The following is a 72,089-nucleotide window of genomic DNA, read 5'->3' on the forward strand; positions in this document are numbered from 1 at the left end:
CTGGTTTATAAGTATGATTTAACGAATAAAATACGAATGCATGTCGTCAAAGATTATATAGTTGGATTTGTATTTAAACATAGTTTCCAATTATATAATTTTTAAAACATGCATTAACATTTTGTTGGTAAAATTTGAGGGCAAAGTATGGAACGGAATATAAAGGAGACTATAGACTAGACGGAGGTGGTACCACACGGCCGCTCTCTACGCAGCGACGCAACTGTCGGCCGGCTTGTAGGCGACCATTTCCTGCATGTTCAACTGCTCTATGTGTGTGGTTGCTTGCGGTTCAGGCGGCCGCGGCGTGCTCTGCTCGCGTCCCGCCACGCGCGCTCTGCTCTCGCGTCCCTCCGGGTGCTCTGCCCTCGTCCCTCCACGCATGCTGCCGGTGTTTTGGGTCGGCGCACGATCACGCACTTTTGTGTGCAAGCGGTTGCGCCGGGCGCGGCGCGATGATGCAATTACCCGCTGCAAAAACTGCCATGTGGACGTGCTGAGAATCCACGCCGCTCGGCCCCCTTTTATTCCTGCAGCCATCTACCTTCATCTCTTGTCTCACACGACACAATAAGCACTCCCACGAGGACACATACAGAGAGGACATCCAGTGGTTCCCATGGCGCTCCCCGTGGCTCCAATGGCGCTCCCAGCGGCCGACGACGACAACGGCGGGCAGTTCACCACACATCATGTAGTGGACACCCACGTGAGGGGGAAGGCCCTCTCGGTGGTGTACACGAACGATCCGGTCTCGGTGGAGAGCTCCATCCAAACTATGGAGCAGTTCCTTGCCGAGGACAAGTACCGAGTGGTCGGTTTCGACCTCGAGTACACCATCGGTCGTGCCGGGCACGACCAGAAGGTTGTCGTCGCCCAGTTGTGCGTGCGACATGATGTCCTCGTCTACCCCTTCCACCTTGCCACAAGGCCTTGCGAGCGTTTCTCCAGGTTTATCAACAGCTCCGACTACAGTTCGCTATGGTGGACACCACCAACTATCTAAAAGCGCTCAAGGTTTCGGACTTGAAATGTCCGAATCTTGTCAACATCCAGCACCACTACAAGGTCTGGGGAAGCGACAAAAGCAAACTGAACTCCCTGGTTGACCTCGCCTCGCCCATCATCGACCCCTACTACACGAAGATGAAGCAAGAGAGCAATAAGGACAAGAAAACCTGGCACAGTGTGTGAAATAAGAGACTGGATGAACAACATGTCAAGTACGCGGCCATGGACACGTACACAAGCTACGAGATGTACATGCGGATCGTTGACATGAGGAACTGTCTTCTTCCTGACCCAGACGAGGGATCGAGCCACATAGCAGTGGCGGGAGCGTCACAAGAAGTAGATGACTAGAATGCATGCAATTGTTTATTGAGGTGTGTGCGAATGATCTGTATAGTCACTTATGTAATTGAATGTTTATTTCAGTTATATATATATACATGTTATTCTACTGTAGACAGAGCAATTCACACGGCTTATTAGCAATAATCGTCTGTGTTATTATTGATCTTCGCACACATTTCAGATTACGGACGTGTTTGTCGCGTATCACACACATCTTGTTCAGTTGACCGTTTCCATTGTGTTGCCTAATCACACATAGTTCATCCCAGTGAACCGTATGCTATATATCGCACACACCTTCATCTGGCTGCCCGTTTCTTTTGTGCCTCCTCATCCCAAACAGTTAATTGAGCTGAACTGTATGCCCTGCATCGCACAAGCAACTAAATTCTGAACCGTGTTTGATGCATCTGTCATCGCAAACATTTTGCACCTTTTTTGACGGTTTTTTACACCACCGTTTGCGATTATGGCATCGCACATAGTCTCGTCGAAGGGTTTCTGATCGTAGTGTCTCGTTTGGACCATCCTGCAGTAGTGTATGCTTGGAGTTATTGTAGGAGAATTCTGCAAGAGATAAAGCCAAATCCCATTGCCCCTTTCTTTCTCCACAAATGCAACGGATCAGATTACCCAAAAACTTGTTCACCACTTCCGTTTGTCCATCTGTTTCTGGATGAGCAGTGCTAGAAAATTTCAATTCAGTGTTGAATTGCTTCCACAAAGTGAGCCAAAATGCAGCAAGAAACTTGCTATCGCGGTCTGAGACGATGGACCTTGGAACTCCATGAAGTCTGACCACTTCTCGAAAGAATAGGTTTGCCACATGATGAGCATCCGTTGTCTTGTGGCATGGGATGAAATGAGCCATCTTAGAGAATCTATCCACGACCACAAATATAGCATCACTTCCTCGTCTTGTTCTTGGCAAGCCCAAGACGAAGTCCATAGAGATGTCCTCCCATGGAGCAACAGGAACAGGCAAAGGCATGTAAAACCCTGTGTTCTGGACTTGACCTTTGCAGGTTTGACATATGGGGCACCGTTGAACAAACTTTCCAGCATCTCTCTTTAGTTGTGGCCAAAAGTAGCGAGCTTCCAGGTTAGCGATAGTCTTGTCCTGTCCAACATGGCCACTAAGATCACTTGAATGGAGCACTCTAACCAGCTTGTCACGTAGAGAACTTCTTGGAATGCACAAACGATCATTTCTGAAGAGATACACATCTTGCATCAAATAGTCATCACCTAATGGTTGGCCCCTTGCGTGCTTTACCCAAACATGGCCAAAGTCTTCGTCACCCTCATACAACTCCTTTATTTGATCCATGCCCGGAAGTTCAGCTTCAAAAGAAGTCAAGAGGCATGCACGACGACTCATAGCATCGGCCACTCTATTAGTTATTCCAGATTTTTGCATGATGAGATAGTTAAACCTCTCCAGATATGCTTCCCATCTTGCTAGCATGCGGTCAACATGCTTTTGATTTCTAAAATGCTTCAAGGATTGATGGTCGCTATAAACAATGAACTCTTTAGGCAGCAAATAGACTTCCCAAGTTTTCAACGCTCTGAAAACGACATATAATTCTTGCTGATAGGTACTCCATTTCTATCTAGCTTCACTTAACTTCTCATTAAAGAAAGCAATGGGCTTCCTTTCTTCAGATAGGACAGCTCCAATGCCTACTCCACTTGCATCACACTCCAACTCAAAGGTCTTGTTGAAATCAGGTAGCACCAAGACATGAGCTTGTGATAGTTTTTGTTTAATCTCATTGAAACTAGCTTCAGCTGCTTCTATCCATTGGAACTTTCCTTTCTTCAAACACTCGGTAATAGGTGCCATGATAGTGCTGAAGTTCTTCACAAATCGCCTATAGAAAGTTGCAAGGCCATGAAAACTTCTTACCTCAGAAATGGTCTTCAGAGTTGGTCATTCTCGGATTGCTTCAACCTTAGAATCATCAACACAAATACCATCACATGTTATGATGAATCCTGGGAAAAGAAGTTGTGTTTGCAAGAAAACACATTTCTTCAAGTTGACATAGAGCTCATTTTCCCTTAGTACTTCTAGCACCTTCCGAATGTGATGAAAGTGTTCGTCCTCATCCTTGCTATAGATCAAGATGTCATCGAAATAGACCACAACAAAGTGAGACAAGAAGGGTCGAAGGACTTGATTCATTAAGCACATAAAGGTACTTGGTGCATTTGAGAGTCCAAATGGCATGACTAGCCATTCAAACAACCCTTCCTTTGTCTTGAAGGCGGTTTTCCATTCATCCCCGGGTCTGATACAGATTTGATGATATCCGCTTCTTAAATCTAGCTTTGTGAACACTCTTGCTCCATAAGCTGGTCCAAAATATCATCCAGACGGGGAATCTGGAATCTATACCTTACGGTGATCTTGTTAGTGGCTCTACTGTCCATACACATGCGCCAAGATCCATCTTTCTTTGGCGCGAGTAGGGCTGGTATAGCACATGGGCTAATACTTTCTCGAATGTGCCCCTTTTGCAGCAATTCCTCCACTTTCTCCTTCAGTATATCATGCTCCTTTGGGCTCATTCGGTAGTGTGGAAGATTAGGAAGACTTGCTCCCGGAATTAAGTCAATTCTATGTTGAATTCCTCTCATCGGTGGCAAGCCTTGTGGCTCTCCAAGTATGTTCTGAAATTCTGCCAATAAACCACGTACCTTTGCTGGAATTTCAACAGTCAGGTACTTTTCTCCCTTTATAACAAGTGCAGCACACAAATCTGCCTCCTTCAAGTCTTCCATAAACTCATGAGAGGTATGGGAGATAGTTAACATAGTTTTCCCCTCCTCCTTAGAGGTATTACCTTCGGTTTTGTTTGGTAAGATAATGATCTTTCTCTTGTTCCAAATGAAAGAGTAAGAGTTTTCCTTGCCCTTGTGTGTAGTATCCACATCAAATTGCCAAGGTCTCCCAAGAAGAACATGGCTAGCGTCCATATCAACTACGTCACACAACACATTTGAGCGATAATGCTTGCTCAAGGAAAGTGGCAGGTTGCATTGTTTAGTGATCCTCATATTCACTCCTTTCTTGATCCACCCAATAGTGTAGGGGTTTGGATGATCATGAGTATCAAGCTTTAAATGGCTCACCAACTTCTGGGAGATAAGATTATCGCAGCTGCAACTATCAATCACTAGCTTGCATACCTTGCCATTCACTATGCATTTGCTCTCAAATATTTTCTTCCCTTGTGTGTCGTCGGGTTGTGGTGTGGAACATACGAGACGCTGAATCACACATACCACCTCTTCACCTTCTTGACAAACCTCTTGTCCCTCTACATCTTCAGATTCGTATTCTTCCTCATCGCCTTCACCATCATGGATAGTTGTGTTAACAAATTTCCTTAGTGGGTAGCCGCTGGATATGTGTCCCTCTTCACCACATTTATAGCATTTTGGGCCTTCATCCGACTTGCCCTTGCCTCTAGTTTGCTTCTGGATGGGTCGTTTTGCCTTTGGCGGAGCCGTCTTTTCTTCTACTCTATTAGGTTGACTCCTAGACGAGCCTTCGATACGAGGATATGGAGCTTTAGTTGCCTTTCTTGTCCTCACAAACCTCTCGGCCTTTAAGGCTAGAGCTTGTGCTTGATCAACGGACCAGATTTATTGCATCATCAATCAATCTTGAACAGCATCATTGAGACCATTGATGTACCTTGCAACTTGTTGATCTTCAGTTTCAGCAAGGTTGCACCTCACTTGTAGCCTTAGAAACTCCTCCGTGTAATCTAAAACAATCATATTTCCTTGAGCACAATTTTGAAATTGGATAAATAGGATCTGGTCATAATCAGCGGGCAAAGATCTCCCTTTCAAGAGACTTTTCATTTGCCGCCAAGTTCTCACACGAGGTTCTCCTCTCAGCCTGCGCTCTTCTTGAACACGATGCCACCATGCACCGGCTCCTGCTTTCAGCTTGTATGCGACCAAAGGAACTCTACGATCTTCCGGGACCTCCATGACCTCAAAGAAAGTCTCCACTTTATATAACCAATCTAGGCACCCTTCAATATCAACATTTCCATTAAAAGTTGGGATCTCAGCTTTCACTTTGTATGTATCCCTTGCATATGTAGGGTTGGGTACTCTCGGATATGCATAGAGGTCAGCTTCTTCAAGGGCACATCATATTCTTCGCCTTCAGAAGTTTCAACATAAATTGGCCTTCTTGGAGCACGTTGAACAGCACGTTGTTGTGGCGGTCTTGCTCCAAGATTACCTCTCCTTATTTTTTGATGAACATCTTCTTCTTCTTTAGATGAATCTCCTTCATTGGTAGCAGGGGGAACACCCTTTCTTAACATCTCAACCAGCTGATCAAATCTCCGATTAAGATCTTCACGCAGCTCTTTGATTTGTTGTTCCGCATCATCCATCATTTTCTCCAATTGCTCCATTGCTTGCTGCAGCTTGCTCTCGAAGAGGACAACAAGAACTAGTATGGGTCAACCTGGCTCTGATGCCACCTGAAGCAGCACAAAGGTTGTGGAGGAGCAACTCCACCTTGCTGCTACACTATGTACAACACAAGTGTTGAAGGAACAACTTCAACGTGCTGTGCTAGATATCGCTCTAGAGGCGAATGTAGGCCGATAGGGTAGCAAGTGTTCAATCCAGAACTCCTAGAGCACAAGATCTACTCCAAGATCTTAGATAAGAACAATAAGTTCTATTATAGGTAGTGGGTACATAGTCTGCGTACAAAGTAGAGGTGATGACCTCTATTTATAAGCTTTGGGAAGCCTTCACATACTTCTACTTATAGCTGGAATACTTTAGAAACATTATTTAAGATTCACCATTCTACTCATAGCTACTCACAACTAGAAGACTCTATAAAACAATAAGTAGGATAAAGAAAAGAAAAGAAATACTAGACCGCAACAGAAGTATTTAGAAGTAGCCAAACAGATTTGACATATGATTATAGTCATCTTCCTCATCTATTGTTCCTCATCAGACTATCTGCTCCACTAATTGTTGTGCCACACAACGGGTTGGCTAGTAGTAGAAGCATTGGCTGCTTGCCTGCTCATCATGCGCACTACCTGCTTCACTAATTGTTGTACCACGCATCGGGTTGGCTAGTAGTACAAGCATTGGCTACTTGCCTGCTCATGCATGCGCACTACATGCTCCACTAATTGTTGTGCCACGCAAACGAGTTGGCTAGTAGTACAAGCATTGGTTGCATTGAAAGACAGAAAGGCAGGGGCAAACTTGGAACGAAACCAAGAAAAAGACGCAATAGAAAAAAAGTGGGAAAAACTTAGATGCAAAGTAATAAAAACAGATGGAGTAGTATGTTTTTTCGCGTACGGACCTACCGTTGTCTGAGCCTGGGGTGTCCTGAGAAAAAAAAGGGAAAAAAAACAGTATAATGGTAAATGCGTCTGCCGGGAGTCGAACCCGGGTCTATTGCTTGGAAGGCAATTATCCTAACCGTTGGACTACAGACGCTTTGGTGATAGTTCTTCTTCTATTACGTATAATAATACAAATGTGTTCCCCAACACCAGTGAATCGATGCCCCCCCCATCCTGACGAGCACGTGGTCCAGTGTCCGATCCGGCCTGCCGCCATCCATGGCCGCCTCCCTCTTCCGCCTCTCCCGGCCCCGCCGCGTGCTCCTCCCCTTGTCCGCCCTCCGCCTCCCTCTCTCCACCCAGCCCCTCCCGCAGCCCCGGGACCCGTCCTCCCCCAATTCCAACCGCGGCCTTCCTGCTTTCCTCTCCTTCCTCGCCGCCGCAGCCGCAGGCGGAATCACCAGTTCCGTCGCTCTCTGCGATGCCGGCCCCGACCACCGGTGCGTGCATGCCCATCCGATCCAAACCAGTCGCTCGATCGACGGTTACGTCACTTCTCGCATCGTTGACTGCTGAGCTGACAGCGCCCTGTGCTTGTCTGTTGATTTGGCCCAGGGTCGGCGGGAAAGACAGCACCGAGCTGGTGGTGCGTGGGGAGCGCAAGTGCGTGCCACAGCAGTTCATAGAAGAGCTCGCATCCTTCCTCGGGGTAAGTGAATTCGAGTTCCGCGCTGCCATTGCCGGCTTGCCATAGTGCCTGCGGGGGCGATGCTGCGTACCTTGTGTTTGTTGTTTTTGCTGTCCCTTGGTTAATTCAATCCGCGGCATGCTTACTGACTAAGTGGGTTGCTGTTTTGCAGGAGAACCTGACGGTGGATTACGAGGAGAGGAGCTTCCACGGGACGCCGCAGAATAGCTTCCACAAGGCAGTCAACGTGCCCGACGTCGTCGTCTTCCCAAAGTGATCTCACCCGGCACACACTGACAATTACCCTTTTGTGGGTTTATATGCCAAGCTTGTTCCATGTATTGTAATGCCTCCATTACTGATTTGCAGGTCCCAGTATGAGGTACGGAATATTGTGATGACTTGTAATAAGTACAAGGTATGGCACGCTTCCATTCATTAGCCTAAAGGAACATCATATGCTCCCTGTTTTGCAAGAGTTACTGATTTGGATTCTGTATCCTGTACTTCTGGTTTCCACAACAACCATTTCTATGATTGAGCCACCTAGCTGTTCTTTTTCTTTTTTGAACTCTTATCCCCGCCTGTATATTGATCTCAATTCAAAAGAAATGGGTCAGTTTACGTGGGAAATGGGTCGAAAACCATGATCCAGTTTATGTTGGAAACCTGATCGAAACCTTAACTGCCCGAGGGGCAATACATCTCGCGGAGGCAAGAACATAGAAAACACCCCAAAAAAACACCATGTACAAGTTACAACACAGCGCAAGGATCAACCACCTAAACATCAGAAGAATATAGATGGTTGTGATGCAGCACAATCTAAGGCATAACAACATAAATGGTGCACTAGCAGCAGAGAGAGGCTATCAAGGCAGCAGATCATGCCAGGAGACAGCACAACAGCAAACTTCAAGGAACGCACGTGGAAGCATCACCAAGACAACACCGGAACCACTGACAGGGGTAGACCACGGGTGGCCACATCGAGGAGTTGTGCCATTACCAAGACCGAGCCATCCGACACTCGGGAAGGGTTTTCATTGCCCAGGAAGGAGTAAAGATGACCACAGGAAAGGATCTGACTCGACAAGCATGCACGAGGGGGAGCCGCGAGTTCACCGCTGGAAGGGAGGGTCTCATTCCCATGGACGTGTCGAGAAATAACTGTGATGGTGAAGTGACATGATCGAAGAGAATGCCGTTAATGAAATCATCCCCACGGGAGGGTGGTTGTCACCCAAGGTGGAGTGTATAGGAAGGGCACACACAACAATGAAAGAGATGATAAGAGGATCTACCCAACGGCAGTGTCCGGAGATGTTGGAGATAGCTCAGAGAATACCAAGAAGTTCACCGGCGGACAGGTAGGAGATGAAGACAGCGCCACCAACATGGGAAACGGTGTGAATGCATCGCTGTTGTCGTTGCCGCGTGACCGGCAAGGGATTTCTCCCCATCGCTACACTGCCGCCGAAGAGGACGAGGTCTGACACGCCACCAAGGTGGAACGCGGCGCCTGCAGGCGTCGCTGTAGTCAACCGGTGGCCGTCGGGCAGATTTCTTTGGTCTCCTCACAATCTCCAAACTCCTCCACACCTCTGACACGGCAGGACCGGAGGGCAACCACCAGCTGCACAACACGAGGCATGTTAGAGATACGACATGCAAATCAAACGACGAAGAACGAAATCAACATAGGAGACACAAGATTTTAACTTTGAAAACCCCTCCAACACGAAGGGGAAAAACCCCTCCACCTTCAGACTTCGCCACGCTCCACTTCGGCCCAAGCCTCCTGGCGACGGACGTCACTCCGCTCGCTCGTTAGAAGTTAGTCTTTATCTTTATAATTGAATTTGGATCACAACATAACAAGGTAGAGAGCAGCAAGGCTGTCGTGGGGAACCAACAAGCGCCGGCCGGCGCAAGGATGGAGAATCCGGGCCAGGGGAAGACAGAGGTGGATGTGTGATTGGATCTGATGGAGCGAGAGGGGGGGGGGGTTGGGTGGATGCTGTCCAGATCCACAGTGGCATGGTGTATGCCAAAACTAGATCCTGCGTTGGCCGCTGACACCACGGCAGTACCGGGGGACCATCATGGAGGGACGCTGGAGGCGGATGAGGCGAGAAGGACGGGGACGGAGGCTAACCAACGGTGGTCGGGCGTCGTGCACGTATGCGCGAGGTGGCAGATGAATCAGGGACGTGGGCGATTCGCGCAGGCCTTCGCGTGCGACGTGAAGCCACAACAGCCGGACGAGTCTGACCCCGCCCCAGCGGATCTGACGATGGCGTGCGGCTGAGGAAGGGGTGCGGAGGCGCAATCCCAGATCCGGCGAGGTCTGTTGGAGTTGTGTCGAATATAGTGTACAAGGTAGGTTACAGTTGGACTTGTAGTTGTATTGTGTTTAGATAGGATATGGAGTCGTGTCCTAGTAGGACACTTGTATCCTAGGCCTCTCATACATAGTGGGGATAGACACACGATGTAACCTATGCCAACATAATAGCACCGGAACGCAGGGGAAGCCGGCAGCATGTGCCGGTGTCCAGGGCGACCGGGTGCGGTATTGTAGCGGTGTCATGGGGAGGAGCGCCCATAGTCAGGCCCCGGGGATGTAGCCATATCGGTGAACCTTGTTAACAAATCTCGGTGTCGTGCTCGTGTGATTGCTTGGTCCTCGGATGGTCGACGAAGTGCCTCGGATTTATTCTAACAAGGTCCGAGCGCAGCGGCAAGCCGGTGACCCCCACGGGGCGGTGATGCGGGAAGGGAGGACAAAGCTAGACGCGGGATGGAACAAACTCTAATTACTCTAAGGCCTAAAAGATAGTAATACTCTGAATTCTGATGCTTTATTGATCGTGGGAGAAGCCCCATATATAACAGGAATAACTTGGCTGACAAGCTGACTCAAAGGGAATACAATCTGGACTCTGGAACAAGTTCTAATCTGGACTCTGCACTTATTTGGAATCTGAACCTACTAACTAATCTGGACTCTGAACCTAATACGAATCTGAACCTTAATAACTACTTGTAGCAGTACAGGAATCCTAGCCACTTTGGGCTGGACCAGGGGGTGGTGCGACCAGGGCTTGGGCCCTCCGACCATATGTGGTTCCCCACATAACATCTCTCCCACCCTCCACAAACAGCTCATCCTCGAGCTGAAACGTGGGAAAACGAGCAATGAACTCATCCAGCGGCTCCCATGTTGCATCATCTTCAGAAGCCCCAACCCACTGCACAAGAACATGCTTCACGCCGCGGCGAATGCTGGATTGAAGAATCTTGGTTGGTGCAGGCACCACACGGCCATCCTCAATGGCAGGAAGTACAGCAGGAGTAGCTGGTGGTTCACCATGAAATGTTTTAAGGAGACTGACATGGAATACATCATGGAGTCGAGTTCCAGCAGGCAGCGCGAGTCTATATGCAACAGAACCAATGACTTCAGTGACTTGGAAAGGCCCATAGAAGCGAGGAGACAATTTGCCATGCTTGTGACCTGGTAACGATGCTGCCGCACGTTGGTGAAGGCGAAGCCACACCCAATCACCAATGCCAAATGCCAGCTCGCGATGCTTGTCATCATAATAATGCTTTGCCCGCTGCCGCGCTTGATGGAGACGCTCACCAACCTCATGAACGAAGTTGGCGCGATCCTGCAAGGCGGTGTCCACAGCTGCCACCTTGGCCTCGCCGGGAACATAGTCACGAAGACGTGGCAGTGGCCAACCATAGACAACCTCGAATGGAGTGGCACGAAGAGCGGAGTCGTAGGACGTGTTGTAGCAGAATTCCGCCCAGGGCAACCATTCGACCCAGCGCCGTGGCCGATCACCAGTGAGGCAACGCAGGTACATTGCGATGACTTTGCTGATAACTTCAGTCTGCCCATCAGACTGGGGGTGAAAGGCTGAGCTCATGTGAAGCTGAACGCCGGACAACTTGAATAACTCACGCCAAAAGTTGCTGGTGAAGACAGGATCTCGATCACTGACAGTTGACTGTGGAAGTCCATGGAGGCGCACAATGCCCTCAAAAAATGCCTTTGCCACAGAGACAGCCGTGTATGGATGGGACAACGGAATGAAGTGTGCATATTTGGAGAAACGGTCAATGACCGGGAGGATCACGGACTTGCCATTCACCCATGGCAGCGCCTCGATGAAATCCATGGAGATGTCACTCCACACAGACGTTGGGACCGGCAGAGGCTGAAGTAACCTGGCAGGCAGGAGTGTTTCTGTCTTATTGCGCTGACAGATTACACAAGCACGTACCAAATCCTGAACCAATTGGCGATCACCAGGGACATGGAAATCAGCTCGGAGTCGATGAAGCATCTTTTGGACCCCCTGTGAGCGCCATGAGCATGTTGCAAAATCACTGGTATGGACGGGGAGGTGGGCAACACATGCACCCGACGCCCATGAAGAATCAAGTTGTCAGCACAACTCCAGGGGTGGTCGTGATCACCGGCGCGAATACCATCACGAATGGAGGTCAACTCAGGGGAAGCGTCGATCTCACGCCGTAGGTCCTCAAAGATGGTGAAGATGGGCAGCGAGAGAGCACAAAGCGTAGATGCTGCATTGGCATCACGACGGGAGAGGGCGTCAGCAACGATGTTGAGGCGGCCCTGGCGGAACTCGATAGTGAAGTTGACTCCAAACAATTTGCTGACCCATTGGTGTTGAGGGATCGTCGAAAGCCGCTGGTCAAGGAGAAACTTCAGGCTGTAGTGGTTGGTGCGTACGGTAAAGGCACGACCCCAAAGATATGGCTGCCAGTGACGTACAACCTGAACCAGTCCAATGAGTTCCCGTTCATAGGCAACAAGCTTGGCATGGCGTGAAGCAATGGGCCAATTGAAAAGGCCAATGGCCCCGCACCTTGGTGAAGAACGGCACCGAAGCCAGTCCCGGAGGCGTCGCACTCAACAATGAAGCGATTGTCAAAGTCCGGCATCTGGAGCACCGGATCTTGACCAAGGGCATGCTTGAGTGCCTAGAAGGAATCCTCTGCCTCTGGGCACCATCGAAATCCCTCCTTGCTGAGTAGGCGCGTGAGAGGAGCAGCGAGCATGCCGAAGTCCTTGATGAACTTGCGATAGTAGCTGGCCAGCCCCAAGAAGCCGCGTAACGCCCAGACCGAACGAGGCGTAGGCCAGTCAGCAACTGCGCGCACCTTATCCTTATCCATGGCCACCCCATCAGCATCAATGACATGACCCAGGTAGGCCACGGAGGACTCACCAAAGCAACACTTTTTGCGCTTGAGGAAGAGGGACTGCTGCCGCATGACCTGAAAGACAACACGAAGATGGCGCAAGTGCTCCGACCAGTATGAGCTGTAGATTAAGATGTCATCAAAGAAAACGAGGACAAATTTGCGCAAAAAAGGGCGCAAGATGTCATTCATCAAAGCCTGGAAGGTTGCTGGTGCGTAGGTTAAGCCAAATGGCATAACCAAGAACTCATAGTGGCCATCATGTGTGCGAAACGCCGTCTTAGCAACATCATCAGGGTGCATCCGTACCTGATGATACCCCGAGCGCAGGTCAAGCTTGGTGAAGAACCTGGCGCCCCGGAGTTCATTCAGTAGCTCGTCAACGACAGGAATCGGAAACCTGTCCTTCATGGTATGATCGTTCAACACCCGATAGTTGACGCAAAAGCGCCATGAGCCATCCCGTTTCTTGACGAGGAGGACGGGTGAAGAGAAGTCCGAGTCGCTGGGGCGGATGATGCCTTGAGCCAACATCTCCGTGCACTGGCGCTCGAGCTCGTCCTTTTGAAGTTGCACATAGCGGTATGGCCGGACAGCAACTGGCGAGGTGTTAGGTAGAAGCCGAATGCGGTGGTCGCGAGAGCGTCCTGGAGGCAACATGGTCGGAGTGGCGAAGAGGTCAGCAAACTCGTCGAGCATGTCACCCATGAGGCCAGAGTCCTCGCTCGTGATCGTGCGAATAGCAGGCAAGGCGGGCACCACCAATCTGTTCCATGTGACTTGCGAACCAGCAAGGACAACAGTCACGCTGTGGTGATCAAAATCCCACAAAATCGGTCCGAGGGAACGGAGCCGGTCGACACCAAGGACAAGGTCGAAGCCGGCAAGTGGAAGCGTGAAGCAGTCAACCCGGAAGTGGCAGCCGTCAATGTTGATGGGGATGCCGCGACATAGGCCAGCACTAACAAGCGTGTCCCCGTTGGCCACCATGACCCGTAGACCGGGACGAGTCTCTGGAGTTAGGCCGAGTGCGTCAACCACGGCTGAGTCGATGAAACTGTGTGTCGAGCCTGTGTCTAGTAAGGCAGCGAAGGTATGAGTGCCGATGACGATACGCAGCTGTATGGTGTCAATCATGCGGATACTCCAGAGCCCGGTGATGGCGTGAAGCGAGATGTGTGGCGTCTCTGGTTCCTCCTCGAAAGGTGCATCCTCGGGCACAAAATCATCGAGCTTGATGAAGAACAAGCGTGCACATCGATGACCTGGGACGTATTGCTCATCACAGTTGTAACAGAGACCTTGGCGATGGCGTTCAGCCATCTCGGTAGGCGTGAGGCGGCGCGTAGCGCGAGGAGGAGCCGGTGTAGGGGCAGCAGTTGCAGCAGGAACGCCTTGTGGCATGGGACGTGCAGCAGGCGGCAAAGTCGGCCCTCGTGCCCAAGACGTCGAACCACGGGGACGTGTCGGGGCCATGAGTGGTGGGAACAGATGGCGTTGTTCATATGCCTTAGCGAGGGATACTGCCGTGTGGAGGTCCCAGTTGCTGAAGCTCGACATCGACTTTGAGGCCTTCAGGAAGTCCGGTTGTATACAGGAAACGCTGCTGGGCTGAGCTTAATGGTTCGCTGGTCCTGCACAACAGCGCCATAAATCTGCTGGTGTAGTCGGCAACGGTAGAGGTGAACGGAAGCTGAGCCAACTCGCCCAGGGGGTTGGCGCGTACAGACGGCCCAAACTGAAGGTGACACGCCTCCTTGAAGTGCTGCCAGGAGGTAATGCCATGATCACGCTCAAACTGGAGGTACCAGAACTGAGCATTGTCGACTAGGTGGTATGCCGCTGTCCACACCTTGTCAGCCTCCTCCATGCGCTGTCCCCGGAAGAATTGCTCGCACCGATGAAGCCAGCCAAGCGGATCGACGGAACCATCGTAAGTAGGAAAATCGAGCTTGTGAAAGCGTGAGACACCGGAGCCGGAGCCAGAACCAAGGTGCTGGTATGGGAGGGGGGCAATTGAGGCGAGGTATGGTGAGGCCGGCATAGGTGGGCTGGGTCTGTAGTGTTTGAGGAAGTGGCTGATAAGAATTGGCGGGTGGCTGTTGGTAGGGAAGTGGTGGCAGAGATGCGTGGTGGAAAGCTGGGTTGAACGGAGGGTAAACATGAGGTTGCTGTGGGAAGAACTGGGAGGACGGAAAGTGGGGCGGTGACGGCGGTGGGGGAAAGCGTGGATCAAATCCGGCGCTCAGGAGGGTGGGGACAGTGGTGGGGGCGGTGGTGGCGAGGGTGGCGGAGGTACCGGACAGTGGAGGAGGCGGCGGAGGAGCCGCTGGCTGCCGGCAACGCCGCGCGCAGGTCGACCAAGGTGGAAGGTGGAGCGCTGGGGCGCTGTTCCAAGGTGTTGAGGCGCTGGACGAGGCCCTCCATGAAAGCCTGATCTGTGGCCCGTTGCACCACCATCTCCTTCAGCTGGGTCGCTAGCTCCTTGAGCGCGAGGTTGATGTTGCCGCCATCGTCTTTGTCATCGCCCACCATTGTAGATGACGCTGATACCAGATGGAACAAACTCTAATTACTCTAAGGCCTAAAAGATAGTAATACTCTGAATTCTGATGCTTTATTGATCGGAGTTGGTACTTTCCATTTCAGTAACACTAATTGGTCTTTCTTTCTTTCTTTCTTTTGGAATCAGGTGCCGATTGTACCATATGGTGGGGCTACATCAATTGAGGGACATACGTTGGCACCTCATGGTGGTGTTTGCATTGACATGTCTTCAATGAAGGTAAATATTAAGATTTATGATCAACAGCCATGTAATCATAACATTAACAATGATGTAGATGAACTCATTATGAATAAATCGAAATCTTACTCTAATGCCTAAAAAGTGCTAGAGTACTTGGCTCATCTATTTTACTATATTTTGTTATACCAAGCAGGCAAGCACTTTCTTAGCAGTGAGCTATATACATGCAGGATACGATCTGTTAATTTCATACTGTATATTTTAATGTATCATAAATTCATTGCAGAAAATCAAATCTCTGCATGTTGAGGATATGGATGTTGTAGTTGAACCAGGAGTTGGATGGATTGAGCTGAATGAATACCTGAAACCCCATGGTCTCTTTTTCCCTCTTGACCCAGGCAAGCTCCTTGTGTCCTTTCACCTTCCATTTTTTTCTGTCCATTTACCTTTTCAACCGACGAAGTGAAGTATTCCCCACTTGTGCCAAGAAGTCCTGGGTTCGACGCAGCCTCTCTGCATTGCTCTGTGCAGGGGTAAGGCTTGCCTCGTATCCTTCCCCAGAGCCCCACCTGGTATGGGAGCTTCTAGCACTGGGTCTGTCCTTTCTTTTTACCTTTTCAACCGACCATGTAAAATCCAGATTGACATAACCTGATATGAAATTATTCAATCATCAAAATCAATAAAAAGGCCATCATGGACCAAGATCCAAACAGATCAATCTTGTCAAAAAAAAAAAACCTTTCATCATGCCCTTTGTTCCTATGTCCTTTGCCCTTTCATATTCAGTGTAACTCGACTACAGTTGAACAGCAACTTTGTTTGCAACTGACTTGTGTAGTGTAATTGCATCTTCCAGACATTTAGGTGCAAAATCCAGATTGACATAACCTAATAAATTATGTTCAATGCAACTCGACTGCAGTTGAACAGTGTAATTGCACCCTCCAGACATTTAGGTGTTATGTACCTTCTGTCCTAGGGAGATAACTATGCATGTTTGTAGTACTCAATAGTTGCACTGAAGTTCGATCATCTTTCTGGGTCCACTAAATAGCATCAGCGGCTGCTTGCTTTTGCACTAGTTTAGTGGCATAGCTTATCTACATTGGTCTGATTTACAGGACCTGGAGCCACTATTGGTGGAATGTGCGCTACACGATGTTCTGGTTCATTAGCCGTGAGGTAATTCTCCATATAATTTCAGGCCACTTTTTGGCTTCTACAGTGCACCTGTAACCCCATCCGCACAAAGAGGAAGGACAACCATAACGTGCACAATTCACCTGTTTATCTGTTGTATTCTTATGATACTTATGTTAGATGGCTTTGATGAATTTGCTTCTTAGTTTGTAGGTATGGAACTATGCGGGACAATGTTATCAATCTTCAGGTCCTTTTGCTATCCTCATTATTTCCCCATATACTGTACATTTGACTAAGCATACAAGTAGTGATCTTTTATGGTACATCAGGCTGTTCTACCAGATGGTGACGTTGTCAAGACCGGTTCTCGGGCTCGAAAGAGTGCAGCTGGGTATACAAGAACTGCTCCTGTTTCTTAAGATTAAAAGGCTTCATTTCTTCGGGAGTGAATCTTAGTTGTGCTGCGCTGCTTGCTTTTCCCATAATGTCTACATATTATATATATGAAGTTATACATCTGTTGCTGCCATTAGTATTGACAACTTTTTTTATTTTCCACCATGTTGAATGTCAGATATGACCTAACTCGGTTGATCATTGGAAGTGAAGGGACTTTAGGGGTAATTACAGAAGTGACTTTACGACTTCAAAAGCTTCCATCTCATTCCGTGGTAGGTCTTCTGTTTTGATTTATTCACTGTCGAAATAATGTTTTGCTAACAATTCTTACTGCACTTTGTATACTTGAATGTTAACTGTTAAGTTTTAACAACTAACCTGTTTCTCTGTTTAGGATATACACTCTTTATGTAGCACATCCTGTGGAGAAACACCATTCTTCATGCCGTATTACTATGACTTAACTCTTATCTTGCATCTTAGGAATGGAAACAACATTTGTATGAACACAAGATATTTTCTTTTGACAGTCTATCTTATCCTGCACTAGACAATTACATTATCCGGAACATTTCTATGTGATGTTCTCCCTATGTTCCTAAAAAAATGTTTATTGGCTTAATGTTCTATGTTCCGGGAAAACACAAAAGCTTTGCATTTTGATGCATTGGTAGAAGGAAAGAGTTTGTACAAGCCCAAAGAAGGTCACACTCCAACGCACCGCCGTCGTCCCTAGGCTTGACCTCAGCCCCGTAGCACAACCTGAAGGCCTCTCACGCCCGCCAGACACCCATTGCCTGGCTTCCTCTTGGATCGTACCAACGAGGGAAGGCAAGCTAAGGGGAGCGTTGTCGAAGATAATGCGTTGCGATGCTTCCAGAACATGCCACCAACATGATGGCCGTGGATGTGCCCTTCTGAGGAGAGGCTGGTGTTGAAGTGTATATGTGGATTGCCTAGCCCTTTCCATCAGTTTGGCCTTTTGGTTGTGTTGGCTAGCGCATGAAGCTTAATATGCTATCAGAGATTAGGTTATTTTTTTAGCACGCGCAAGTCGTGCTGATCCAATTTCGCGATGCCGCCATCTTCCTCTGGCCAGCTCGCGCTTTCATAACATGGTATCGGAGCCTAAGGTCTTGAGTTCAAGTCCTGGCTTTTGCGATTTATCCAAAAATTGTTGCTGCCCCCTCTGTGTCCACGTATAGGCCTCTTGAGTCATACCTCTGAGTCTATTCACGTGTTGACTTCCCGCGTCACACGTGAGAGGCGGTGTTGAAGTGTATATGTGGATTGTCTAGCTCTTTCCATCAGTTTGGACTTTTGGTTGGGTTGGCTAGCGTATGAAGCTTAACAGCTGGGACCGAGTGGCCCATTCGATGCCACCAATCCACGAAGTCGTCCTCCGCATTGGGTGTCTTGCCGTCGAACGCAACCAGGAAAGAACATCGTGCCACACCACGCGCGAGAAGGAACAAACAGTGAGGAGATGAGCCATTGTTCCTCTGACTGATCACAGAGCACGGAACACGATGCATGCTGAAGTCCTCGGCGTGCCAGGCTCTCAGCAGCCCAACAAAGGTCCTGGCAGGCAAGCCACACGAAGAACTTGACCCTAGGTGGGGCCCAAGTCATTCAGTTAAGCTTCCACGAACTTGAACCGACTGCCCCCCCTAGAACAAGATGTCGTAGCAGCTCTTGGAGGAGTATTGGCACACCAACCACCAGACCTCGATATACTGCCAGAGTGCCAATGGGCTCAGGCCCCTCTGATATCCGAGATCCAACGGCGGCCAGCCAAGGCATCGCTGACGGTCTGGCATTTCCTGATGCACCCGAGACCAACGTTAGGAGCTCAGGCGCAATCTCAGAAATGGCACGGCCATTGAGCCAGCGATCCTCCCAGAATAAGGCTGAGGTTCTGCCACCAACCACCATCCTGGTGGATGCGGCCCATTGTGGCGAACACCTCACACTCATCGTGGGAGAATTACAGGTCGAGGCCTCTCCCAGAGCGGAGGAGTTCAGTGCACATCCTCCACAACCAGCGGATCCTTAGGCTGGTCGCGGCCCTGCTAAGGTCCGGAACACCAGCCCCCAGGTGAGGCGACCCACCTTCGCGTGGACGCCCTCAACGTGGGAAGGCGGTCCGCAATCCTGCAAGTTATAACATATAAACCGCAACACGGCTATTCTTACAATGCACCAGTATTCACGTCGCCACAACATTCATCTTGTTTTGCCATTTCTAGTAGCAAACCATGTACCATTTTCAATGTTAGAAGTTTTGAAAGAGTAATGGACATGCATAGCATGCTACCTTATTCGTCTAGCTTTGTCGACCTTTTTTTGTAGTTCTCTCTGCGTCTTCATTTTACCTATGAACTCATTCCTCCTAAATGCTCTCTATATTCAGGTTGCTATGTGCAATTTTCAAACAGTTAAGGATGCTGCTGATGTTGCTATTGCAACAATGCATTCTGGCATACAGGTTTGTCCGTGTCCTTCCGTTTTTCTTTCATTGCTATGACATTTGAAAAAAATTGTAAGTCAGATATGAAATAATCGACATCCTTTCCACATGGACTTAATGTTCATATCTCCATGCTCGTATTTGTTCATGTGACATAATTTGTCCGTTGCACATTAAGTGGCCGTCGATGGTGGTGTTAGATGTTTTTCGGGGACTATTGTAGGTGTTAGCTTGACTTCAGTTGAAGTGCTTGAGTACAAGTTACATTTGTTGAGATGTGTCAGTGGGTAACCAAAATTCAGTAAGGTTGTTGTTGGCTAGTTAGTTACTGATACTATCTTTTTCTGGTTGGTTAGGTCTCGAGAGTGGAATTGTTAGATGAGGTTCAGATAAGGGCAATAAACATGGCAAACGGTAAAAGCTTGCCTGAAGTGCCGACCTTGATGTTTGAATTCATAGGGACAGGTAACCTAACTTGCAGTTTTATGCCATTTATATTGCATTATGCATCTATGGTGGCAGTCCTGAGTTCTAGTAGTACAATCTAGATAAATTTGAAATATGTGCACATTCCTTAAATCAGTATCTAGATTGATGATCAGAGTCGCATGATATGTACAAGGAATTATGCAAGTTGCCGCAACGGTTCAAACTGCGAGGTTTTATGCATGCAACCACCCAAATACACACCCCAAGAAGATTTCACTACATTAAAAAGAAGATAATACTACAAAGAGGAATATAAACATAAAAATTGCTTAGATTTTGCAGGCATATTGACATAACTGACAGATTCATTTCCATGGTCTTAATTTTGTATCTATAATACTAAATAGTTTGTGAATTTGATATTGCGTGATTGACAATAACATGTTAAGAATGATACTATCTACTATACCAGCAATATATTGTTTTTGTATTCTAGGTTATAACTTAGCATATACTCCCTCCGTCCCATAATATAAGATGCTATTACAACCAATGTACTGGTTGTAATAGCATCTTATATTATGGGACGGAGGGAGTAGTTAAAACTTTCTGGTGTACATATACCTCTTGCGTGTTAAGGAGTATTAGTATTGTGGTCTAGGAATCCTTATTAGTCTATTAGTCTATGTTTAGTTTCCTTGCACCTCAAGTCATGTGTAATATATATATGCCCCTTGGGCCTTCAATAAAGTTAAGTTGCTTTGCTGGGGAGGCGTTTTGGCTCCCGGGTGCATTTGCACCCGGATGAACAGTACCCAAAAAAACAAATTAAATGTTTTCAAAAAATTCTGAAAAAAATTGTAGATGATTGTGTTGGTGTCGCAAACATGCTTGACAAAATTCGCGCGGAACGGAGCAGCGGTGTTTCGTCGGCGAAAAAAACAAATTTGGGGTGACATTTGGTCTTTGATTTGTTTTTTTGCGCAAGCCAAAATGATTGACATTTTTGTCTCAAAATTTGCAGGTCACATTTTTATGTGACAAAGATGACAAAAAAAATTTGTCTCAATTTTTTCAACATTTGAAAAAATCAAAAGTGGGCCCGGGTGCAAATGCACCCGGGAGCCGAATTGATTTTCCGGCTTTGCTAACATGGTATTAGAGCCTAGGTTTAGGTCTCCGGACGCGCAACTCGTCCTCAATTGGATTTTTTTTCCAATCTCTGTCCCAATCCAATTTTTGCATCGGCCGCCGCTGCTCCTCTCTCCGGCCGGCGGGCCTACCGCTTCTCTGCCTGCTGTATGGCTTTACGCGCGTCCTCCTGCGCTGCTGGTTCGCCAGGTCTCAGCTGCGTCTGCTCGACGCTCTCCTCTGCTGCGGGCCTGCGCTGCTCGATCGTCTCCAAGGCACATATCGAAGCCCGTCTCCTTCCACGCATCGAAGGCACGCATCGACGACTCTGCTCCCTGGTCGACACAGACGACAACCTCTCTGGCGGCCGCCCTAGTCGCTGGGGGCACACGTCTGCTCCGGGACCGGGCCTCCGGGTCAACGCCCCGTCCGTCCCAGCTGTGGATCCCATCGATGCCACCCTCCGGATCCTGCTGCCGGCCACCGGTGCTCTCAGCACGCTACTGGATCTCCGCTACTTGGTGCTAGTTGCTTCCGGCAGCAACTTGGTGCTAGCTACCTACTTCCTCCTGCTACGTGGTGCTGCTTGCTGCTTTCCTGCTGCTACGTGATGTTGCTTCCTGCTGCTACGTGGTGCTCCCGTCCCCTGGTCCCCTGCCGTTTCTAGTTTCTTTGTTTTCCGCTGCGTCCACCAAATCCGTTGAAATTTTGTGTTTTGTCATGTGAGTCCACCAAACTTTTGTCTGCCAGCCTTTTTCTGGTCATTGTCCTCTCAATAGGATTTCTGTGGCCTCTCTTTGCATTGTTGATCTAAGCCCATTCTCTTGCCGCCGTGCTTCTTTCGCCGTCGGTTTACATGGGCCATGACTCTTTAAGCAATGTTTCATTCTCTTGATATGCCATCTTCTTTTGACAACCCATCTTCTCTTGATACTTCTTTTGTATCTTCTATTGATGCGGTGTCTTCCTCTGATGTGCCATCTCTTCGTTATCCCCTTTGGCGACTCGACAGGTTTTGAAGACTCTTCATGCTACGACGACACTCTCAAGATGCGGATTTTGATTATCATTTTTTTCTAGAATTACACTTCTTCAAATGCAATGCTATTGCATACGCTTTGCATTTGAGGGTGTGTGTTAAGGAGTATATTAGTATTGGTCTAGGAATCCTTATTAGTCTATGTTTAGTTTCCTTGCACCTCAAGTCATGTGTAATATATATATGCCCCTTGGGCCTTCAATAAAGTTAAGTTGCTTTCCTAACATTGCGATCTCTCTATTAAAACTAAATTCACTTTGTGCACACTACTTTTTAGTAGACTCTAGACAATTTTCAGAAGTGATACCCATAGCTCATGCTTGTGGTCTACAGCTGTTCCTTATCTTGGGGATGTATGGGCTGTTTGGTTTCTGACTAACTTTGCCAAAGTTTGCCACACCTAAGGTTAGGCAAGTTTGACTAACTTAGGTGAGTGTTTGGTTCAAGCCACACCTTAGGCAAGCCAGACTTGAGCCCCACATGGCATACACACAAAAAGTGTGGCAAGATTCCCTTAGGCTTGCCAACTTGTGGCTCTCATTTTGATGAACTAAGCTTAGGCAAGGTTGGCAAAAATGTGTGGCAAAGTGTGGCAATGCTAGGCCTAGAACCAAACAGCCCTGTAATTAACACATATTCAGTAATTTACTATCGTCTTCTGTTGGTTGTTCACTTGCTTGGACAAGTTACTTAAAAGCTCTTCTTAAGCTGCAAACATTCCTTCAGCTTACACATCAAGAACTGACTGATCTTCCTTTTCTTTGTTAATCTCTTTCCATTGCAACTATTCAGAAGCATATGCACTTGAACAAACACTGTTGGTTCAAAAGATTGCTGCAGAGCACCATGGTTCTGATTTTGTTTTTGTGGAGGAGCCAAATGCTAAAGAGGAACTGTGGAAGGTCAGTCATCTGAACTTGTAGAGCTAATCTACAGATGTTTCTTTGTGCCGCATGATTGTGCACAGGCCATGCAATACCAGTGTCATACAGTACGACATTATGTTCCCTGGTTTCTGGAGAATAGTAGTACTGTGATATATAGGATATTTGGTCTTGAAGCATATTTTAATGGCATTTTCCTCTATGTGCAGATCAGGAAGGAGGCACTTTGGGCTGGTTTTGCCATGAAACCTGATCATGAAGCTATGATAACGGTTTGATTGCTTGCTCAGTATTTGATATCACTATAGTCATCACCTTTTTGGTTGGTTAGAGATAGCTAGTCTCTAGTGGCATGCATCATATACCATTATGTTTACCTCCTTAGTTGTGAATCTTGGCATTTGTCAACATGCCCCAATTTAATCATCATTTGGCGAAAATATGGAATGTGATCCAATTTTAGTTCGCATTCAAGTATAGGGTACTTAGCAAATAGCAACGAAATATCTTCTCAGTTATGTAAAGGCCTAAAGGGTAACTGGCGCCGCTCTCTTCTCTTTTTTGAATCAATTTTTGTCCCTTGGTGGTAAATGCAGATCTTGTCAGCTTCATATTTTTTTTATCTCATATGCTCACAGAGATCGGCCAATGCTCATTATGATTATTGTAGCCTTATTATCTGTTGGTTTTCAGTGGATGAACTGCATCAAGTCTTGTAAATTCTAATGCCGCCCCAATTGTTGTTCATGCAGGACGTTTGTGTTCCATTGTCTAGACTTGCAGAATGCATATCTGTATCTAAGCAACTACTTGATGCGTCACCATTGACTTGGTACATATTCTCCCTTACGCAGTACCTAGGTTTTTCCCATTTTGTTATCTGTTGTAGCTAGGAAAGCCATGGCCACCTCTTTTGTATTAGATTTGTATTTATAGGAGAGCAGGGCAGTTTGAAAATTCGAACTCTTGATGAAGTAGCATGCGATTCTTACCGCAGCTCCAGCATGACAGTACAGTATGCTATACTTTTAATTATCCAGGAGGACCTTCTCTCTGACTTGTGTATGTTTTCAGTTTGGTTATCGCCCATGCCGGTGACGGAAATTTCCACACAATTATCCTATTTGATCCAACCCAGGAGGAAGAGCGAAGGGAAGCAGAGAGACTAAACCATTTCATGGTTCATACTGCTCTGTCCATGGAAGGTACATGCACAGGAGAGCATGGTGTTGGCACAGGGAAAATGAAGGCAGGTGACCTATGACCTCTTTATCTTATCAAGGCCGTGATTTGTTTCGAATTTCCACATGAGTCATCAACAAGTCAGCACCCATGAGTGTGACAAGTGACAAGTGCTTTGGTGTGTGCATTGGCAGTACCTGGAGAAGGAGCTGGGGATGGAGTCACTGAGGACGATGAAAAGGATAAAGGCCGCGCTGGATCCCAACAACATCATGAATCCAGGAAAGCTCATCCCACCCCACGTCTGCATCTGACCAACCAAGTGCCTGATTCCATGGCAGTGGGTTCGGTTGTTCAAGTTTGTCGTGGTGCCGCCACTGAATGCGTCCATGAAACCTTTGGATCTGTTACAGCCTTACCCGAGGACACCAACATATACTACATGAGTTACAAGTTACAACTTACAGTACCCGGCCCGGCCATACTGAATAAAAGGACCAGGACGTTGTTATCTCTTGGTGTTATTTGTACCAATAGTAGTATACATGCATGACACCGTTTACTGGGCCTGCTTCACGTATTAACATACCTCCAAAACACGATGGAGTGGTTTACATCCTGGTTTCATAAAATAGCGTTCTTGCTCTATACTCTTCTTGTAACAGTCATATATTCCCTCAGTTCATAAATATGAGATGCTTTGGATATTTCGAATATGGACCAAACACAAACTGAAATTAGTGAACAAACACACTGAAATGAAACGTGTACATCTGATTCAAAAAAGTTACAACATCTTGTAGGAGTATGTGAATTGAGGGAATACTTGTATTACAAGCTCCACCTATGGACGCTGTATTTATTGCGTGACGGCAAAGCCTTGTCCCCTAGTGCCGGCCGCCGGACCCCGTCGATGGCCTGCACCAGCACGGCCGGCCGAGATGACGACGACAAAACACAACACCACCTGGCCTGGTGCAGCGCACACGTCACGTACTCCACTGAACCGGGTTTATATCATCACCTCGCACCTGGCAAGTCCCATCTCACCACGGTTCACTGCCATAATGGCTTCCGAGGACTCTGCCGCGCCCGTCGTCGTGGACGACTGCCGGGGCGTGCTGTTGGTGTACAGCGACGGGGCCGTGGTGCGCAGGGATGGGCCGGGCTTCGCCACGCCGGTGCGGGACGACGGCACCGTGGAGTGGAAGGACGCCGAGTTCGACGCGCCCCGCGGGCTGGGACTCCGGCTCTACAGGCCGCGCCAGCGGAACCAGCTCCTACCGGTCTTCTTCTACTACCACGGCGGCGGCTTCTGCATCGGCTCGCGCACCTGGCCCAACTGCCAGAACTACTGCCTCCGCCTCGCCGCCGAGCTCGGCGCCGTCGTGGTCGCCCCGGACTACCGCCTCGCCCCCGAGAACCGCCTCCCCGCGGCCATCGACGACGGCGCCGCCGCCCTCCTCTGGCTTGCTTCGCAGGCCGGCCCCGCCGGCGACACATGGCTGACCGAGGCCGCCGACTTTACTCGGGTGTTTATCTCCGGTGACTCCGCGGGAGGCACCATCGCCCACAACCTGGCCGTGCGTTTCGGCTCCGCGGCCGGGCGCTCTGAGCTGGGCAACGTCCGCGTCAGGGGCTACGTCCAACTCATGCCCTTCTTCGGCGGCACAGAACGGACGAGGTCCGAGGCGGAGTGCCCCGACGACGCGTTCCTCAACCGCCCGCTCAACGACCGCTACTGGCGCCTCTCGCTGCCTCCCGGCGCCACGGTCGACCACCCGGCCTCCAACCCGTTCGGGCCTGACAGCCCGGCGCTGGAGGCGGTGGAGCTGGCCCCGACGCTGGTGGTGGTCGGAGGCCGCGACATCCTCCGTGACAGGGCCGTGGACTACGCCGCGAGGCTGCGGGCGATGGGGAAGCCGGTGGGGGTGAGGGAGTTCGAAGGGCAGCAGCACGGCTTCTTCACCATCGACCCATGGTCCGACGCGTCCGCGGAGCTCATGCGCGCGCTCAAGCGCTTCATCCACACCGACGGGCGCTTCGACTAGATCCGTTCCATCGCCTCCGACTCGCCAGTCTCTGTCTTTCTGCTGCTTTACCAAGTCTACAGATGGCATTGCAATACCAAAACTCATGAAATTACACCGAGGCAAAAGATATCATTTTCCAAAGATAAGCTCCCACACGGAACAAATAGATCGTCTTGTTTCAGATTTTCTCAAAGACCCATGGAATGTACTCATGTTTGCTTTCAAAGCTAGATCGAAAGATTACACGAGATTTATTGGAACATACGGCTAAACACCGGAGAAGCAAACCTACATCACCACAACACTGAACATTCGGCATCACTGTTCAAGCAAAACAGAACAAAAATTAGGCTGGAGATAATTAAGCATCTGGAGAACTTAAAGGACAACTAGCTGACTGGCTCTGCCATGATTCAAATACTTAAGTCAAAATGCAACAAAGTTTACAATCTACCAACTAGAGCATACAACCTGGACACAAGATGGTGCAACGCCACACATGTTTCATGTTGTTAGAGCATCTCTAGCAGACACCGTATAATGTCCCGACCTGCAAAATAACCATCAAAATACGGGTCCGCGCGGAAAATGGTTCCCGATCAGACCCCGTATATGCGTCCGACCCGTAAACAGTTTTGCGGGGCGCGGGAAAAGTCCTGCCCCAACCCACGGAAATGCGGGTACTCCCCCTCGCCCCGTCGGTGCCCTATATATAGCGATAGCGGTTGTGTGGGGGGGGGGGGGGGGGATTCAGCCCACGCTTTTCCCCCACCCATCGCCGCAAGGCCGCCGCCCACAATTCCGGCCATACCAGCCGTCGGGATCACGTCGACGGGCCGCCACACACCCGAGATTCGCCCGAGATTGTCCTCCACCACTTCCTCCTACCTCGGCCAGCCGGATAGTTGTAGATCGGCGGTTGTTTGCCATGGCCGCCGGATTTGGCGTTTCCGGCCACCGGCGGCTGCGCCAAGCCATGGATTGGTCGGGGAGCACCCCGCACAGCCCCGGCAAAGCCCCAGCGTCACGTGCAGGTACTAGTTTGTCCTCTAGCCATCGTCGTCGGTTTGCCGACAAGTACTCAGCCGGCCGTCGCCCGGGCTTGGCGCTCGCGCAGCGGCTGGCCGGCTCGCCAACGCCCCTCATACAGTGCGACGACTACACACAAACAGTGGTGAGGCTAACATCTAGCACGCCGAAACACCTCGGATGGGTATTCTTCAAATGCGAGAACGACGGGGTATTTTCTTGTTTTCATTCGGCTTTGTCAACCTATTCGGTTCAATTTCGATAGCTTATTGAGATGGTCATGTGTGTAGGAAGATGGATGCTCATTTTGGTTTTGGGAAGAAGAATACATCGACTTATTGATAGAAAGAAACTTAATAGATGTTCGTGCACTAGTTGGTAGAATTGAGGCTAATGATGCGGCTGCATGTGCAATTAGAGAAGAAATTAGAGGAGAAGCAACGTCTACTTCTTTAGAATCAAAGAAGAAGAATGAAGAATGCAATATCAAGAATCCACAAATCAACAATGAATGCATGGAGAAGATGTTGGTCCGGCTAGTGGGAGCAAGTTATGGAAGTTGGATATCTTCTAAAATGCCTAATTGTGGTTCTTATTTTCTTTGGTCTTGCTATTCTAGCAAAGATTTGGTGAATTATTATGTATGCAATGCCTTCGAAGAAAATAAAGAAGCAAAGAAATGTGTTTTCATGCCTGAAATTGAAATGCAAATTACTGATTTATGGGCCAACGCGGGCGGCAGCCAAGCAACAAGAATATCCTTTTTTACGGGTCGACTTTGCGGGGTTTGCTCGGCCTCCGCCCGCACCGGTCCGCAAAACCGTTTTTCCGCGAACTGTATACACATTTTGTGGGTCGGCATTATATGGGGTCTGCTAGAGATGCTCTTAGCTTGGCAAATAAGAGAAAAAACTTAATTGTGATATGTCTAGATCAGATAACAAAGCATCCCAATGTAAATAGTACTTCCTCTGTCCTATAATATAAGACGTGTTTGCAAGCCGTTTTAGCTTGCAAAAATAGCTTATATTGTGGGATAGAGAGAGTGCTGGAATTTAGTCTATTTTGGGACAGCCCAATAACTATTTCAGAAATTCCTAAATAAATCCTAGAGGCCCACTTAGCCCATTCGTGCAAGGCAAGGGGCACTACTAAAGTTTAGTCCCATATTGCTAGTTTAGAGGGAGTTGGACCTCTTTATAATGGAGGTTCTTTCCCCACATGTATGAGCATGAGAACAAGAGGGACATCCAGCGCGCTCCTCCTTCGCCGCTCGCCTCGCCACGCCACATCTCGCCTCGTTGCGGGAATGAGCCGAGCCGATGTCTAAATTTTTGCCACGCACGACGGGTATACGAACGGTCACACGGGAGCTGAAACGTTTTTCTGAAGTGGAGAATGAATATGAACGGCGCACCTCTTCGTCAGCTGTCTGCTCGCTTCGCCTCTCTCTCTTCGTTTCATCTCCGGTCGCTGCCTTCTCGCCTTCTTCTCTTGCGCCTATAAAAGGGAGGTCGCTCCTCCCAGAGAGACGCACCAGAACAACACAACCCTCTCGCCTCAGAGTTCCCGACTACTGAGCTACTGCTACGATCTTCCCCATCCCGGCTTGCGGCGTGCACCACAGGTCGGGACAGTAGGCCTCCGAAACTGCACCTTTTGAGTCCTGTACGGGAGAAGGGTGATAAGGTTTTTGGGGAGCTCTTCGCGCGACTACTGACTTCTTTGTTACGGACGCCCCGGACTCCGACGACTACTTCCTCGACGACGGCTTCTTCCTCGACGTCGACAACCTCCTCGACGACATGGCTGGCGAGGACACCGACCCCAAGTCCAGCGCTTCTGCTACTGCTGTCCCGCACGTATTCTTCCTCTTTCTATTAGAGGTCCTGCTACAGTTCCTTGTTCTAGTGTTTGTCCTAGATATGTTAGACTCTATTTCATATATGCAATTTGCTATACTGTCTGCTCTAGATATGTTTAGTTACGGTTCATATATGAAGATGATGTTTACCTTCTCTTTGTCAAATCGCATGGCTTGTTTTATCACTGCTATACTAGTCGTGCTTTATCTAGTATTTCTGTTAATAAAATCATTCGGTAAATTGCTCATATTTCCAACAATCCAAAAACCTTATTATAGGCAATTTACCCCAAGTGGTTTTGCTGCTTCCATGAGACCTCCTATGTTTGAGGGTATCCATTACAAGAGGTGGCGTGTGAGAGCAGTCTTATGGTTTCAAACCATGAGTTGCTATGACGCCACTCTTGGCAAACCTGAAGGGGAGCATGATGCCCAACAGGAACAAGCTTTTCAGAAAATGGATACTCTGTTTAAGGCTGCTCTCTTGAGTGTTCTTGATGAGAACATAGTTGATGCGTATGCGTCACTTGATAATGGAAAAGATATGTGGGATGCACTCGAGGCCAAGTTTGGGGTCTCGGATGCTGGCACTGAGCTGTACATCATGGAGCAATTCTATGATTACAGGATGACTGCAGAGCGCTCTGTGGTTAAGCAAGCTCATGAGATACAGTCATTTGCTAGAGAACTTGAGCACTTCAATTGTATGCTACCAGACAAGTTTGTTGCCAGAGGTATCATCACTAAGCTTCCTCCTTCGTGGAGGAACTTTGCTACCTTACTGAAGCATAAGAGGCAGAAGTTTTCCATTCCGGATCTCATTGGTACTCTTGATGTGGAAGAAAAGGCGAGAGCAAAGGATACACGTGCTCGAGGTATTGAGGGAGGATCCAGTGCCAATCTGGTACAGAAGAAAAACTTCCAACCCCACAAGTTCAAGAACAAGGGCAAGTTTGATGGTAAAGCAAAGTTTGATGGGAAGAACAAGACTGTGCAGCACACGAACTTCAAGAAGAAGAATGACAAGAAGAAAGGTGTTTGTCATCTGTGTGGAGATCCTGATCATTGGGCTCCTAGTTGCCCTAATCGCTATGGTAAGCATCATCCCGGGAAAGGTGGCAAGACCGCTAATGTTGTCATTGGAGACACTGACATGAAGGATGCTGGACCGCAGGGACTTCAACCGTGCTGATGGGTGAGGGAGTCCTGGATTAAGGGGTCCTCGGGCGTCCGACCTGTTATACATGGGCCGGACTGATGGGCCGTGAAGATACGGAGACCGAAGACTCTCTCCCATGTCCGGATGGGACTCTCCTTGGCGTGGAAGGCAAGCTTGGCGACCAAATATGAAGATCCCTTTCTTTGTAACCGACCTTATGTAACCCTAGATCCCTTCGGTGTCTATATAAACCAGAGGGCTAGGTCCGCAGAGGCCAATCATCATAACCATAGTCATACAGGCTAGACTTCTAGGGTTTTAACTTTACGATCTCGTGGTAGATCAACTCTTGTAATACTCATATTCATCAAGACCAATCAAGCAGGAAGTAGGGTATTACCTCCATAGAGAGGGCCCGAACCTGGGTAAACATTATGTCCCCTGTCTCCTGTTACCATCAACCTTAGACGCACAGTTCGGGACCCCCTACCCGAGATCCGCCGGTTTTGACACCGACATTGGTGCTTTCATTGAGAGTTCCGCTGTGACGTCGAAGACAGGGTTGATGGCTCGCCTTGTTGTCAAGAATAATACCACCTCCGGAGGAGCCCTGGCTCCGGGCCAAACCCTCCGACTTGGCGGCTTTACCATGACCGCCTGTTCGGCCCTTAAGCCGACGATGACCTCTCGAGTCATCGAAAATCGTCTCCGCGTTGACTCCGAATACTCCAAACGGATGGATCCAACGGAGTTATCGTCTTTAAACGAACTCCTAGATCGCATCGCCGCCTTGGGGGTCGCTACAGACTACGACCGGATTGGGCTTAAACCTAACCAGAGAGAAATCAAATCTTCGCCGATCACCCATCAGATAGCGGTAGTGGAGGAGCAGGACAATAACTCTTCCTCTATATTGAGGACGAACTATGTTCAGATTTCCGAGCTCGAGGAGACGGATACCTGTTCGCGGAACGACGTGCCCTGCCCTCCGAACCTAGAATCGGACGACGGGCCTAAAACATCAGTTGATATCCCGGAGTCCGAACCATTAAGTTCGGAAGATTTACAAACTTCGGATCCCAAATTGGGTCAGGGTTCAGATTTAAAGCCACCCACCCACCCAGCTATACGCGATCTTATGTACATACGACAGCAGTCTCAGGAAACGGTCCATCACTTTTGGGCCAGATTCCTCCTTGTCAAAGACAAGATTAAAGATTGCCGTGATGAAGACGCGATCTCAGTATTCTGCAACAATTGCACGGACGAAGGAATCCTCAACGCCATCAACCACTGTCGCGTATTACACTTCGCTGACTTGGCAACCATAGTACAGAAGTACTGCGCAATGGAAAGCACTTGGAGAACCTAGGCAGCTCATTGGGAACCACCGGTTTCAACTCAGCCCCTCGTCCGGGCAAAAAGGACGCACCCTCGTGGGGCGCCTGACCCAATAGTAAAGAAATCAAAGCCCATTATGGGGCGCAGAACTGTTCTGGAGGGATGGCTCGATAGGCCATGCAAAATACATACAACACTGGATACCACACCAACCCATAGCCTTAGAGCATGTTGGATACTCCGGCAAGTGGCCAAGAGCGGCAAAGATCTCCTCACCAAAAATACCCCAGAAAAACACCCCCCGGAAGACGACGACCTCAGAGTATTGACGGTCTTCGAGACCTTTGCTTCAAAAAATCAGCGCAAAAGGGCACTCCGCGACCTCGCCGAAGTCTGCCAAGTCGCAGCAATAAACCCCTGGAACGGCACGGCGATAACTTTCAATGCCGATGACAAACAAAAATTCAGGACAGTCCGGGCACCAGCTGCCTTGGTCCTCAGTCCAATCGTGGACGGCTTCCGGCTCACCAAAGTGCTCATGGACGGCGGCAGCGGACTAAACCTCATCTACGAGGACACACTCATAAAAATGGAAATAGATAGGAGCCACATTGAGCAAAGTAGCACGACCTTCCGGGGAATCATTCCCAGTCGGGAGGCACGACGCGCGGGAAAAATCATGCTCGACGTGGTATTCGGCACGCCGGAGAATTATCGGTCCGAAGAGATAACCTTCCAAGTGGCCCCTTTCAACAGCGGATATCATGCCCTACTGGGCCAGACGCATTCACACGCTTCCAAGCTATACCTCATTACGGGTACATGAAGCTCAAGATGCCCGGGCCCAACGGTACCATCACTCTTGCCAGTGATCCGGACATAGCACTGCGCGCCGAAAATAAAACCGCATCCCTGGCCCTCGAGGCATTGTCTGAAGCCCTCGCGGCCGAAGAGCTGACCGCGCTGCACTCCACTGTGGATAGGGATGACGTAATCCTGGACAAGCGACCCAAATCCACCTCCTTTAAACCAGCAGACGAAATAGTCAAATTTCAAGTCCACCCGACGGACCCCAAGAAGACAGCATCCATCGGGGCACAACTCGACCCAACGGTCGATGCCGCGCTACGAGAGTTCCTGCGTGAGAACTGGGACATATTCGCCTGGCACCCTTCTGATATGCCAGGAATCCCATGCAGGTTGGCCGAACACAGCCTCAATATCTTAAAGGGATATAAACTGGTCAAACAAACACTGCGGCGTTTTTCCGAACCCAAACGATAAGCTATGGGAGAGGAGCTAGCCAAGTTACTCGAAGCCGGATTCATCAGAGAAATAAAACACCTGGACTGGCTAGCAAACCTGGTGATGGTACCAAAGAAGGATAAATCCTGGCGCCTATGCGTCGATTTCAAAGACCTCAACAAGGCTTGCCCTAAGGATCCCTTCCCCCTCCCTCGCATCGATCAGATCATTGACGCAACCCCAGGACAGGACTCACTGTGTTTCCTCGACGCATACTCCGGATACCATCAAATCAAGATGAAGGAGTCCGATCAAGCCGCAATGGCATTCATTACCCCATATGGGCCTTTCTGCTTCAATACTATGCCTTTCGGGCTCAAAACTGGCGCCACCTACCAACGCATGATTCAAACATGCCTGGAGAAACAGATCAGCAAGACAGTTGAAGCATATGTGGATGACGTCGTCATCAAAACCAGGCACGTCGAGTCATTGATGGACGATTTACGTCTTACATTCGACAACCTCCGTACATATGACATCAAGCTCAACCCGAAAAAGTGTGTTTTCGGCGTCCCCGCCGGAAAACTGCTGGGCTTCATCGTTTCCAATAGAGGAATTGAGGCAAATCCAGCCAAGATCCCAGCTTTGTCACAATTGGCTACGCCAACAGACCTTAAACAGGTCCAAAAACTCACGGGATGCGTGGCAGCTTTAAGCCGCTTTATCTCCAGATTGGGAGAAAAAGCATTGCCACTCTACCGCCTTCTCCGACGCACCGACCACTTCGAGTGGATGGATGCAGCAACGGCCGGACTGGAGGAAATAAAGGCCCTTTTAGCGAGCAACCCAATCCTGGCCGCGCCGAATGTCGGCGAACCCATGTTATTATACATATCGGCAACACACCAGGTGGTGAGTGCCGTGCTCTTCATCGAGCGAGAGCAGGACGGACACAAGTTCTCACTCCAAAAACCGGTATACTACGTATCCACTGTCCTCACACCATGCAAATCCCGGTACCCTCACTACCAAAAAATAGCATACGCGGTCTTCATGGCATCCCGAAAGCTACGACACTAATTTCAAGAGTGCTCAATCACGGTGGCCTCCGAAGTACCACTCAATGACATAATAAACAACCGCGATGCGACATGCCGGATTGCTAAGTGGGCCATTGAGCTCCTTCCATTTGACATAACATACAAACCGTGCCGGGCCATCAAATCCCAAGTTCTGGCTGACTTTGTCGCCGAATGGACAGAGGCCAAACTCCCTAAAGAGTACGACACGTATTCCAACTGGGTTATGCACTTCGATGGTTCCAAAATGTTGGCGGGGTTAGGGGCGGGCATTGTCTTAACGTCCCCCACGGGAGACGTAGTTCATTACGTACTCCAAATATTATACATAGACTCTAACAATACAGCCGAATACGAGGCCTTGTTACATGGTCTTCGGATGGCTGTCTCCATGGGCATACAACGCCTGGAAGTACGCGGAGATTCAAACCTCGCAATATCTCAAATAAATGGAGATTTCAATGCGAAAGATCCAAAGACGGCGGCTTATCATAACGCCGTTCTCAAAATGTCGGCTCGGTTCGAGGGGCTCGAGTTTCATCATGTGGCTCGGGAAAGTAATCAAGCAGCGGATGTCCTTGCTCGCATCGGCGCTAAGCGCGAACCCGTCCCACCTAACATCTTTGTGGAAAGGCTTTTTAAGCCATCCGTGGTGTGGCAAGGGGAGAGCGACAACACCAGTCCAGATCCGACCATAACCCCAGATTCTGAACACATCGATATCATCAGGGGCTCAGCCACCGAAATCACAACTTCGGCCCATCTTATCATGGCAGTCATTGCCCCATGGACCGAACCCTTCTTGGCCTACCTTAATAGGCGAGAACTCCCCGAGGATCAGAATGAGGCTCGCCGCATTGTTCGGCGCTCGAAAGCCTACAAGGTTCATGAAGGAGAACTCTACAAGAAAAGCGCTACCGTTGTACTCCAAAGATGTATCTCCGAGGAAGAGGGGCGACAGCTCTTGGCTGAAATTCACGCCGGTCTCAGTGGTCACCACGCCGCGGCTCGGGCCCTTGTAAGCAAGGCCTTTCGTACAGGTTTCTATTGGCCGATGGCCCGAGCAGACGCACAGGACCTTGTCCAACGTTGCGTCGGATGCCAGCTTTTTGCCAACCAGAGCCATATGCCACCCACCGCTCTACAAACAATCCCCATCACTTGGCCTTTTGCGGTCTGGGGGCTTGATATGGTTGGACCCCTTAAAGGAGGAAGCCATAAGAAAAAATATCTGCTGGTCATGGTGGATAAATTCACTAAGTGGATAGAGGCCAAACCAGTTAAAACGGTTGAGGCCGGACCAGTGATAGACTTTATATCCGGCGTTGTACACCGTTATGGTGTCCCACACAACATCATCACTGATAACGGCTCCAATTTCACAACCGATGAGGTGAAAAAACTGGTGCCCCAATCTGGGCATTAAGCTCGATTACGCCTCCGTCTATCACCCGCAAACAAACGTTCAAGTCGAACGAGCCAATGGTCTTATTATGAGCAGCATCAAGCCTAGACTAGTGCGGTCTTTGAAAGAATCAGACAAGCACTGGGTTGAGGAGCTCGACTCCGTACTCTAGGGGCTGCGGACCACGCCCAATCGCACTACCGGATATACACCCTTCTTCATGGTGTGCGACGCAGAGGCTGTGTTACCCTGCGACATTATTCATGACTCACCTCGAGTGCGCATGTACGAAGAGAGAGAGAGAGAGGCCGAGCTTGATCGGCAGGATAGCCTAGATGCCCTGGAGGAGGAGCGCGACGTTGCAAAATCCCGTTCCGCATTTTATCAATAGCAGGCTCGCAGGTATCAAAGCAGAGAAGTGTGGGCCAAGACTTATAAGATTGGCGAACTTGTACTACGCCTGCCGGAGAAGAAAAAGGACAAACTCAAGCCCAAGTGGGGGGGTCCCTTCATCATTGACGAAGTTCTCACCGGAGGAGCGTACCGCCTGCGTGATGCGGTAGACAATCGCCTAGAGCCGAACCCCTGGAACGCGGCCAGACTCTGAAGATTCTATGCCTAGCGCCGAACTCTTTGTTCGTCTCCTTCTCCCTATTGTTTCCATTACTTTTTCCTCTCTTTTCTCTTTTTCCTTTTTAGCCTTAAAGCTTTTCGTGCGGCTAAATCGTGCACCTGTGACATACACATCCTCAAATATGTACGTCAATTATACCTGGGGGCTTCTTTGACAGAAGCTTATTATTGTTATTTTTCGAGCATCAAGCTCGTCACATATGCGCGTTTTCCCCATATGTACCTTTTCTTCGCCATTATACGCATCGATATGACTTAAGTTTTGGCCAAGCTGGGTTGCCTAGCTCCTGTGCTTATGCCCTACGTTCCCATTAGTTCAGCTAGGGCATAAAGGGAGCACCTCTGTGATTGTTACTGCCGGGTCATCCGGATGTGTACCTTAGACTGGGTGAAGCCAAAAGCTAGCATTCTTAAGGGAATATTCGTTCGGCGAACTAAAGATGTTTTTACATTCATTAAAATATGAACCCCCAGATGTTGAATATACTGTGATTTTTTCAATCACAATTCGTGCATGCACATTAACGCATGTACACCTAGGGAAAGGAACCCTTAACGGAACTATTCTCTCTGGAAGATGTTTCTTACAATCACAATGTAATGTAACATAGCTAGCCGGATACAACTTGTCTGTTCAAGCAACTATGACCCCTACGCCTGGTTTCCATGCATACCCCGGTCTATTTTGCCGCTCACGTATTCGAAAACACTCTGCACCTTCGGGTCCAGAGGTCGAAGCGAAAAGGTCTACCATGACAATCGTTTTACAAACCGGCTAGGGACAAATATGTCAAGGAAAGTACATAGTCACTTGGACTCATAAATTTCCTCCTCTATACCGTCTAACAGGTTGTCTAGCTTACAATCCTATTGGGAATATTTCGTGGCTACTTCGACCTGGTCATATACCAAATTAATGGGAATTTCTTTTCCATCTGACCCTAGAGGTCCGACCCGGGCCATATGATTCGGATCAAGCTTGATATACCGTGTTTTCACCATGGCCCAAGCTTCTCGTGCACCTTCCCGGCAGGCCGATATCTTCCATAATCGGAAGCGCCGCTGCGCTCCCTTGAATAGCTGTATAAGCTCCTCCGTCCTTCCTGGAGGGGAGGCGGATGGCCATAAAGCCTTGGCAACACTTCGCATCGCCTGCCGAGCTTGCTCGTGCATTTGTGACAGCTCTTGTAGCAGATCACCCGAGATTCCGGACATCTCCTCTTCAGGACGGCCGGTCAGCATACCTACAGATATAGTTCTGTCAGTCCCTTTCCTCTCCGAACTACACGGAGGTAAGTGTGACCACATACCAAATATGCCGCCGCGCATCCTCTTATTTTCCTTCATGGAATCAGCCAGCTGGGCCCGTACATCTTTCAGTTCTTCGCCCAGCTGGGTGTGGGCATCCTGCAGCTTGTTTTTCTCATCTCTGACTCGTGTCAGCACACGTTCGCCCGCGGCCAGTAGTCTTTTGGCTTCTTGTTCTTCCGCTTGGGCGGCTTTCAGTTGCTCCTTCATTTGATCTGACGATCCTGCCATAAGATGAGCAACAGTGTTAGCATTGCCGGTATATAATTCTGTTTTCTCGATGGAGGGGAACATTACCAGGTGATGCCTTCTTGGATTTCTCCAGTTCGGCGGTAGCAGCAGTTAGCTGGGTCCGACACTTTTCTAGTTCCTGAGACAACAAGCTGTTCTTCTCCGTAAGCATCTGGTTATACAATGATCCTTAAATCAGTTGTATCAACTGCTTCAAGTCTCGGGGGCTACTGGTATATAATTATCAGTTTTGTATAATGTAAACTTACCCACATATCTTTTAAATGTTGGTCTGTGGCTCTGGCAATCCCGTCTCGAGCAGCTTGGATATATGCATCAGCCGAGCTGAAGGCATTGAATGCCTCGTTCGTAAAGCCGGGGTCGCGTAGAACGTCTCTCCGGCGCCGATGATTCATGGCGCTCTCCACTTCCGAGTTAGTGACGGATACATCATCCGACTCCTCTGCCAAAGGACAATCCGACGTTAGTCCTGTATCAGCCCTTGCCTTTAAAGCAGGGTCGGGAACCTGACTTGTGGAGGCGTGGCCGGTAAGATTCCCGGACATAGTCCAGCGAACTCTTTTCCTGATAAGACATCGCGTATAATGTCACAGTTGGATGTGACTGCCAAGGGGCATATTTACAAAGCCATACCTCTTTGATGAAGGCTCGGTCGTATCTTCGTTTGCCTTCCTCTTCGAAGGCTTGCCCGGCGTGGGCGCTGCTCTCTTTGGAGTTGCCTCTAGTGTAGCATGACGTGCCGAGGGTCTCCCCTTTGGAGCACAAGACAGCGCGGTGGGTGAGGCAGAATGAGGAGGCTCTTTCAGAGGATATATCTTGATTACTTACGTGCGAGGCGGGGAGAAGACCGGGATAGTCGGCGGTGATGGCCACTTCCGTGCCATCATAGCTCGGCTGGTAGAACACCCCATCCTCGAGCTCCACATATATGTCCGGATCCTCTTCGAATCTGGGGTCAAGGTCCCGGTTATGGTTCTCTGGCTGTGGGGCAGGGCAGTGTAGCCCCTTGGTGATTTTTCGCCGTTCCTGTTACGAATGGACGGAGTAATGTTCATTAAAAGTGACTCAGGGAGTAGATTGAATGGAATAATGGGATTGGAACTCACCCAGCTAGGAGGGTTGTACATGGAAAATCCATCCCGTCGCTTAATGCGAAGGAATTCCTCTTTCTCCCCTTTGAATAGTTCGGCCAATATCTTGGCCAAAGCGGCGGGGGTGTACGGACCTTTTCGACCGCAACGGGAGGCGTCATCTTCCCCATTGTAGTGCCACATAGGAAGCCCTCTGTATTGGAGTGGCTGAACCCCTCGCACTATGGAAGTCGCCATTACCTCGACTATTGATAATCTGGGCTGGGCGAGCGTCTTTATCTTGCTCATCAGTTGACGGACTTCTGCACTATCTTCCTCCTCGAGGCTCCGAGGGCGCCAGCTGTGGCGTTTCTTCAACGGACCCTTGTAAATTCGGGAAGACCCATTCGAACTGGGTCAGGAAGGGCGACGTCCTTGATATAGAACCATTCGGAAGGCCACTCTTCGGATGCCTTCTTTGGCGTGCCGGACAGGTATCCGGTCCCGGCGATGCGCCATACTTCGGCTCCGCCCACTTCAAATATTGATCCATCTTGGTTGAGAGGGACGAGGCAGAATAGCTTCCTCCACAAATAAAAATGGGCCTTGCAACCCAGGAATAGCTCGCAAAGAGCGAAGTAGCCCGCGATGTGCAGGATGGAGGCAGGAGTGAAGTTGTTCAGTTGAAGGCCATAATACTCCAGAAGCCCTCGGAGGAACGGATGGATTGGAAATCCGACGCCTCTTAGCAAGTAGGGGATGAAGCACACTCACTCCCCTCGGGATGGGCTGGGGAAATTCTCAGCCTGAGCCCCACCGTTGAAGGAATTCAATCCTGCTCGAACGGGGACTAGATCAGTAGGGGGAAGGAATCCCTGTGTTTGCAGCTTCGCCAACTGATCGTGAGATACAAAACATCTCTTCCAATCGCCTTTTTCCGGGTCGTGGGGACGGGAGGAAGAGCTGGGAGCGCTAGCCATGATGGAATGGTTTTTCCTAGCAAGCTCTGAGGATTTTTTGCGTGATGTGGAATGGATCTGAGATCCAATCCCGTTAAATAGACGCTGTTCTTACATGGCCGGGGTGTTATGTGCAAAAATACCCTGACCTCTCGCATTCACTCGACACGTGGAAGCTGAAGTTGTTGACGCACAGAAGCCGAGGGGCACAACATTAAATGGAGTGCCGAATACATCTCTTTGAAAGTCATTGGAGGAAGAACCCGCATTGCAATGCCGAAGACAATCTGCGCGCCGGACACATCGTCATTGAAGCCTGGTTCGGGGGCTACTGAGGGAGTCCTGGATCAAGGGGTCCTCGGGCGTCTGACCTGTTATACATGGGCCGGACTGATGGGTCGTGAAGATACGGAGACCGAAGACTCTCTCCCGTGTCCGGATGGGACTCTCCTTGGCGTGGAAGGCAAGCTTGGCGACCAAATATGAAGATACCTTTCTTTGTAACCGACCTTATGTAACCCTAGATCCCTCCGGTGTCTATATAAACCGGAGGGCTAGGTCCGTAGAGGCCAATCATCATAACCATAGTCGTACAGGCTAGACTTCTAGGGTTTTAGCTATTACGATCTCGTGGTAGATCAACTCTTGTAATACTCATATTCATCAAGATCAATCAAGCAGGAAGTAGGGCATTACCTCCATAGAAAGGGCCCAAACCTGGGTAAACATTGTGTCCCATGTCTCCTGTTACCATCAACCTTAGATGCACAGTTCGGGACTCCCTACCCGAGATCCGCCGGTTTTGACACCGACAATGGGCAATGGTTCAAGTGCTTCTGTTCGTGGTGTTGGCACGGTTGATCTGAAGTTTACTTCGGGGAAGATCGTGCGGCTGAAGAACGTGCATTATGTCCCCTCCATCAATAAAAATCTTGTTAGCGGGTCTCTTCTGTGTAGAGATGGCTATAAGCTTGTCTTTGAGTCGAATAAATTTGTAATATCTAAGTATGGAACCTTTGTTGGTAAATGCTATGAGTCAGCAGGCCTGTTTCGTTTATCCTTGTCAGACGTTTGCAATAAAGTTGTTAATCATGTTTGCAACAATAGTGAATCAAATGTGTGGCATTCACGTCTTTGTCATGTTAACTTTGGTTGCATGTTGCGACTAGCGAAGTTGAACTTAATCCCTAGTTTCACCACTGTCAAGGGATCTAAGTGTCAAGTTTGTGTGCAAGCTAAGCAACCTTGTAAGTCTCACACGACTGCGGAAACAAGAAATCTTGCACCACTAGAGCTCATACATTCAGATCTATGTCAAATGAATGGTGTTTTGACAAAAGGTGGAAAGAAATATTTCATGATGTTAGTTGACGACTCCACTAGATACTGCCGTGTGTATCTTTTGAAATCTAAGGATGAGGCTTTGAACTTTTTCAAGGTCTATAAAGCTATGGAAAACCAACTTGATCGGAAAATCAAGAGGCTTAGGTCCGACCGTGGTGGAGAGTATTTTTCCAATGAATTTGATGCTTTTTGTGCGGACCATGGTATAATCCATGAGAGGACGCCTCCCTATTCACCACAGTCAAATGGGGTAGCCGAAAGAAAGAACCATACTCTAACTGATTTGGTTAACGCCATGTTAGACACACGGGTCTCTCCAAGGCATGGTGGGGGGAGGCGATACTGACTGCATGTCATGTCCTAAACCGAGTTTCCACAAAGAACAAAGAGATAACTCCATTCGAGGAATGGGAGAAGAAAAGGTTGAAACTCTCTTATCTACGAACCTGGGGTTGTTTGGCGAAAGTCAATGTGACAATTCCAAAGAAGCGCAAACTTGGACCAAAAACTGTGGATTGTGTTTTCCTGGGTTATGCTTTTCATAGCATTGGTTATAGATTCTTGGTTGTAAAGTCTGAGGTACCTGACATGCATGTCGGTACGATCATGGAGTCGAATGATGCGACTTTCTTTGAATTATATCTTTCCCATGAAGGATATGGCTACCTCATCTAATCAGGAGATGCCTAGTTCATCGAATCAGGAACCAGTTACAATTATTGAACCTGCCATTTCGATGGAACACTTTGAAAATCCTGTGGAGGAGAACAATGAAGTTCCCACTAGGAGCAAGAGACAGAGGACTGCAAAATCCTTTGGTGATGATTTTCTTGTGTATCTCATAGATGACACTCCCAGTTCTATTTTAGAGGCCTATGCATCTGAAGATGCTGACTACTGGAAGGAAGCAGTTCGTAGCGAGATGGATTCCATCTTGGCGAATGAAACTTGGGAGATAACTGATCGTCCTTATGGGTGCAAACTTATAGGATGCAAATGGGTATTCAAGAAGAAGCTTAGGCCTGATGGTACTATTGAAAAGTACAAGGCTCGGCTCGTGGCTAAGGGTTATACCCAAAAGGAAGGTGAAGACTTCTTTGATACTTACTCACTGTGACGCCCTCGATTCAATCGTACACTAATCATACACGCAAATGTGTACGATCAAGATCAAGGACTCACGGGAAGATATCACAACACAACTCTAGACACAAATAAATAATACAAGCTTTATATTACAAGCCAGGGGCCTCGAGGGCTCGAATACACAAGAGTCAGCGGAAGCAACAATATCTGAGTACAGACATAAGTTAGACAAGTTTTCCTTAAGAAGGCTAGCACAAAGCAACACGATCGAAGAGGCAAGGACTCCTGCCTGGGAGCCTCCTAACGACTCCTGGTCGTTAGCGGTCTCCACGTAGTAATATGCATCGGCGGTGGCATCTGGCTCCTGGGCTCCGACATCTGGTTGCATCAACCAGAAAGAAGAAGAAAGGGGGAAAAGGGGGAGCAAAGCAGCCGTGAGTACTCATCCAAAGTACTCGCAAGCAAGGATCTACACTACATATGCAACATTATCAAAGGAAGGCTGTATATGTGGACTGGGCTGCAGAAATGCCAGAATAGAGAGAAGGCCTAGTCCTATCAAAGACTAGCATCTTCTGGAAACCGCCATCTTGCAGCAACAGGAGGGAGTAGAGTAGCATAAACTAAAGTAGTAGTAGTGTTATCAACCTCGGCCAGAGATCCTTTCTCGACTCCCTGCGAGAAAGCAATCCCAGAGCCATACTATCCAGTTATCATCACAATCCATTACTCATCACAAGTATCCAGTTCTAGTCGTATCGATCGGCATACAACTCCAAGTGTCCGTTACCGTAGGACAGGCTATCGATAGATGTTTTCTTCCCTGTAGGGGTGCACCAACTTACCCACCACGCTCGATTAACTCCGGCCGGACACACTTTCCTGGGTCATGCCCGGCCTCAGCCAAACAATACGCCGCAACCCGACCTAGGCTTAATAGAGAGGTCAGCACGCCGGACTAAACCTATGCCCCCAGGGTTCATGGGCCATCTCCCCGGGAACTCCTGCACGTTGCGAGGGCGGCCGATGAGCAGACCTAGTGAAAGTGCAAGTATCACTTAGATTATATTTTGGTGTGATGACAATGTGGTTAGTGGAACTAATGTTGGTTGCTAAAGTTTATCTCAGGACATTGGTTCCAAGGTGTCCATTGATGGAGGTGTGCGACCCCCCAGTCCAAAAAGATCAAAGGCGTGGTTACCGGCGACTCGAAGGTTTTTCGTTTTGGTTCGATTTGAGTCGTAGGTAAAACCGCACTATCAAGAGGGGTCTTCGTGGAATTAGTGTCGTGTGGGAATGCCTCCAAGACAGATACTCCAGCCCTCCTACACCTCCTCAGATATTCCACTTGTTGTGTGCTTTGCCGTGGTGTCCTGTGATGTTTTCATCAAAAATCTTCTGGACACCCCGTGTGCACGGGGTCTCTGACCCCCGTGCGCACGGGGTAGTCAGAATATTTCTGGACACCCCGTGCGCACGGGGCTGACTTGGCCCGTGCGCACGGGGTACCTCGAAACTCACTGGACACCCCGTGCGCACGGGGCTGACTTGGCCCATGCGCACGGGGTACCTCGCATCTCACTGGACACCCCGTGCGCACGGGGCTGACTTGGCCCGTGCGCACGGGGGTCCAACGGGCAGAAATCCCCTCCCGGCCAAGAACACTATAAAAGCCCCCTTCTTCCTCCTCCATCCCCCAACCCTAATGTCTTGTTGAGCTCCTCCATTGCTACACCCCATTTTGCTCACTACTCTCAATCCCTCCACCCAATCTTGTTGAAACTTTGGGGATTGGGAGAGCAAGACCCGATCTACACTTTGACCAGACCAAATCGCATTCCCCGCAACATTCATCCACCATGACTTGTTACTCTTGGAGCTTGGGCTCCTAGGCGGTTAGAGGTTCCTCCGGAAGCTTCCTTGCTTGTGGTGTGCTCCGGAGAAGTTTGTAAAGGTGTGGTGGTCGCCTTCAAGACCAACCCCGAGTGATTCGAGGCTCATCCATTGGGGGTGACTCGAAGGAGATTACGGTGAGCCTTCGGTGGCGTTCCGCAAGCTTTGGCTCCGGCACCGCTCCAAACGGAGAGTAGCTCTTCCCCAAGGAAGAGTGAACTTCGGGATAAAATCCGCGTCCTCGTCTCACTTGTGGTTAATCCTTTCCCGCACTTTACTTAGCCTTGTATGCTTGTTGGCTTGCTAATTAGTTTGTTGCCTAGCATACTTAGCTTAGAACTTGCTTGTCATATAGGTTGTGTTCACCTAGTTGCATATCTAGTGAACCCTTTTTATCCGCTAAGCCTTAAAATTGACAAGAAAGAGTAAAATTTGTAGTCTCCTATTCACCCCCCCTCTAGTCGACCGTATCGATCCTTTCAATTGGTATCAGAGCCTCGTGATCTAATATAAGGTTTTACAACCTTAGAGGATATGGCCGATCTAGGGAATGAGGGAGGTGTCGCACCACTTGCGGAGGATGGTCAAAACCTACCCCCCGCCGCGGCCGACGCACTTGTTGCTCCGGCCGTTGCTCCCGTCGCCCCCATTAACCCGGGTGCCCCGTTGACCGCGGCCGATATTCTTTCAATGTTTGCGGACCTCAAAACTTCTATGTTGAAAGAAGTTCGCTCCTCGGTCAAGGAGGAAATTGATGCTCGCTTAAAGCCCTCGACATCCGCCTCAAACTCATTTGATCCAAATGCGGTTCATGATGCGGATGATTCGAGAGAACCTCTTGCATCCCCGGCTCGCACTCAAGTTCCCAAGTACAATGCCGTGGAACCGTTTTACTCACCACAACCCTTGCAGCACCCTCGCATTAATCCTGTGGGGCCTCCGCCCCCTTTGAAAGCTAACGCGTTTGCTAAGTGGAAGCTAGATATGGAGTCTCATATTCGCAGTGCATCTACACAAATATGGTGGATTGTGGTCAATGGTTTCAACCCCAAGGATCCCATGAATCTCACTCCAAGAGAAGCAGTTGATGATCAACTCAATGCTACCGCCCACCACATGTTGCGCACCGCGGTGACCGATGACTATAGTGACTCCATTGCTCTCCTCAAGACCGCCAAGGAAATTTGGGATTGCCTTGAGGAGGCCCTCGAAGGTGATGAAGCAATTCGAAGATCTCGGTTGGCTTTGCTCAAGCAAGAAGTCAACCTATTTGTGAGAAATGATGGTGAGTCCGCGGAAGAGGTATATCGAAGGTTGAAGTCTCTTGTGCTCAATTTGAGAACCTTTGGGTGCACTTGGGCGAATGATGATTTCATTAAGGACAAGTTCATTGATGCTATGGTTCTCACGGAACATACCATGGTGATGATGATACATCAACGCCCGGACTATCAAAAGTTGACCGCGGCACAAGTTGTATCCACCTTCTCAACTCATGTTCTTTTGGAGACCAAGTCCAAGAAGACCTTTGCCATAGCTCAAGCCACCAAGAACTCAAATCTTGCATTGAAGTCCAAGAAAGTAGTTGCCCAACCCTCAAGGGATGAAGAAGTTGTTGAAGAGACTTGTGAGGAAGATGTTGACACCTCATGCCCGGCAAATGACTTTGCGGAAGACTTGGCTCTCTTGGTCAAGAAATATTCCGGGACCATGGCAAACAAAGGGAAGAATCTGCAAGGAAGATCGTTTGGACGAAGAAAATGCTACAATTGTGATAGCCCAAGACATTTTGTGCATGATTGTCCTTATGAGAGACGTGAAGACAAGTCCGAGAAGCTTGTGCTCAAGAAGAAGAAGTTCACCAAGTTTTCCAAGAGGAAAGATGACAAGGCTCTTGTTCATGAGGAGTACATGTCCGGAGATGAAGATGACGGTGATGATGATTATGTGGGCACGGCCGCCATTGCCATGCATGCCACTACCTCCTCCTCCACCATCGGCCTCTTCGACTCTCCCAACGAGGACAAGCCGTTCACTCATCATTGCCTCATGGCCAAAGAGGTAAAAACAAAGTCCAACTCTCAAAAACCCTTCATCCACACTCCCAATGTTTCATGTGAGATAGTGGAGGATGAGTGTGATGATGGTGTGGATAATGATGAGGAATCCTTGATGGCTTTCATGAACACTCTTCATGGTGAAGCTCGTGCTCGTTTTAGTGATCTCCTTAATCACTCGCCGAACGCGATGATTTTATTGAGAACGTTGAAAACCTCCTCATAGAGGAAAAAGAGAGAGTCGAACTCCTCGAGCACGAGCTATATGAAGAGAGTGTCATGAGAGCATCACTTGAGGAAGCCTTGTCTTCTCATAAAATTGACTTCGTTAAAACCGATGATGCGTTGCAACTTGCTCTTGAGAACAACGATGCCCTTAAAGTAAGGGTTGAAAAGCTTCTAGTTGATCACACGAGACTTGTTGAGGAACATGAGCTCCTTGTGACTAGTTCCAAGGTTGTCAAAGGTGACCTCATTGCCCTCACCGAGTCGTATGCTCAACTTAAAGCTACAACCATTAAGGCTCTTACTTCCGTCCCTCATATTGATTTAAATGATGAATCTTGTACGGCTAACTTTGCTCATGATTGCACCTCTCTCCAAGAGGAGAATAAGAAGTTAAAAGCCCAAATTGAGAAAGGGCTTGTGTCGTGCATTCAAGGGGAGAAAAACCTCAATGACCTCTTGAGCAACCAAAAGGAGTGTGTTGCCAAGGAGGGAACTGGGTTTGACCCCTCTTCTAAGAAGAAGAAGACCAAGAAGAAGAGCAACAAGAAGAAGATCGGTCCTACTTCTCCTCCCCAACAAAAGATAGCATTTGTTCATGAAGGACACAAGGAGAAGGAGAAGGAAAAAGGGAATGTCGGGGATGGCAAGGTCACTAGGGACAAGGCCATTCCCAAAGAGTTTGCCGGCAAGAACAACCCATCTTATGTCCTCATGAGAGGAAATGATGGTCATACCTTTGCTAAATTTGCTGGCACTAACTATGATGATTATGCTTGGACTATTTGTGTTCCTAAGACCCTTATTGCTAACTCTCTAGGACCCATTGCAAAATGGGGACCTAAAATCAAAGCTTGATTCTTGTAGGACTATACCTCCGGTGGAACACAATGGGTGATCGATAGTGGTTGCACCAATCATATGACCGGAGAGAGGGAGATGCTTGTGGAGTTCATTGATTCGGTCAAGGCCACTTCAAACATCTCTTTTGGTGACAATAGCAAGGGCAAGGTATTGGGTTTGGGCAAGGTGGTAATCTCTAGTGATGCATCACTTAAGAATGTCATGCTTGTTCAATCTCTTCACTACAATTTACTTTCTACGATTCAATTGGCTCGTGCCGGTTATGATTCTCATTTCGGTGAATTTCATGTGATCGTCTTTAATAGAAGCAATCTCAAAGTGGTCTTTGTTGGGCATGTTGAAGACAACCTTTACGTGGTTGATTTCTCAAATGAGAAAACTTATCTTGCAACATGTCTAATGGCCAAGGCCGACGTGGGGTGGCTTTGGCATCGCCGGCTAGCGCACGTTGGCATGAGAAATTTACAAGCTCTCTTAAAGGGGGAGCACATCCTTGGACTAACCAATGTGTCTTTTGCCAAAGATCGTCCTTGTAGTGCGTGCATTGCCGGAAAACTTCATGAAAAAGCTCATAAGGTGTCAACTATCATTACCACTTTGAGGCCTCTCGAGCTCATTCACTTGGATCTCTTTGGGCCTCCATCTTATGATAGTTTGGGAGGGAGGAGGTATTGCCTTGTCATTGTCGATGACTATACAAGATATACATGGGTGTTCTTCCTCAAGACTAAAGATGAAACTCAAGACACCTTCATCAACTTTGCCAAAGAAGCTCAACGTCAACATAATTGTGAGATCAAGGCAATTCGAAGTGACAACGGCACTGAGTTCAAAAATTACACTATGAACGAGTTCTTGAGCGATGAGGGGATCAAGCATCAATATGCCGCGCCATACACTCCCGAACAAAATGGTGTTGCGGAAAGGAAGAACCGGACTCTCATTGAGATAGCAAGGACCATGCTTGACGAGTACAAGTCTCCATACAAGCTTTGGGCCGAAGCCATCAACACCGTGTGCCATGCTACAAACTGGCTTTATCTTCGTAAGCTCAAGAACAAGACTCCCTACGAACTCCTAATCGGGAGAAAGCCTAACGTCAAATACTTTCGAGTATTCGGTTGTAAGTGTTTCATTCTAAATAAGAAATCCCGTTTAGCTAAGTTTGCGCCTAAAACTTATGAGGGCATATTTGTTGGATATGCATCAAACTCGCATGCTTACCGTGTTCTCAACAAATCCACCGGATGTATTGAGGAAACGGTAAATGTGGAGTTTGATGAAGATAATGGTTCCCGTGCGGAGCAAATTGTTCCTAGTGTTGTAGGTGATGAGGCTCCTTCACAAGCTATAAGGACTATAGGGATAGGCCACATTCGTCCACAAGAAACACCCCAAGTCCAAGTAGAAGAAGAAGGAGTAAGAGCCCCTCTTGTGGATTCTCCACAAGGGAAGTCATCACCACCACCACAAGGTCAAGATGCTATGGAAAATCATGAACCTATCCAAGAACAAGATCAAGTCCCTCATGTTCCCGAGCAAGATCAAGGGCAAGCCCAACCAAATGACGAAGAACCAATCCATGAGGCCCAAGGTCAAGCTCTTGATCAAGATCAAGATCAAGATCAATCCCAACCTCAAGTGTCTTCCACATCATCACATCCAAGTGATCAAGAACTAGAGGTTGTGAAGAGAAGGGTATCTCCAAGGCTAAAGCATTCTCAAGGCCAAGCTTCTTCCACAAGTTCAAAACCAAGTGAAGAAGAGCTCACCCTCAAAGTGCAAAAAGCGGCCGCCAAGTTAAAGCATCTTCAACATCTCACCGACAACATTTATGGAAGCATCAACAAAGGGGTAACTACTCGTAGACGTTTGGCAAACTTTTGTGAACATCACTCGTTTGTCTCTTGTGTTGAGCCCCTTAAGGTTGAAGATGCACTTGACGACCCGGATTGGGTAAATGCCATGCATGAAGAACTCAACAACTTCACCCGCAACAAAGTATGGACTCTTGTGAAGAGACCCAAAGAACATCATAATGTCATTGGAACAAAGTGGATCTTTAAGAACAAACAAGATGAGCATGGACAAGTCACTAGAAACAAGGCAAGGTTAGTGGCACAAGGGTTCACACAAGTTGAAGGTTTGGACTTCGGTGAAACCTTTGCCCCCGTTGCCTGTCTTGAGTCCATTCGTATCTTGCTTGCATATGCTTCACATCATGATTTCAAATTGTATCAAATGGATGTGAAGAGTGCATTTCTTAATGGTCCTCTTAAGGAGTTGGTGTATGTCAAACAACCTCCCGGTTTCGAAGACCCCGATCACCCCTCTCACGTTTATGAACTCCATAAGGCGCTCTATGGACTTAAACAAGCACCTCGTGCTTGGTATGATCACCTTACGGCGTTCTTAAGCGAGAAGGGGTTCCAGATCGGGTTAATAGATTCCACTCTCTTCACGAAGAGGGTAAAAGGAGAATTGTTTGTGTGCCAAATATATGTTGATTATATTATTTTTGGTTCCACTAACCATGCTATTAACGTTGAGTTTGAGAATCTTATGACCAAGGAATTTGCCATGAGCATGATGGGAGAGTTGAAGTTTTTCCTCGGATTTCAAGTGAAGCAATTGAGAGGAGGAACCTTCATCAACCAAGCACTTTATATTCAAGACATGCTCAAGAGGTTCAAAATGCAAGATGTCAAGCCCATGAAGACGCCCATGCCCACAAATGGCCAACTTAATCTTGATCCCAATGGTAAAGATGTGGATCAAAAGGTATATCGCTCTATGATCGGTTCTTTGCTTTACCTTTGTGCATCTAGGCCGGATATTATGTTGAGTGTGTGTATGTGTGCAAGATTTCAATCCGCTCCCAAGGAGAGCCATTTTTCGGCAGTGAAAAGAATCCTTCGATATTTGGTTCATACCCCAAACTTGGGCCTTTGGTACCCCAAAGGAGCAACTTTCAAGCTATTAGGATATTCGGATTCGGATTGGGCCGGAGATAAGGTAGACCGCAAGTCCACTTCCGGGTCTTGTCAATTCCTAGGGAGGTCATTGGTAAGTTGGTCTTCAAAGAAGCAGAATTGTGTGTCCCTTTCAACCGCCGAGGCCGAGTACATTGCTGCAGGAAGTTGTTGTGCACAATTATTATGGATGAGGCAAACTTTGATGGATTATGGTGTCAAATGTGACAAAGTGCCTCTATTTTGTGACAATGAAAGTGCAATCAAGATCGCCGACAATCCAGTGCAACATAGCCGAACCAAACATATCGAGATTCGTCATCACTTCATTCGAGATCATGTGGCCAAGGGAGACATTGATTTATTCCATGTCAACACCGAGAAGCAACTTGCCGACATTTTTACCAAGCCACTTGACGAAGCAAGATTCCGCGAGTTAAGGCATGAACTGAATATCGTGGATATAAGTAACTTGGATTGAGGTTCTTGCATACACACACATACTCTACTAGTATCTTGTTTTAGATGTAGGCACCTAAGTAGGGGGAGCTAGCTCAACTAATGAGCTATCTTATCCTACTAGTGCATAAATTGATCAAAATCTTTCACATTAGCCATTTGAAGATGGCATTTGTGCTTCAAAGATGAGTATTGGTCTTGGACCCAAGGTTCATATCTTCGCGGTGCCATACCAAACAAACTCAAACATGGTGGCTTCGGCCACCGCCCTCCGTTGGAGGTTGGATCGTTTTTGTCTTTTGTTTGTGTGGTTCTTCTCGTCCTTGTGTTCGTGTTTCCGTGAGTGTGTGTTTTCTCGAGTCTCTTCTAGTGCAAGTGCTACACATACTCCTTTCTAGTAGTGTTGGATTTCCTCTGCGACGTGTTCAGAAGTGAGGCGGGAATGCTCTTGGGGTCTTGGTAAGAATTTGCATTCAGCCATAACCCAACAAGCTTCCTCCTGTCAAAATCCTCTGGATACCCCGTGCCCACGGCCCTTGTACCGTGCGCACGGGCCCCCGTGCGCACGGGGCCTTTAGCCCGTGCACACGGGGTCCGCGGTTTCTGGCCCTGAAGAGGTGGGACGTGGGGGGTTTGGGTTCATTCCCACCCAGTCGGCCCCTCCACGCCCCAGATCGCCTCGAGGCCGCCGCCGTCGCCTCCTTGTCGCCGGTGCTCCTCCGTGCGCCGTGGGACTTCGCTGCTCCGTGGAGATCTTCCGGGATGGGGTCCTCCTCTGGTATCTCCCTCCCCTTGTTCTTCTTTTTCCTCCTTTGGATCCGTTTTAGTCTAGGGTTTCCTCCTCTACTAGTCTAGGCCAGTCATTACCGTGTGGTAGACTAGGGGCGGATGGGCATTACTGTGGCAGTTCTCCCTGCCGCACTCACTCCCGGATTTCGATCTGGAAGTGGTTGCCGCTGGGCGAACCCCGTTTCCACGGGCCTTGTACCGTGCACACGGGGCCCCCGTGTCCACGGGCCATGTACCGTGCGCACGGGACCCCGTGTCCACGGTGGTCAGCCCCCCGTGTGCACGGGGTACACAGTGGTGCCAGTCCTCCTTCTTCTCTGTCTTGCATTCCTCGCCAGCTTCTCGAGCACTTGTACTTATTTGTGTCTCTTGTGTTTGTTGTGCTTTGTTGCTGTTGTGTTTCATACTCTGCTGACAAGAGGTCCGAGCTCCGTCGCAAGCGCACCAAGGCAGGTTCCAGGGAATTCTCTTTGGCTCCTCGTCAGCCGTCCGAAGGAAGTGGTCAGGGCTCTGAGATGGGCCGTGTTCGCCGTACCGCCTCCAAGCAGCCAGTGATTGAAGCCTCCGAGGATTCAGAAGAGGAGTATGATTCACAGGAAGATGCTCACTATGAGAACCCCGCAGATGCAGAGATAGAAGATGAGGATGATTATGCTGATGATGTTGATGAGGAGGAAGGAGAGGAACATGTGCTCCCAGGAGGTCGGAATGTCAAGAATCTACCTCTCTCTAAGTGGACCAAGCCAGAGCTTTGGGCTTGCAGGCAGGATTTCCCCTATGTGCCAAACACTGATGCAGGGGTTGACCCAAGATTCAAGAATGATTTTCAACACCGGGTGTTCTCTGAGCTGATCATGACCAAGAAAAACAAGTTTGCCCCCCACAAGCAAATCAATGTGGAGGCTCTTCGGGACAATGATCATACCTATCCCGGTGTGTATAGTGCTCTTGGGAGGCTTGGCTTGATCCCATTCGTCGCCTTCCACCATCCGTTCAGTGAAGATCTTGTGATGCAGTTCTTTGCCACCGTATACTTCCACAGTGATGAGGCTCGCACTATGACTTGGATGTCTGGCACATATGAGTGTGAGGCCTCCATGGCCAAGTTCTCTGACATCATTCCGTATCGGTTCTTTGTTGAGGAGCATCCTGAGTATGGCCGTGTTCGTGAGACAGGTAGAGACAAGGATGAGATTGCTTTTGCTTACAAGCCAGACAAGGCCTTCACCACCGGTTCTATCAAACATTTGAAGCCAACCTATGATACTATGCGTCACATTCTTAGGTACACGCTTAATCCTAAGACCGGGGACTCTCACAATCTAAGGAGCTCCATGTTGGATATCTTTGTCTACCTTCATAACAAGAAGAAAGTGGATGTTCTGGACTTCATGTTCTTTGAGATCAGGCAGTGTGTTCAGGAGAACAAGTCATGCATCTATGCTCCGTTCATCCAAGCTTTGATTGAGTCCGTCTGTCCCACCAGGTACATTGCCAAGTACCGCACCTCCTTTCCGAAGCGTGATTCCAACTGGCTTCCGGCTGCTCCTCCACCATATGTGCCTCCCAAGAAGGGGCGCAACCCCAGGCCTGAGGATCGTGCTACCTACACTGAGGGATGTTCATCCTATGTGCGGATTCCGCGTAGCAAAGGGAAGCAAGTTGCTACTGATGCCAGTTTCACCAGAGAGGAGAAGAAGTCTCTTCTGAAGACCGTGAGCAACATGTTCAAAATGTGTCACTCCATTCAGTGCCGTCAGGTCAAGGAGATCAACAAGGGCAAGCTGGTGAGGCGTCAGGAGAAGGCTGAGCGTGCTGCAGCTGGTGAGGAGGTTGGTCCAGGGTCCGAGGACATCGACAGTGTGGCCACAACTCGTTCTTTTCCCTTGGGGGGATGGCACTTTGATGATGATGATGATGCTTCGAGCGCACCTCCTCTTGTCTAGAGTCTCGTTAGCATCGCCTTTTCCCTTTTTGTTGTCTTGATGACAAAGGGGGAGAAGTGTTCTATTAGGGGCGTTTGCAGTTGGTTTCAGTTGGGTGAGATCTCAAGGCCTCGTTTCTCGTTTGTTTTGGTTGTGTTTATTTGGCTTGAGATACTCTTATTTACTTGCTTTCGCGGTGTGGTCGTGAGCTACCTAGTCTATGTGAGAGACTATCTACTTTATGGAATTTATCTATGCTTATGTTGATATATCTTGTGGAGTATGATCAAGCTTCTATATGTTAGTCTCACGTTTTCTGCTCACCACACTTGCATGTGATCTAGGCACCGTGTTGGGTTTTATTATGTTGATCACATGCCTTGACAATGTGGATCTAGGGGGAGCCTCATATGTGTGTGCTTGATGCATAATCAAGCAATTTTTTTCTTGCACATATATAGGGGGAGCTCCTTTGATCAACTATTGTCGCATGGCTGTTTACTTAAGTTGTATCCTATATGCCATGTCCTAACCATGTTGTCATCAATGCACCAAAAAGGGGGAGATTGAAAGTGCAAGTATCACTTAGATTATATTTTGGTGTGATGACAATGTGGTTAGTGGAACTAATGTTGGTTGCTAAAGTTTATCTCAGGACATTGGTTCCAAGGTGTCCATTGATGGAGGTGTGCGACCCCCCAGTCCAAAAAGATCAAAGGCATGGTTACCGGCGACTCGAAGGTTTTTCGTTTTGGTTCGATTTGAGTCGTAGGTAAAACCGCACTATCAAGAGGGGTCTTCGTGGAATTAGTGTCGTGTGGGAATGCCTCCAAGACAGATACACCAGCCCTCCTACACCTCCTCAGATATTCCACTTGTTGTGTGCTTTGCCGTGGTGTCCTGTGATGTTTTCATCAGAAATATTTTGGACACCCCGTGTGCACGGGGTCTCTGACCCCCGTGCGCACAGGGTAGTCAGAATATTTCTGGACACCCCGTGCGCATGGGGCTGACTTGGCCCGTGCGCACGGGGTACCTCGAAACTCACTGGACACCCCGTGCGCACGGGGCTGACTTGGCCCGTGCGCACGGGGTACCTCGCATCTCACTGGACACCCCGTGCGCACGGGGCTGACTTGGCCCGTGCGCACGGGGTCCAACGGGCAGAAATCCCCTCCCGGCCAAGAACACTATAAAAGCCCCCTTCTTCCTCCTCCATCCCCCAACCCTAATGTCTTGTTGAGCTCCTCCATTGCTACACCCCATTTTGCTCACTACTCTCAATCCCTCCACCCAATCTTGTTGAAACTTTGGGGATTGGGAGAGCAAGACCCGATCTACACTTTGACCAAACCAAATCGCATTCCCCGCAACATTCATCCACCATGACTTGTTACTCTTGGAGCTTGGGCTCCTAGGCGGTTAGAGGTTCCTCCGGAAGCTTCCTTGCTTGTGGTGTGCTCCGGAGAAGTTTGTAAAGGTGTGGTGGTCGCCTTCAAGACCAACCCCGAGTGATTCGAGGCTCATCCGTTGGGGGTGACTCGAAGGAGATTACGGTGAGCCTTCGGTGGCGTTCCGCAAGCTTTGGCTCCGGCACCGCTCCAAACGGAGAGTAGCTCTTCCCCAAGGAAGAGTGAACTTCGGGATAAAATCCGCGTCCTCGTCTCACTTGTGGTTAATCCTTTCCCGCACTTTACTTAGCCTTGTATGCTTGTTGGCTTGCTAATTAGTTTGTTGCCTAGCATACTTAGCTTAGAACTTGCTTGTCATATAGGTTGTGTTCACCTAGTTGCATATCTAGTGAACCCTTTTTATCCGCTAAGCCTTAAAATTGACAAGAAAGAGTAAAATTTGTAGTCTCCTATTCACCCCCCCCTCTAGTCGACCGTATCGATCCTGTCACCTAGCTACCTCCTTAAAAAGGTAGGAGCTTACCAGTCCAACCCGGCGCGCGCCGCTCAGTCGCTGACGTCTATTAAGGTTCGGCTGATGCATACGACGCAGAACGCCCATACTATGCCCACGTGATGGTTAGTGCTATCAGGCCAGAGGCCCCTCGGATCAAATATCCAAATCATAGTGGATTAGGAGCACGCGGTAACAAGCAGAGACTCACGAAAGATGTGACCCCGTCGCCCCGTCTCGAGGACTTGCGGCAAGGGCTAGGAATGCCCGGCCACGCCTCGTAATTATCTCGCGGGCACCCTCCAGGTCAACCCGACTCCACATCACTCGCGGGTACCCCTCAGGGTCGACCCGCCTTTCCAAGTAACAGTTGTAAAGTCCAAGTATCCGTGTGTCCAAACATCAAGGGGAAAACCCGAGGAATCACCCCCGGTGAATTCCACTCGATGTAATCATCAAGGTGAACGTACGAGGAATCACCCTCGAGGTTCACACTTGAGGGGTTGCACGACAGAGTCGTATCGGAAGTGGTTAAGGCGGAATCACCCTCGATGACCACGACCGAATAGCTACACTACAGGGTTAACATCAGAAGTGCTGTAGAGGTCTCACCCTCGGCACTCGATAGTAACCTATTAGTGTCGAGCAACTAAGGGGAAAGTGATGTGCGGTGTCGGGGCCTGGTCTTCGATCCCGTTGATCGGGTCTTCGATGATGAAGCAGGGGCAACAAGGACAAGGTGGGGGTCACTGATGGATCACTAACCAACCTATACTAAGCAGTTTAGGATAAGCAGGTAGGTAACAATAAGCAGGTTACAAAAGCAGGCTATGCATCAGAATAGGAGCAATCAATTACAGTAGCAAAATCTAATGCAAGCATGAGAGAATGGAATGGGCGATATCGGGATGATCAAAGGAGGGGCTTGCCTGGTTGCTCTGGCAAGGAGGGGTCATCGTTGACGTAGTCGATCACAGGGGTGGCATCGGTCTCGGGGTCTACCGGAGAGAAGAGGGGGAAGAAACAATAAATATAAAAGCAAGAATAGCATCACAAAGCATAACATGGCAATATGATGTGCTGGGGGTGACCTAACGTATGGCTACACGATAAAGGTGAAGGGGGAATTCAACCGTGAATGATTTCCCGGTTCCGGACCTGTGTCCGACAAATGACCGGAGGGGGGAATGTTCCATGCTCAGGTAGTTAGAGGCATCTGACAGGTAAACGGACCACGTATTCGGATTCGTTAGATTTTTCTGAGCAATTTTCATGTATAAAGTTTTTCCATCCGAGCTACGCTTTATTTTCTATGATTTTCTAAAGTTTTAATAGTTTTCTGAAATTATTTAAATTAATAGAATTAACAGAAAAGGGACATGACTTCAGCATGACGTGTGGGTGACGTCAGCAGTCAACACAAGTTGGCTGACCAGGTCAAACCTGACCCGTGGGTCCAGCAGGACCCACATGTCAGCCTCTGTTAGCTTAACAGTGGATTAAACTAATCTAACTAAGCAAATTAGGGGTGTGGGCCCCATATGTCAGTGAGTGTTTAGGCTAGTATAGTTACTTGTTTTTATAAAAAAGTTTATTAAACTAATTATCAGAGTGGGGGCCCACATGTCTGTGACAGAAGCCGGCCCAGTCAGCGTTGACCTTGGTCAACTGGTCAAAGTGGGGCACCTGGGCCCACCTGTCAGTGGCCCAGGCGATGCCACGCGGGTGCCACGTCGGTGACGTCATCGGAATCACACCGACGACCATTCCCTCGGCCGAAGTTCGCCGGAGTTGCTCGGATTTCCCGCACAGTGCACCATTCCGCGCGTTTTCGGTGGCGTTCGAACGAGTAGATCGTCCCGCGTCGATCTAGAGTGATCCCAGGTGCGGGGGTGGCCGGAGTGGAGCAAAACGACGACCACGGGCGGCGTCGGAATACGGGCATCTCCGAAAACCACGCTACGGGCTGCGTTCTAGCTAACAAACGGCGCTAGCGGGCTCTACGGACCTCCAGCAACTCGACGGAGGCCATGGCTTGGCTCGGAGATGGACGGGGTGAGCGCAACGAGCTCGCGGACGAGGCCGCATGCGGCAATGGCGACGGAGGCACCGCAAGCCATCTATGGTGCATGAGGAGGAACCAGAGGAAGGAGGAGGGTGCAGAGGCTTACGTCGCGGCACACGGAGGCCCTCGTGTGAACGGGAGCGCAGAGGGGAGGCGGAATCGATCGCGGCAGATGACGACGACCGAGGTTGGGGAAAAGCTTGATCCGGCCGCTGCAGGGTACTCCAGCGCGTCCTGAAGCGCGGGGTCGATGAGGACGACGTAGAGGGAGCTTGGGGACTCGGCGACTCAACGAACGGTGGTCGGGGCCACGCCTACGGCGAGGCTTCGGCGGCGATCTCGCTCGGGCGGGGGGTGAGCAGAGAGAGAGAGAGAGAGCGGCCGAGATGGAGAGAGGAGTGGGTGGAGGTAGGTGGGGGGGCCTCGGTGGAGGCCTTATCCACCCAGTAGTGCTGTCGGCGAGCTGGCTCGGCGGCGACGGTGGGCACGCCTCGGTCGCTTGAACAGAGAATGGGGGAGAAGGAGGAGGCCGTGGTGGGCTGGGCTCTAGGCACTGTGCACTTAGGCCAGTGCACAGTGGCCTTTTCCTATTTTCTTTTTTACAGAAAAAATGCTATGCATTATTTGAGCTGCCAAAAGGAGTTCTGTAAAATGTGGGACTTGGCCAAATAAATACATTACAATATTTGGCACCTGCCACAAAAAGTTTGGGAGGAGTTTGAATTGTTTTGGATTTTTCACAAATGGAAAAGCATTAAAAAATGCTGATTTGGAACTGCATTAATTTCGAGAGGAAATTAGCTATCTCAAATGATGTTGAATCACTCATGACATTTAGTTAGTGAAAAATTGCAACCCAGCGAACATTTTTGTTTTACTGTTTGGAGAAATAATTTATTTAACTTTATTTTAAAATTGAATTTGAATTGGTTTCGAATCAAAGTGAGATTAGCAACAATAATAGTGATGACTTGGCATCATTAGTAGGGGATTATTGTAGCTTGATTATCCGGGTGTTACAATTCTCCTCCTCTACAAGAAATCTCGTCCCGAGATTTAAGAGGTGGAGTAAGGGGGAAGCTATAAGGACGAATGTCTGAAAGGATGAGCATCCGGAAGTTATCTCAAGAAAGGAGATTTTAGAAGCACCAGGACGTATCGAGAGTGCTATACGGAGATTCAACAAGTTTTAACCAGGTAGGCATCCAGCTGATGCCTAGAATAGGTGATGAAGGGGTTCAGAGCAAAGAAGAATAATGTTGCCTCTGATACCGAAATGAAACATGGTGAGGAAGTTAGCTCGTGTATTACATACGGAGCCGAGTGCCAAGAATATTTTGGAATCAAGGTTGTACAGGAGAGTCAGGTTTCGATCCTGTGGAACTGTGGGTTATGGGCCCACCATGTGGGTTAAGGGGTAGAAAGGGGGATGGCATCTTGCATGGTCATGATAGTAAGGCATGTCAGAGAAAAATCTGTCAGTTATGTTGGCAACAACGTTGGTACCAAGGGCGAGGGACGAAGAGAACCATTTTCCTGCTCGTTGAAACGAGGCGGACCAATAGGCAAAGTTCTCGTCCATCGGTGGTTACCGGAATGTCAACAACTATAGTAACAGGGTCTTACTGACACGGTTCTACACCAAGGTGTTTACATAAGCAGAAAAAATATTACTGCTTAGATAATATAGATCACAAGAAAGGTTAAACAAAACAATGGGAAGGAAAAGGCGATTATCAGATTAAACAGAACAATGGAAATGAAAATGTGTTTAAACACATATTTCAAGGGTATATCCTTCCCAAGGACAAGCAGAGCATGATATCCATGACAGGATATAATGTAGAAAACTCTTTAGGTAAGGGGAGAGAAATTTCATGAAATTACCCATACAGCGGTGTTTGGATAGTTGATCAGGAAACATTTAGCATTGGGCTTCAAATGTTCCTGTTGAAAATCGGAGTACCATAGGCATGCTTCGAGATAGCATTGACATGGTCATCAGGTGAAGATCAGACTTTGGAAACACAAAGGATCCATTAGGAATAACTCTTAGAATAAGTCTTACAATTTCCTCATGGAAAGAATGGATAACCTTGCTAAAAATGAAAACTATAACAATGGGTCCTCCGGCCCGGTGCTCTAGGCAAGACATCACCTTGCTGGGCTATACAAAGTCCAATGTTACGGCTTTTGGAAAATTTCCCAACCATCATATTTGGCCGAGATTCAGTTCTGATTGGTGTCAGGATACCTCAGACTCATGATGCGTGAGAAGGGAGGGGTGCAACACAATTTTACGAGATGGAGTTGCAAGATTCTCGGGAAATGAATTATGGAAGCAAGTTCCGAATCATGAGTTCATCATTTAACCAAGGAGAGGACGAGGAGGTGGCTGATGAACTCAGCGACAATTCATTGAGATTTTCAAAAGATGGATTTCCACACTTATGTGAACATGGAGATAACATTTGTCAGATCAAATGATGTAATGAGGTATGCTCGAGGAAGCCATACACAGTTAAACATTGGTTGAAAGGTGCACCCGAAATATGGACTTAGGTATCATGATCAATGTTAGTATGGTGATTCGATAACCAATGGTCTAAGAATGAAATATCGACCATTAACTTCAAAGCAATAGGGTTGCTAGAAGTTTTGAAGACGCACATCATAGTTCAATTGTCGATTTTCCGGTTAGAAACAACACGGGGACCAAGGAATGAACGGATATGGCAAGAAGTATCACCTGTATCAAGATCTCTTAAGAGGTGGTGAAATTCTCACGACTTTCTTGACATAGAAGATGGTAATACTCCTCGATTCAATCGTACACTAATCATACACACAAATGTGTACGATCAAGATCAAGGACTCACAGGAAGATATCACAACACAACTCTAGACACAAATTAAAATAATACAAGCTTTATATTACAAGACAGGGGCCTCGAGGGCTCGAATACACAAGAGTCAGCGGAAGCAACAATATCTGAGTACAGACATAAGTTAGACAAGTTTGCCTTAAGAAGGCTAGCACAAAGTAACACGATCGAAGAGGCAAGGCCTCCTGCCTGGGAGCCTCCTAACTACTCCTGGTCGTCAGCGGTCTCCACGTAGTAATATGCATCGGCAGTGGCATCTGGCTCCTGGGCTCCGACATCTGGTTGCATCAACCGGAAAGAAGAAGAAAGGGGGAAAAGGGGGAGCAAAGCAACCGTGTGTACTCATCCAAAGTACTCGCAAGCAAGGATCTACACTACATATGCAACATTATCAAAGGAAGGCTGTATATGTGGACTGGGCTACAGAAATGCCAGAATAGAGAGAAGGCCTAGTCCTATCGAAGACTAGCATCTTCTGGAAACCACCATCTTGCAGCAACAGGAGGGAGTAGAGTAGCATAAAGTAAAGTAGTAGTAGTGTTATCAACCTCGGCCAGAGATCCTTTCTCGACTCCCTGCGAGAAAGCAATCCCAGAGCCATACTATCCAGTTATCATCACAATCCATTACTCATCACAAGTATCCAGTTCTAGTCATATCGATCGGCATACAACTCCAAGTGTCCGTTACCGTAGGACAGGCTATCGATAGATGTTTTCTTCCCTGTAGGGGTGCACCAACTTACCCACCACGCTCGATTAACTCCGGCCGGACACACTTTCCTGGGTCATGCCCGGCCTCGGCCAAACAATACACCGCAACCCGACCTAGGCTTAATAGAGAGGTCAGCACGCCGGACTAAACCTATGCCCCCAGGGGTCATGGGCCATCTCCCCGGGAACTCCTGCACGTTGCGAGGGCGGCCGGTGAGCAGACCTAGCTACCTCCTTTAAAAGGTAGGAGCTTACCAATCCAACCCGGCGCGTGCCGCTCAGTCACTGACGTCTATTAAGATTCGGCTGATGCATACGACGCAGAACACCCATACTATGCCCACGTGATGGTTAGTGCTATCAGGCCAGAGGCCCCTCGGATCAAATATCCAAATCGTAGTGGATTAGGAGCACGCGGTAACAAGCAGAGACTCACGAAAGATGTGACCCCGTTGCCCCGTCTCGAGGACTTGCGGCAAGGGCTAGGAATGCCCGGCCACGCCTCGTAATTATCTCGCGGGACCCTCCAGGTCAACCCGACTCCACATCACTCGCGGGTACCCCTCAGGGTCGACCCGCCTTTCCAAGTAACAGTTGTAAAGTCCAAGTATCCGTGTGTCCAAACATCAAGGGGAAAACCCGAGGAATCACCCCCGGTGAATTCCACTCGATGTAATCATCAAGGTGAACGTACGAGGAATCACCCCCGAGGTTCACACTTGAGGGGTTGCATGACAGAGTCGTATCGGAAGTGGTTAAGGCGGAATCACCCTCGATGACCACGACTGAATAGCTACACTACAGGGTTAACATCAGAAGTGCTGTAGAGGTCTCACCCTCGGCACTCGATAGTAACCTAGTAGTGTCGAGCAACTAAGGGGAAAGTGATGTGCGGTGTTAGGGCCTGGTCTTCGATCCCGTTGATCGGGTCTTCGATGATGAAGCAGGGGCAACAAGGACAAGGTGGGGGTCACTGATGGATCACTAACCAACCTATACTAAGCAGTTTAGGATAAGCAGGTAGGTAACAATAAGCAGGTTACAAAAGCAGGCTATGCATCAGAATAGGAGCAATCAATTACAGTAGCAAAATCTAATGCAAGCATGAGAGAATGGAATGGGCGATATCGGGATGATCAAAGGAGGGGCTTGCCTGGTTGCTCTGGCAAGGAGGGGTCATCGTCGACGTAGTCGATCACAGGGGCGGCATCGGTCTCGGGGTCTACCGGAGAGAAGAGGGGGAAGAAACAATAAATATAAAAGCAAGCATAGCATCACAAAGCATAACATGGCAATATGCTGTGCTGGGGGTGACCTAACGTATGGCTACACGATAAAGGTGAAGGGGGAATTCAACCGTGAATGATTTCCCGGTTCCGGACCTGTGTCAGACAGATGACCGGAGGGAGGAATGTTCCATGCTCAGGTAGTTAGAGGCATCTGACAGGTAAACGAACCACGTATTCAGATTCGTTAGATTTTTCTGAGCAATTTACATGTATAAAGTTTTTCCATCCGAGCTACGCTTTATTTTCTATGATTTTCTAAAGTTTTAATAGTTTTCTGAAATTATTTAAATTAATAGAATTAACAGAAAAGGGACATGACTTCAGCATGACATGTGGGTGACGTCAGCAGTCAACACAGGTCGGATGACCAGGTCAAACCTGACCCGTGGGTCCAGTGGGACCCACATGTCAGCCTCTGTTAGCTTTAACAGTGGATTAAACTAATCTAACTAAGCAAATTAGGGGTGTGGGCCCCATATGTCAGTGAGTGTTTAGGCTAGTATAGTTACTTGTTTTTTATAAAAACGTTTATTAAACTAATTATTAGAGTGGGGGCCCACATGTCTGTGACAGAAGCCGGCCCAGTCAGCGTTGACCTCGGTCAACTGGTCAAAGTGGGGCACCTGGGCCCACCAGTCAGTGGCCCAGGCAGTGCCACGCGGGTGCCACGTCGGTGACGTCACCGGAATCACACCGGCGACCATTCCCGCGGCCGAAGTTCGCTGGAGTTGCTCGGATTTCCCGCACAGTGCACCATTCCGCGCGTTTTCGGTGGCGTTCGAACGAGTAGATCGTCCCGCGTCGATCTAGAGTGATCCCAGGTGCGGGGGTGGCCAGAGTGGAACAAAACGACGACCGCGGGCGGCGTCGGAATACGGGCATCTCCGAAAACCACGCTACGGGCTGCGTTCTAGCTAACAAACGGCGCTAGCGGGCTCTACGGACCTCCAGCAACTCAACGGAGGCCACGGCTTGGCTCGGAGATGGACAGGGTGAGCGCAACGAGCTCGCGGACGAGGCCGCAAATCGGCAATGGCGTCGGAGGCACCGCAAGCCATCTACGGTGCATGAGGAGGAACCAGAGGAAGGAGGAGGGTGCAGAGGCTTATGGCGCGGCACACGGAGGCCCTCAAGTGAACGGGAGCGCAGAGGGGAGGCCGAATCGATCGCGGCAGACGACGGCGACCGAGGTTGGGGAAAAGCTTGACCCGGCCACTGCAGGGTACTCCAGCTCGTCCTGAAGCGCGGGGTCGATGAGGACGACATAGAGGGAGCTCGGGGACTCGGCGACTCAACAAACGGTGGTCGGGGCCACGCCTACGGCGAGGCTTCGGCGGCGATCTCGCTCGGGCGGGGGGTGAGCAGAGAGAGAGAGAGAGCGGCCGAGATGGAGAGGGGAGTGGGTGGAGGTAGGTGGGGGGGGGGCTCGGTGGAGGCCTTATCCACCCAGTAGCGCTGTCGGCGAGCTGGCTCGGCGGCGACGGTGGGTGCGCCTCGGTCGCTTGAACAGAGAATGGGGGAGAAGGAGGAGGCCGTGGTGGGCTGGGCTCTAGGCACTGTGCACTTAGGCCAGTGCACAGTGGCTTTTTCTTTTTTCTTTTTACAGAAAAATGCTATGTATTATTTGAGCTGCCAAAAGGAGTTCTGTAAAATGTGGGACTTGGCCAAATAAATACATTACAATATTTGGCACCTGCCACAAAAAGTTTGGGAGGAGTTTGAATTGTTTTGGATTTTTCACAAATGGAAAAGCATTAAAAAAATGCTGATTTGGAACTGCATTAATTTCCAGGGGAAATTAGCTATCTCAAATGATGTTGAATCACTCATGACATTTAGTTAGTGAAAAATTGCAACCCAGCGAACATTTTTGTTTTACTGTTTGGAGAAATAGTTTATTTAACTTTATTTTAAAATTGAATTTGAATTGGTTTCGAATCAAAGTGAGATTAGCAACAATAATAGTGATGACTTGGCATCATTAGTAGGGGATTACTGTAGCTTGATTATCCGGGTGTTACACTCACCTGTGGCTCGACTGACCACTATTCGAGTTCTACTTTCACTAGCTGCCTCACATGGTCTTCTCGTTCATCAAATGGATGTTAAGACTGCTTTCCTAAATGGAGAGTTGGACGAGGAAATTTACATGGAACAACCAGATGGGTTTGTAGTAGATGGTCAGGAAGGAAAAGTGTGCAAGTTGCTAAAGTCTTTGTATGGACTTAAGCAAGCACCCAAGCAATGGCATGAGAAGTTTGAAAGAACTTTAACAGCTGCAGGCTTTGTTGTAAACGAAGCTGATAAATGTGTGTACTATCGCCATGGTTGGGGCGAGGGAGTTATCCTTTGCTTGTATGTTGATGACATTCTGATTTTCGGAACAAATCTGAATGTTATTAAGGAGGTCAAGGATTTCCTATCTCATTGTTTTGAGATGAAGGATTTAGGAGTGGCTGATGTCATTCTGAACATCAAGTTGTTGAGAGACGATGATGGTGGGATTACATTGCTTCAATCTCACTATGTGGAAAAGATCTTGAGTCTCTTTGGCTATAGTGACTGCAAGCCCTCTCCAACACCATATGATGCGAGTGTGTTACTTCAAAAGAATCGAAGAACTGCTAGAGATCAATTGAAATATTCTCAGATTATTGGCTTGCTTATGTACTTAGCCAGTGCTACAAGACCTGACATCTCTTTTGCTGTTAGCAAACTGAGTCGGTTTGTCTCAAAACCAGGAGATGTGCATTGGAAAGCTCTAGAGAGAGTTTTGCGTTATTTGAAAGGCATTGTGAATTATGGAATTCACTACACCGAGCACCCAAAGGTGCTTGAAGGGTATAGTGACTCAAAATGGATCTCAGATGCTGATGAGATAAAGGCCATGAGCGGATATGTATTCACTTATGGAGGTGGCGCTGTTTCTTGGAAGTCTTGCAAGCAGACCATCTTAACGAGGTCAACAATGGAAGTAGAACTCACAACACTAGATACAGCTACGGTCGAAGCAGATTGGCTTCGTCGCCTCTTGAATGACTTGCCGGTTGTTGAGAAACCTGTACTGGGCATCCTTATGAACTGCGACAATCAAACCGTGATCATGAAAGTGAGCAGCTCAAAGGATAACATGAAGTCATCAAGACACCTTTAGAGAAGGTTAAAGTCTGTCAGGAAAATGAGAAACTCCGGAGTTATTGCATTGGATTATATCCAAACGTCTAAAAATCTGGCAGGTCCTTTTACTAAGGGTCTATCACGTAATGCGATAGATAATGCATCGAGGGAGATGGATATGAGACCCACAATATGAGTTGTTCACAGTGGTAACCTAGTCTATGTGATCGGAGATCCCGTGAATTAGATGTGGAAGACAAGCTGTTGGTCAACTGAGAGGAGAGTATCCTTACCGTTAACAATACCACTCCATGAAGATGCAATACTCTCCTAAATCTTCATGGCAGGTTGATGTATATCTTAATGTGTTCTAAGTGGCTCATTTAAGCAGAGATGTTGTCCTGCAGAACATCTTTTGAAGAACTATAGCGACCCGACCTCAAACGGTCAAGTCTCTGTGCTTCAGTGTCATCCCTGGATCGGTAATGCTGACACACACAGTACTCGAAGGATTTATAACAGAGTAGCAATCACACGCTTATTACATCGAATGTCTCAAAAGAGAACTTATTACAATAAATATGGCTTAAGGCCATCTACGATAACAACGGAAGGCTTGGAAGATAAAGTGAGTCCATCAACTCCAACGGCATAGCTGAGCTGCACGGCAACGACCTAACGAACCTTACTCTTCGTCTGAAAAGTCTGCAACATAATACGTTGCAGCCCAAAAACGGGTCAGCGCATGGAATATGCTGGCAATATAATATAGTAGAGTAAGAACAGACTAATGCTATCACTACATGCATATTTGGATGGTGGAAAGCTCTATGGTTATAGTTTTTGCGAAAAGCCAATTTTTCCCTACAACAAAGGAATAGATTTTATTTTAACTATCATGGTAGTTGAAACATCATTGAGAAGGTTCCTCCAACTCAATCCCAATTAAAGTAATTATCAACCCAACAATATTAATTTAGAGTGATGAGATACTTAGGATACTCCAAGTACTAGATACTCAAGATTGTCCATAACCGGGGACACGGCTAACCATGATTAGATTGTACACTCTGCAGAGGTTTGCACACTTTTCCCCACAAGACTCGATCTCCTCCGTTGGATTTCTCGCACTACAAGGTGTTTGAGAAACGGATGACCGAGACATAGCCTTTCAGAAACATTAACTCTTTACTCCGGGTAGACCATACCAACCTACATCCCTCTACCTGCTGATCCACCTCTTCAAGAGCTCACGCAACTTACTCAACTATGCTAGAGCCCATAATAGCTTGTGGCTGCACACGGAAGTTTCTAGCATGAACATATCTCAGTTCTCTTTGAGCCTGGGTGGCGGACCTTAGGATGATCACACGGGTACTCCGGGATATCCTAGGACAACACTGGATTCTCCAGGTGCCCGACAAGCAATCCACCCAGATGTGTATTAAAGTTGCCACCTTAAGTTGAACCATCAATTAACAATCTCACATCTGTCATGGATACACTCAAACCCAATCCACGTCTACGAGCATAGCATAGCAATATAAGAAATACGTAGAAGTAACTCCCAAGGTTTGAATATAACATGGCAATAGGTTCTACCTCATCAACTACTTCCCAATACCCACAAGTTAATCACATCCTAATCATGCAGTGTTTGAGGATTGGAACTAATGCATAAAAACTGGGTATGAAAGAAGTATGATCAATGTGTTACTTGCCTTGCTGACAATCCGCAAAACCTAGGGACTCGTAGTAGCACGCTTCGCACTCCGGGAATTCTATCGCAAACAAACAATAGCATACATAAGCAATCAAGCAAATACGCATGGGCAAAACTCAAATAAGAAGAATTGACCGGAAAGTTCAACTTAAGAACTCCGGTTTGCAAAAGAATCAAATCAAACGGAGCAACGAAACTCAAACTGCGAAAGAAACAAGATCCGTTTACTAATCTGAACTAAAGTCAAATTTTACAGTACCAAAATCTTGTTCAAGTTGGTTAAACAGAAAGAGGGTTTCGAGACGAAGATCTAGGCGCTTGAATCACCTGATTCCGATAAACGAGCGAAAAGATGAACTAAAACGAAAACCGGATCAGAAATCGCGATCGAAAATAATCGCGGAAAATCCGAGAAAAAGAAAAACTGACGAACAGGGCTAACGAACGAACGTTCGCTGTCTACGGTTAAACGGTGAAAACTGTTCGTTAAAACAGACGTAAAACGGGCGTTCGCTAAATAATTAAACCGAAAATAAACCGAACCGGATCTATAAAAAAAACGGATCTAGGTTTTCGAAAAAAAACCAAAACAGTTTTCTCACGAAAACCGAGGCGGCTACCTCGGGTTCGGCAAGTCCGGCGCGGCGGGCGGCAGCGAAAGCGGCGCGATTAGGGTTAGGGCGCGGGTGACGGCTGGGCTGGCTCGGGGTCTCAGGCTTTAAAGGCCGGCCCGAGGAGTCCTAGCCAGTTACGGCCCGGAGTCGGTTCACTTTTTTTAAATAATTCTGACCTGCAGAAAAAGAAATAAAAGAAATACTAAACGGACTCCAAAAATCCCGAAATAAATTTTGCCCATCCTCTAAAAATAGGCCGGACAAGGTGAACATTTATTTGGGCCTAAAATGCAATTTTGAAAAACGCATATTTTTCCTAATTCAAATAAAATAGCGAAAAACTCCGAATAAAATCCAATATTTGATTTTAATATTTTTCCTCCAATATTTCATTTATTTTGGAGAAGTCATATTATCTCCTCTCATATATTTGAATACGAAATATTTTCGGAGAGAAAAATAATTAAAACAAATAATCCTCGTTTCAATATTTGATAAAATTCAAATATGAAAACAGGGAAATCCCCAACTCTCTCCGAGGGTCCTTGAGTTGCTTAGGATTTCGAGGATCGCGAAACGAAATGCAACAAAGATATGATATGCATGAACGATCTATGTATAACATTCCAAATTGGAAATTTGGGATGTTACAAACCTACCCCCCTTAAGATGAATCTCGCCCTCGAGATTAGGGTTGGCTAGAAAATAGGTGTGGGTGGTCTTTGCGAAGATCATCCTCTCGTTCCTAGGTGGCTTCATCCTCGGTATGGTGGCCCCACTGAACTTTGCAAAACTTGATAACCTTGCTGCGGGTGACTCGGCTGGCAAATTCAAGAATCCTGACTGGCTTCTCCTCATAGGTCAAATCACTGTCCAACTGAATCGCCTCCAAGGGTACTGTATCTCTTAACGGTATATCGGCCATCTCAGCATGACACTTCTTCAGCTGTGAAACATGAAATACATCATGAAATCCTGACAGTCCTTCAGGTAACTCCAACTTGTAGGCAACTTCTCCCATACGTTCCAAAACACGATACGGTCCTACAAATCTCGGGGCTAACTTTCCCTTAACTCCAAAACGTTTCACTCCTCGCAAGGGTGATACTCGCAGATATGCTCTATCTCCAATTTCATAGGTTACCTCCTTGCGTTTCGAATCTGCATAACTCTTCTGCCTGGACTGAGCTACCTTCAGTCTATCTCGGATCAACTTAACTTTCTCTTCGGACTCCTTGATCAAGTCTGGTCCAAACAACTGTCGGTCTCCAACTTCATCCCACATCAACGGTGTTCTGCACCTTCGTCCATACAAGGCTTCGAACGGTGCCATCTTCAAACTAGCTTGGTAGCTATTGTTGTATGAGAACTCCGCGTAGGGAAAATTGTCATCCCAACTAGATCCATAAACTAGCGCACATGCCCTCAACATGTCCTCCAGAATCTGGTTGACTCTCTCGGTCTGTCCATCCGTCTGCGGGTGAAACGCTGTACTGAACTCCAATCTCGTTCCCAAAGTCTGGTGCAGTTGATGCCAAAACTTTGAGGTAAACTGTGTTCCTCTATCTGATACGATGGTCCTCGAAACTCCATGCAGACATACGATCCTGGTCATATATCTTGGCCAACTTCGCACTGGTATAGGTTGTTTTCACTGGGATAAAGTGAGCCACTTTGGTCAAGCGATCAACTACTACCCATATAGAATCATATCCTGATTTGGTCCTGGGCAATCCGGTGATAAAATCCATGCCAAGTTTATCCCACTTCCATTCGGGTATCGGCATAGGCTGTAACAATCCTGCTGGCTTTTGATGTTCTACCTTCACTCTCTGACATACATCACATATGGCTACATACTTGGCAATATCCTTCTTCATACCTGTCCACCAGAAACGTTCCTTCAAATCCAAATACATCTTGGTGTTTCCGGGGTGTATCGAGTATGGTGAGTCATGAGCCTCCTGAAGTATTAACTTCCCGATCTTTGTGTTATTGGGCACATAAACACGGTCCTCAAACCATAAGGTGTCGTGCTCATCCTCACGAAAACCTTTGGCCTTTCCTTTGCTCATTCTCTCTTTTATCTCGGCAATCTCTTTGTCATCCTTCCGAGCTTCTCGAATCTTTCCTAACAATGTAGACCGAACCTCCATTGTTGCAACAAAACCTCTAGGAACAATCTCCAATCGAAGTTCCCTGAGATCCTCTGCTAACTCCTTTGGCAATCCCGTGCTCCCTAGGGTGTTAGCATAACTCTTCCGACTCAAAGCGTCTGCTACGACATTGGCCTTGCCTGGATGATAGTGCAGCTTCATGTCATAATCCTTTATAAGCTCCAACCATCTCCTCTGCCTAAGGTTCAGCTCCTTCTGTGTGAAGATGTACTTCAAACTCTTATGATCCGTGTACACATCACAACGGTTTTCAATAAGGTAATGTCTCCAAGTCTTGAGCGCATGCACTACTGCTGCTAACTCCAAATCATGCGTGGCATAATTCAGTTCATGCGGTTTTAGTTGTCGTGAGGCATACGAAACAACTCTTCCGTCCTGCATAAGCACACTTCCAAGTCCTAGGCGAGAAGCGTCGCAATACACTTGGAAATCCTTGCGTATATCTGGCAGAATCAGTACTGGGGCTGTAGTCAAACGTTTCTTTAATTCCTGAAAGCTTGCCTCACATTCGTCCGTCCATTTAAATTTGGTATCCTTCTTCAATAACTCCGTCATTGGCTTTGCAGTCTTGGAAAAATTCTCAATGAACCTTCGGTAGTATCCCGCGAGTCCAAGAAAACTGCGGATCTCGCTAACTGAAGTGGGTGCCAACCATTCAGTGACTGACTGAACCTTGGTGGGGTCTACTGCTATACCTTCTCCTGATATAACATGTCCAAGGAATCCGACTTCCTTCAACCAAAACTCGCATTTGCTGAACTTGGCATACAACTGGTGTTCCCTGAGTTTCTCGAGAACTAAACGCAAATGCTCTTTGTGCTCCTCCTCATTCTTCGAGTATACCATTATATCATCAATGAACACCACAACAAACTTATCCAAATATTCCATGAACACTCTGTTCATCATGCTCATGAAGTAGGAAGGGGCGTTAGTCAGTCCAAATGACATGATCGTATATTCATACAACCCGTACCGTGTGGTGAATGCTGTCTTTGGTATATCCTTCTCTCGAATCTTCAGCTGGTGATATCCTGATCGCAGATTGATCTTTGAAAACACCTTAGCTCCTTGCAGTTGGTCAAACAAATCATTGATCATCGGCAGTGGGTATTTGTTCTTGATCGTCACCTCATTTAACGCACGATAATCAACAACCATTCTTAGAGACTTATCCTTCTTCTCAACCAAAAGCACTGGGGCTCCCATGGTGATGAACTTCGTCGAATGTAACCTTTCTCCAATAACTCCTTGATCTGCTTCTTAATCTCCTCCAGATCATTTGCGGGCATCCGATAGGGTCTCTTTGATATTGGCCCTGTACCTGGCAATAGCTCTATCAAAAACTCGATGTCTCGATCCGGTGGCATGCCTGGTAATTCCTTTGGAAAAACATCCGGGTAATCCTTCACTACAGGCACTTCCTCCCGAACAACTCCCGGTAGGGTATTTACTTGGCTCCTCCTAGGCGCATGCCTAGATACATACTTAATCTTTTCCCCTCTGGGGTGGTGAGATAAATCGACTTACTAGCAATATCAATGCTTCCTCCATACTTTGACATCCAGTCCATGCCTAATATCACATCCAATCCTTGTGACTCCAAGATTATTAGGTCGGACGGAAAAACATGGCTACCAATGGTTAAGGGTATCTGGTCGCACCATCGACTAGCCATAAACTCTGCTCCAGGTGAACTCACTAACAGGGGGGTCCTAAGGGTTTGGGTTGGTAGTTTAAACTTATCCACGAATCCCTTTGATATGTATGAATGCGATGCACCAGTATCGAAAAGAATAAGGGCGGTAAAGGACTTAACCAAAAACTTACCTATAACCGCGTCTGGCTGCTCTTCAACCTCCTCCACGTTAACGTGGTTCACTTGTCCTTTGTTGAATGGATTGGGCTTCTTCCCAGCACTCCCATTGCCGTTTCCATTCTTCGCTTCAGAGCACTCCATGGCATAGTCTCCAGTCTTCCCGCATTTAAAGCAAGTAATGTGACTTAGATCTCTCTTGGCGGGTGTGGCTGGATTGGGGCGGTTCTGATTGTTGTTTGTTCCGTTCCCAGTCCTATTATTAGAACCATTGTGGTTATGCGAACTTCCTCCGGTGTGGTTATGACCTCCATGGTTATGAACAAGTCCTCCCGAGTTCGGGGTTAGGCGAGGCTTCTGCTGAGCTCCTGAGCTATACCTCCCTTGCCCATACTTCCTCTTATGGCTCTCAATTTGCTGCTGCTTCCCTTCAATCATAAGAGCCTTATCTACCAACTCCTGGTAGTTGTTGAATGTTGCCACCATCAACTACATGCTCATGTCATCATTCAGCCCTTCCATAAACTTCTCCTGCTTCGCGGCATCTGTGACCACATCATCTGGGGCATAACGAGATAACTTGCTAAACTCATCCACGTACTGAGCCACAGTACGGTTCCCCTGGCGTAAGTTGCGAAACTCACGCTTCTTCATATTCATAGCTCCAGTTGAGACATGGGCTGTGCGGAAAGCTTGCTGAAACTGATC

The 72,089-nt window shown here is 48.2% G+C and overlaps 2 protein-coding genes and 1 non-coding gene across 3 annotated transcripts; 2 read left to right on the top strand and 1 right to left on the bottom strand.

The window, feature by feature from the left end:
- Positions 1-6,798: 6,798 nt before the first annotated feature.
- Positions 6,799-6,870, bottom strand: TRNAG-UCC (transfer RNA glycine (anticodon UCC)). Its single transcript has one exon. It is a non-coding gene; the product is annotated as a tRNA-Gly (tRNA).
- A 74-nt stretch (positions 6,871-6,944) lies between these two features.
- On the top strand, positions 6,945-24,790 carry LOC109758494 (D-lactate dehydrogenase [cytochrome], mitochondrial). The gene is made up of 17 exons (XM_020317349.3): positions 6,945-7,216; positions 7,332-7,425; positions 7,577-7,677; positions 7,774-7,822; positions 15,344-15,436; positions 15,687-15,801; positions 16,528-16,588; positions 16,760-16,796; positions 16,879-16,940; positions 17,124-17,220; positions 19,362-19,436; positions 19,775-19,883; positions 22,810-22,919; positions 23,111-23,173; positions 23,654-23,733; positions 23,976-24,150; positions 24,278-24,790. The coding sequence occupies exons 1-17, from the start codon at positions 6,996-6,998 to the stop codon at positions 24,395-24,397; spliced, it is 1,662 nt and encodes a 553-aa protein (XP_020172938.1). The 5' UTR covers positions 6,945-6,995; the 3' UTR covers positions 24,398-24,790.
- Positions 24,791-25,067: 277 nt separating this feature from the next.
- LOC109758492 (strigolactones hydrolase CXE15) lies at positions 25,068-26,376 on the top strand. Its single transcript, XM_020317348.4, has one exon. The coding sequence runs from the start codon at positions 25,151-25,153 to the stop codon at positions 26,132-26,134; it is 984 nt and encodes a 327-aa protein (XP_020172937.3). The 5' UTR covers positions 25,068-25,150; the 3' UTR covers positions 26,135-26,376.
- Positions 26,377-72,089: the final 45,713 nt, after the last annotated feature.

Source organism: Aegilops tauschii, chromosome 2 (assembly GCF_002575655.3).
Source record: "Aegilops tauschii subsp. strangulata cultivar AL8/78 chromosome 2, Aet v6.0, whole genome shotgun sequence".
In the NCBI taxonomy this organism is placed as follows: Eukaryota; Viridiplantae; Streptophyta; class Magnoliopsida; order Poales; family Poaceae; genus Aegilops; species Aegilops tauschii.

Coding starts and splice junctions, on each gene's coding strand:
- LOC109758494 (XM_020317349.3), top strand. CDS start 6,996: ATGGCCGCCTCCCTCTTCCGCCTCTCCCGGCCCCGCCGCGTGCTCCTC. Junction 7,217..7,331: donor GATGCCGGCCCCGACCACCG/GTGCGTGCATGC, acceptor GATTTGGCCCAG/GGTCGGCGGGAAAGACAGCA. Junction 16,797..16,878: donor ACAATGTTATCAATCTTCAG/GTCCTTTTGCTA, acceptor ATGGTACATCAG/GCTGTTCTACCAGATGGTGA.
- LOC109758492 (XM_020317348.4), top strand. CDS start 25,151: ATGGCTTCCGAGGACTCTGCCGCGCCCGTCGTCGTGGACGACTGCCGG.